Source organism: Python bivittatus, unplaced genomic scaffold (assembly GCF_059951505.1).
Source record: "Python bivittatus isolate LINGU-HERP-01145 unplaced genomic scaffold, Pbiv_v1 ctg000790_np1212, whole genome shotgun sequence".
NCBI lineage: Eukaryota > Metazoa > Chordata > Lepidosauria > Squamata > Pythonidae > Python > Python bivittatus.
The window spans coordinates 3,241,700-3,300,446 of record NW_028277110.1 but is presented as its reverse complement, the minus strand read 5'-3'; the positions used below and the strand labels follow the sequence as shown (position 1 = coordinate 3,300,446).

Here is a 58,747-nt window from a genome sequence, read left to right as displayed (position 1 = left end):
AGTGTTACTAAATGCTTAGATGATCCCCAAAGTTTGTTGAGTAAAAGGGGGAAAAAATAGGCAAGACGACAAAAAAAAGTGTGTAATGACCATAAATTGCTCACAATTTAAAAAAAAAAAACAACAGAAAACTGCAGTAAAGGGAACTGGGTGGGATCTTGAATAGAAGGAATGTTGTGTGTCAGTTCACATTGCTTGTTCTCCACTTGGGAACATCTTCCACCAGAAAGGATGCTCAGCTTTGTGACCAAAACTGGAACATCTCTAGAAGATGGTAGGTAAGGAATGGCCTTGGGCTGATACACCATAAAGGAACTTTTTTTTTTTTTTTACTGACCACTTTAATTTTCCTCCCATTGACCACAGAAAGCATTTAGAGTCTCGCCTTTCTTTTCATCTTCTCTGAGCAGAATTTCCAAGACTAGGAAGGAAAAGTTTAATTTCATCTGGAATCCTCAGTCAAAATGTGTGTCTGGACCCCACAGAATATTAAACAGGTTTTTTTGTGGGGGTGGGGTGGGGGAGGAAATGAAAGGCTAGTTTTTAAAAAAAAAAAAAAAGTATAGGTCAGATTGGGATACTTTGATAAATGGTTTATGTCAAGACTGCTAGGTAAAGATTTGGTTAGTGTTTACAAGGCTGTGTCTTTGAGGCTTTCTTGGCCTCAACTTGGCAGTGCTTTGCTACTATCTTCTTCTAACATTTTTTTTAACCTTCCCAATCTAAGCTCCAGCCTGTTGATCTCTTTCAGGTCTTCACCAAATCCAATCCAGATTTTATTTACTGTCCACATTTCTATCCCGCTGCAATCCAGAGACCCTGACTGCATGCAGCCACCAACTGTGATGCTCCCTAATTTAACTATTGAGAAAAATGCAGCACACAGGAGAGGAACACGATCTCTATCCGTCAGCCTGTGATGGAACAGCTGCAGGGAGCATGCTGTCCCCCCCCCCCCCCGCACCTTTCCAGCCAGAACTACTGGATTCCAGCAGCCAGTTGCTCTGGGTTTGCTTCACTGGGGACTCTGGGATATAAGTGTGTTATATGTCATTTGAAATTCCTCCAGTCCAGTTCCAAAGGCAACTCTGTATTTTATCCAGAGCATGGCATTAAAGCTAGAAAGATTAAATGCCGGAAAGCAACCAGACCACCTTGAAGCCGCTCCAAAGCAGAACGAATGCTGAGGGAGTCTTCTGATGCAGTATTTTGCAGCTTCCTAAAACAGAATTTGGAGTCTTCTGTCTACCTTTTCTCTTTTCCCCTGGTGTAGAGAACCACAGAGGTGACCTTGGTAAGACAGCGGAGACGGTTAGCAAAACATGAATTAAGCCCAGGGAGGGAAAAGGTGTTGGAAAGAAACTTCGTGACCCCACTCTGGCTCTTTGGTATAAGGGGGAGAGAAAAGGAAACACTGCCAGGCTTTCAAAGACTCTGTTACTTGAGCCTATTTCAATAAGGAGCATTCCAGTATTTCTGGTGGAGTCTGTATCCTGACCCGGCCTAACATGAAGGGTTGACATCTGGCCTGACGGTTTCAGTATAGCTGATTCTGTTTCACTCACTCAGATAAACAAGAACTAGAAGATCTTACGTGCTTTTTGAATTTATTTAGTGCTCTTGATGCCAAATTCTAGCCTCCACCCCACTGTTTTACCCCCATTTGTGCAGATTATTTTTTTTTTTACAGACAGAATACAGACCGCAACAATAGCAGGGCACGGTGCCCAAGTCCCCACCTCCAGAAGACCGGATTAAAAAGAGAGAACAGTCAGCAGGACTTTGTCTTTTAAACCAAGCATACTGTGGAAAGGCGGTTCTGTTTCAATCAAGGAACGGTTGCCTTGTTATGCGGTCCCAGGATTCTAAACGTCAAGCTTTGTTTTCCACTGTTTTTGCCTTTTTATTAAAGGGGAAATGAGATCCAAGCGTCAGCATTCGTGAAATGTGACAAAGAATAGCTTTACAGAGAAAGTCGTTCAGCTAATGCCAACATGTACTGTATTATTATGCGGAAAATGTCATTAGTCTAACTGATTCTCCTCTGAACACGTTACACGCTGCCTTGTCGCAGCGACGTCCAATGGAAGTGTAACACTACAGTAGTGTCCGTGGTACTAAAACGTTAAAGACTTGCGCCCTTCCCCCTCCATAAATACAAATCAACATTGATATAAAACATGAAAAAGTAAACAAAATCTCCTTGCCAACCACAACAAGGTTAGCAAATGGGACAGTACAGCTGAAGGACAGAGAAATGAACCAACCCAACATAAAACGCAGGAAGAGTTGCAGGTAGCCTTTAGATCACCTGGAGGTTTTTCCAGACAGCCGGGACTGCAGCAGCATTCTGGGAGCTGTAGTTCCAAGTGGCAGAAGGCTCCCGGACGTAGTCCTTCCGAGTCTACATGCTTTGAGCGATACAGTGCAGGGCAGGATTGGAGGAGGTAACGTAGCTAACCTGGTGGAAATGGCTGGGATTCACAGGGTTGTGGATTCGGGCAGAGTTCCCATAGGATGGACTGACCGGATACCAAGGACCAACGCAGTGATACGCGGGCACAAATGGGATGCAAGATTCGTATCCTGGCAGAGGCGGCGGGGCGTATGAGTCTGTTACAACCGGGTAATAGACAGTTCCAGGAGGTAGAGGAGGTGGTTCTGGGATGGATAAGGCACCTGGAAGAGGGGGAGATATCCCACATAAAGCATCAGCAGAGGGTGCATTTCTTGGGTAATCATCTTTAAAGAATTCAGGTCAGTGTTCTAATTTGATACTATCAGACTGGTAATTGGTTTGGAGTTGTTTCGTCAACCTCTTTTAAAGCAATCCAATCCATCTGCAAATTGACCTCAGTAAAGGTATCATTTTAAGATGCTCACTCGAAGACCACTGAACCAAAGCCGTGGCTTGCACTGCTTTCTTACACAACAGAATCAATTAAATCACATGCCCAGACGTGTGCAAGTCCTCCATTCTCATCACCACCAATGATTCATTCATCCTTTTCCACTGGTTATGATGCCACCAAGTCTTAGCAACCATAGAAATGTTCTCCAAAATGGTCTGTCCCCAGCTTGGCTTTTCAGACCTTGCAACAGGGATTTGATTATATATTGCTCTTTCCCCTACAAGGCACTATTTAAAACATTTCCTGGTCAATTAACTAAATTAGGCGGATTTATCAATTAATTAAACCAGCAGCCTTCCCTCACTTATCAACTACCACTGTAGTTTAGACTACAACTCCCATCACCCTCCCCTAGCTAATACAACAGCCATGCTGGGTGGGTGATTACCCAGTCTGACAGTGTCTGGACATTTGGTTAAGTTGGACTACACGCTGCAATCTGCATGGCCGGCAACTTTAACTAACTACAGAATCCTCAACCCTCTCACAGCATGTATTTCTACGTGACCGCAAGTAACAAAAATAGAAAGCAAAAGGCTTTATTGCAGATGTTACTCATGCTGAACCATGAAATTAGATTACTGCAATACCATAATTGCAGATCAAATACTTAATTCATCCAGGCCAATGACTGAACAGATCTATGTTCCAACAGTGTTCAGTGTGAACCTAACATGTGTTAAAGAAGAGACCTTTCCAGGAGGAACCGTGTGATGTGCCCTGCTGCCGAATTGTTTTCCCTGAGGTTTTAAAAACAAAATAAAACCTCAAAGCAGCTCCAAGGAACATTTCCTGGGAGGAAAAGGAACAGTTCGTTTTTCTTATCAAAAAGAAAAATGCTATTTTTCACGATAGCTGCCTTTTTTTCCCTTGCTCCTCAGGGAGAAAATATATTGGTATTACAGCAACTCTGGAAAGTAGCATTATTAAAATTGGAAACTGGCAGACTTATAACTGGATTATTGAAGGAATCTGTAATCCAAAACACTCATGATAACTGAGGAGCTCACTTCTTTGCCAAGCCTACAGCAGGTAGAAGTTCTTAGCTGATTGTGACTGATCTTCAAAAGCTAAACTGAAAAGAACTTAGAAGAATTCCAGGACTAAACAGGGGGAAAAAAAAAAAAGAGCAAATTGCTTCCGTATTGTTGGCAAGAAAGTTACATGGCCATGTCCTGGCAGTCATCAGGACCTTAGCTAAATGTGTTATCCCTTTATTCAAGTTTAGCACAAGGAGACACTATGCTAGGGTTGTGTTAGACTTACAGAAACCTTCAATTTTGATCTTATTCACCAGTGTCTCACTGCGCTGGTCAAGAGTGGGAAGAGTTAATGGTTGTTCGGCTATTCCCATTATTGTTACATTCGCATAATGGTCTAGAACAGGGTTTCTCAACCTTAGCAACTTCAAGATGTGTAGACTTCAACTTCCATGCTGAATGGGGAATTCTGGGAGTCCACACATCTTAAAGTTGCTAAGGCTGAGAAATGCTGGTCTAGAATGATAGTAAAATACTATTTTTGTTATTAAGTTACTAGAAGGAATTATGCCATAGAGAGGGAAAAGGAGATTAAAAAAAAAAAATCAGGCAGGTCATCAGGCCAACAAATAAATAAATAATCAAGTCCTGGCCTTAAGAGAGGCCACTCATGACTCTGGCTGAATGCAGAGCTGAAGCTATGAATATATGCACGCACCATTAAAAAAAAAGAAATAGAAATCATTTTGAAAGTATTGCATCTGCCTTGCCAAATTTAGGTCCATGACACTCAACCTTCTTCAACAATCACTACACAAAGACCAACCGGTTGACGAGGCGTCTACAGGCATCTGGCGCATATCGTTCCTCCCTACGTCGGTGTAAGACAGAGGCACTGATGGATCAACTACGGAGACGGGCTCTGGGTATGTCTGATACGCTTCCATGGGAGGTGATGGTGGTGCTTGCTGTACGTACATCACAGGGTTCCAGCAGCTCTGGTGGTAATACTAGGGCAATTCAAGGTAAGAAAATCAAGTTTTAAATAGGTGAACTACTGCCGCTCAGACTGACACAGTAGCTGTTGAAATCTGCCCATTTGGACTGATTTCATGGTAGAAATGCACTGAAAAACAGTGGATCAACTGTTTTGCACACCACCACACTGGATCAAGAGCAAGACCCCGCTAATCCTAGTCAGCAGAGCATTCAAAGGAATGAGTTGTTCCAGAGTAGCCCAGCTGTTTCGTGGCTGCCTAAAACCTAATTCTTTCCAAACATGATTTTCAGAGTTCTCTTCAGCAAGATTTACTGAGATGGAAGAGGTGGCGTTACAAGAACTCCATCAACGGAGCTATTTGCTGTTTACAAACAATATATTTAGGGGCTTATTACAGGGGAGAATTTCCAGTTCTTTTTCTAACAGCTGTACTGTGATTGAGATCCAGGACGGTTGTTAGAAATCACTTCATGGTTAACAGAGGAGCTTGTAGCTGGCTTTTTGACATAACAGTCTCCAGAACCTTTGTCCTTATAATTATAATGCTATCCAAACCAGGACAAGAGGGTTGACCAGGTTTCTCCTGCTACTGCAGTCTTCAAATTGGAAATGCTCCATGTTTCTACATGGAAGACAACAATGCGGGTGAGTTAGAGCTCCTGACTGCCGTGTTGACACCAAAATTGACACCATGTTGACACCAAAAATTGTGTCCTGCTGGTGCTCATGGCTAGGTGTAGCGAATGAGTCAGATCAAACCCCACCATTATAATTAATGGGATGAAAGTTACTCCTGATTCTCTCAGGCCATTGATCTGAATGGGCTGAGAGCAGCCTTCTGCAACCAAGAGTTTGATGTTTCAACTCCCATCTAATGTCCCAGCCAGTGCATTATGGGAGCTGGAATTCTTCAACATGAGGAAAAGCTGGCTAAAACCTAGCTGGATCTCCAGTCTATTACATCTGATCTGCAAAAATAAATGGCCAGAGGAAAAAGTCGCTGCATTTTAGTGGCACAGGTTTGGTAAAGAAATATATGAAAGTATCCTTACAAATGAACAGAAATTCTTTTTCTGTGCTTTATGTACAAATAGTACAAGAGAGGAATGGGAATCTATTTCTTTTGCAAACCGTTAAAAAATAATAAACTGGGTATTCTCTAAGGAAATAATATTTAACTCTTGTCTTACCCATCAATGCTGCTTCTCTTACACTCCTCTTTCCAGCACTGGCAAATATTTACCCAGCTAGGGAACAGCAGCTTAGGAAGTCAGCATGGATAAAAGCAATATATTTAAAATCCTTGGTGAAGATAGAGAAGTTCCAGGGTCTTCCACACAATGCCTACTGCAGACTTCAACCAAAGGATTCCCCATCAGACTTCAGAAAATCTGAAAAACATCTCTGTCTACCAAAGACTGACATCCCCACTCCCACCAAAGCTGGCTGTACCATTAAACTTCTAAAGGGCACCTACCTGCAAACCCAAATTAAAGTAATACTGCAAAATCTTTGGGTCTGAAAAGAAAAGAACTTGGTCACTGTATTTTCATACACATCCTATATTAAGGTCTGAATATTTGCATTTTTCACATGTTTGTCCACCAATTTGTATGAAAGAACTTTACAGATAGGTATTTTCTCCCACATAGCTGGCATTCATGGACTTTGCAAACGGCTTATAAACATATGTAAATGGTATTAGTTTACTCACCAACTTGGTTACGAATAGAAAGGTCAATTTTGGGAAAGTCTGAGTTTGATTAAATCATCCCCTACAGTTCTGAACCTGGAAAGAGCATTGTGGGTTTTTTGCAGCTGTACCCGCAAAGAGAAGAGGTACCTGTGACATCAGATGAGCCAAAATCTGCAAAGTGTTGACTATCAAGGGATTAGGAGGAGAAGGAGGAGAAGGAGAAGAAGGGGAAGGGGGAGAAGGGGGAGGAGAAGGAGAAGGAATAACAATATAATACCATTTTTAAATAAGAACTGCGTGGACATTGTGTCACTGCTACTTTTGGATTAGCTGAAAATAGGAGTTAGAGGTGATGGGAAGAAACAACATAACTTATTAGCTGAAGGGAATTAAGATCTGACACACTTTCCTCCGCACAGGCCCAGACAGAAGTGAAAACGTGTATGGAAGGTAGGCCAGGGTTTTCCCCAAAGCAAATCTCCTTGTTTTACAAGAATGAAAACACAGAAAGATAATTACAGAACAAACCTGTGGGATGAATAGAAAAGTTGCATTCTTCATTCTAGCGCACATGTTGGGATTACAATTCCCAGAACTTCAGCAAGATTCTGGGTTAGAGAAAGCTTCTCTACAAGAAAGATGGGATGATCCAAATGCATGCATACAGATGTGAAGTTTTAAACCAGAAGTCCCTCGCAGGAATGTGACAGTCACCCCGTTGGGTTGTTTAAGTACCACCCACGTAAATGGAAGTATGAAAGGAAACACCAAATAGGTCAGAACATATACTGAGAAATATATGGAATATATTGGAACACAACCAAATATCTTGGAACACAACCTAATGCAAACTCCACACCTTATTCAACACTTTATTCCAGGTCCCTGTTCAGTATACTGTGATACTGATGGCAACCAGAAATATTTAAAATTTCAGCATCAATTAAAAAAAAAAAAAAAAACCCTCTGGGAAGGGTGACCGTTTATACAATCTGAATTCAGGTGAAAAAATAATTTAAGTAGAACAGGCATCAAGTGGAATTCTGTGATTTCCTATATTTAAATCGAATGACATTATTAAAATGCGTGCTCCTTTTCATAAAAGACCCAAAGCAGTTTACAAGAATGAAAACTGCCCAGAGTCGTTCAATGAGATGGGCAGTGACAAATTCGACAAATAAATAAATATAAATAAATAAGTAAGTAAATAAATAATAGCAGCACAAAAATCAATCAATCCACTAAAAAAAGACAAATATTACATAGGGGAAAGCCGATAGGAAAACATTTGGGTTTAAAGTTAAACCACAGCAGTTAAAATACTTTTTTTTTTAAAAAAAAAAAACCTTTTAACCTTCTAAAAACAGCAAAACAGGTCTTTCCTCAGTACTGAAAATCTGCAGCCGCAGGCTCAATTAAACTACAGACAAGAAAACTATAAAAGAAAGCAAAAGAAATAAATTTGAGATGCTAAATAATTTAAGCCATATGTGTAATTTATTGATTTTTCCGTGGAATACACGCCGTAACAATACTAAACCAGAAAGAAATATCTTTTTTTTTTCTTTCAGTATTTGGAAATCAAGGGAAAAAAGTCCCAGATTAAAAATTGCATGGATTTTAAACAATTGCATTAGCTTGTGATGAATGAGATCAAAGTATCAGAGATACAGCTTCCAAAAATGCTGTCCCCTTCAACCTGTCCTTTCCTGAAATAGGATATTGCACGCTCCTGAGAAAAAATGTCTCTCACAGGAAGACACCATTAGCAACTTAATCTTCTGCAAACAGTGAAGTTATTTCAGTTACAGAATGAATGAATGAATGAATGAATGAATGAATGAATGAATGAATGAATGAATGAATGAATGAATTCGTGCATATGCACTAATAAAAGCACATCTGGCCCATATTAATTTGCTTCCCATTTCTGAGCAAAAAATTCTTCACACAGCACAACAGAGTTAGTAATCAAGGAGCATTACAGCAAGCTTACAGTGCACAACATACATTCTATTTGCAAATACAGAATCAGTGCAAGAAGACAGTTCTATAGCTGGCTTCCAATTTATTCTGATTACAGCCAATTCCTGACCCACCCTGTACAGCAGTCCTCGGCTTACAATGGCAATTGGAACCAGAATTGCTGTCCTTAAGCGATGCGGTTGTAAAGCACGATATCACATAACCCTACTGCTGTAGTTAAGCGAGGATCACAGAGATGTTAAGTGAGGGCTTCATGTGATCGTGACTTCTGACTTCCTGCCAGCTTCCCCATTGACTTTGCTTGTGGGAAGCTAGCAGGCAACATGGGAAATCACAATCACATGACTGTGGGGACACTGAGACGGCCGGAACTCTGAGGACTGGTCGTAAGTACCGTTAGTTCAGCGCTGTGGTAACTTTGAACAGTCACTGAACAAATGGTTGTAACCCAAGAACTATCTGTACCCCACTGTTTGCAAACCATAATCAAATGACAACTCCAAGTCACGGAGTTCCCATTAAAACTAATTTTCCTTGCAGAAGAGGCCGTTATTTTCCAGCTTCTCTCTTTTCCTTCTAGTAGATTTTGAAAAGGAGGAACCATACAATTTAGAGTTCATTTTCTTAACCTGCTCCTCCTGTAGATGTGATTAAGGTATAATTTCTTACACCAGGGAAATTCAGATAGCGCTAACACCAGGCTTAGAGTGACCCCTCCTGAAAATGAAGCAGTTGGCCTATTCCAATCTGTACTCCTAACATCTGGATACATCCATGATTCTGTTTCCATCGTTGCAGCAGTTAAGCAAAGACACATTTCATACGACTACATATTTTAAACATATATTCTTACAAAAATATCCCTTTAAATATATTGAAGCATTTCTCCAAGCTAAAAAAACTGAACCAGAAGTTTCTGGCATTCAAAATCTACTAGATGATGAAGTCCCACTTTGCACTTTAATCTGGATAGTGCAGGCTAGGTTAATGCACGTAATAAAACACAATTCCACAAGCATCTCTAGAACTGACTCATTTTACACGACTAAAATTACTCCCGCACTTAAGAGAAAATGGTTTCTTACCTCTAGGCAGGTCACTTCCACTGGGATCACAAGAGTAAGGAGGCGTAATACCACTTTCCCCCACATCACTGCCAGGAGGAAGGGGAGGTGACTGATACACTGATGGGATTACAACTATTTAAAGAGAGGGGAGAGAAATTTTAAATCTGAACTTGAATGCAGTGGAATCCATAAAACAGATTTTAACCTTTATCTAGACTCCAACCTTGTTGCAGCAAAGTGGTTGGAATCCTTTTACATTTCATTTTGAATGGTAAGATCGTTCGATCAATCTACCTACCCACCCACCCGTCCATCATCCATCCGCCCATCCATCCGCCCATCCATCCGCCCATCCATCCGCCCATCCATCCATCCAATTTATATAGCCATCCATCTCATGAATGTTACTCTGGGTGGCATACAGTAAAACAAATAAAAACAAATCTTAAATAACCATTAAAAACAACTTCTTACTTATTAAAAACTTATTACTTCCGATATAAGAAACTTCTTCCACACTCCCTGGCCTTCACTTTATCCACTTCCTGAACAGCAGAGCTCAACTATACTGGTCCTACTGCTTTGGTGACCATATTGATCAGTCATGAATGAAACTGTGTGGCATGTGTGAGTTCTGCATATAAAGGGTAGATATTTAGGTGACCCTTTGGCTGCCCCTACAGCACCTTCCCATCACAATTGTTGGAAAGTGTGCCAAGATGCTGCTGTTCTATTGTTTAATTTCAAATACTTGGAGCCCATCTATTTTTCCTGTTGAAATGGGAAAAGCAGAAAGACTGCAACGAAGGGTCTAAAATGAACAAATAACTCCCCTCTGAAAGACATTCCAGCCCATATGAGCAATCCAGACCATCAACCTAACTGCTATGCCCATTGCTCTTGTAAAAATGTGTTAAACGTGGCCCTTGGCCACCAAAAGGTTGCCCACTGATGTTGGGTAGGTACTGTTAGTTTCTGCACGCACCCATAGAAACAACATGTTGGAAGAGACCAAGGTGGCCATCAAGTCCAACCCAGAGCTGAATACAAAAATCAAAATCAAACCATCCTCGAAAGATGAATGTCCACCTTCTGCTTCCCACATCCCACAAAGGGGAGCCCATCACTGCTCTCAGTAATAGGTTCCAGTGTCAAACTGTTTTATTGGCAGGAAGTTGATCCTAACATTGGCTTGCAGTAGTACAAGACTGTTCCTCTGTGTCTTGTTCTCTGGGATGAGAAAGACCAGGTCCAAGGACTAGTAGGTCCTTGCAAGATACTCTTAGTCTTTACTTCTCAGTAAAAAGGTTCTTCAACTCAGGCTTAGTCAGAGTCATCCACCTATCTTGGCTAGAAATGTGAAAATGGTTTGTTGCTCTCTCGCTCTGAGTCATTTTCTGGATTTCTTGATCTCCCCTACAACCCTGGCTTCCCTAATGATCTCCCATCCAAACATTAACCAGAGTTGACCCTGCTTATCTTTTATCCATCAACTAAGATTGACTAAATGGTGCTGTACAGTTGGGTGTCCTTTTTTCAGGGATAGGGCAAAAGCCTTGAAGGAGCAGGTATTTTGTGGAGGCAAAGGAAAACACCCAACTGAGGCTGACTGTGGGTGTTCCACAAACCACTAGGCAAAGCATCGCTGACAATACACCTATTTCAGGCTCTTCCAGTCCTCTTCGCTCCACTTCCAAATCCATGTATGTGGAATACTGGGGCTGTATTTAGTTTTAATTTGGAGAAATTTAAATAACTGAATCAAACTGACTTTCTGAATTGGATCAAATCCACTCAGGAAATCTAAGCAATCTCACTCAATGTTCCCAAAATGATTTAAACTGGATCAACGATCCAAGTCCAATTGAGAATCCCAACCAGATCTGATCTCTCTGCCCCTGCAAAATGTCTTCTAAAATATGGAATGAAACTAAACCTTTTGCATCCACAGAAGGGGGGGAAAAAAATAACCAGCCCCTTAAAAGGCCTCCATTCCTAAGGAGTTGACTTCCCTGTAACTATATTGCCTAAGTACGTAACAGCATTTGACTTCTCCAGAAGATAAAGTGAACTCACTTCAACACTACCCAGGGGCTACACAATTATTCTGATTCAAAAAGAATGTGGTGGCCAGGAACCATAAACTCAAAGCCCTCTCCAGAAATGCCGCAAGAACCCAAATGAAACCCATACTCCACCTGGCCTCCCCACTGAAGGGGATACTAAGATCGGTGGCACAGCATTCTGGGGGGTGGATGCAGTGCTACTGACTTGAGTTGAAGCACTGGAGCTGGAGGAAAAGATGGCAGCTGGAGCCGTATTAACACAAGCAGAGCTGGATATAATGGCGGAATTCACCATCACCTATGAAGAAGTAGGGAGAAAGATCAGTGTGTTTTCCCCCAACAGAGAAATTCAAATCACAAAACACAAGGCATCCCGGGAGCAAAGGGTTTGGCAGTATGAAGGGTCCTCTGGTATAAATGGCCCAATTTGGGTGCAAACATAAACTATAGTTTAGTGTTACCAGCCTACATCTTGGGCAAACATTCCCTTCTAAATTCTCTCATCTGAATGTCACATGGGCCAAGTGACTTTTTAATTTAAAAGATTCTAAATTTTGTCACCCCCAAGGAGTATGAATTTTCAGACCCATCCACGAATTACACCGATACCTGCTGTAACAAAGCATAGTTTGCAATGAAATCTGATACAAATAATTAACAACTTTCCCATTTTTCCTTCAACTACCCTGGCCTTTAAGAAGTCACCCTGGTTGTATAAATGATACAGCTTTGAAGCAGCTGATTTGGGGGACACCACTGGGAAGAAAGGGACAAAGGCTACATTTGATCTTTGAATGATATGGCATAGGAAGTAACTAAATACTATGATCAATAGAATTAGCGTGATTAATCCCTTTGAATGTAATAATTTTCTTCTAGTGTCATATTAAATGCTGGACTTAGGAGACAACCTTGGGAGAAATTCTACAGTGAACTTCCACTTAGGAACATTTTAGTAAGCTGAATGTTTCCTTTCCTTTATCAAAGCTAAGCTAAAATGTGTGCTTCACTAAAACACTTGGGATCTTCAAGGCACTTTGACTTAAACTCTTCTTGACATACAATTATATCCTCAGAGAAATTTACCTTCTGGGAGTAACTGTAGGAAGTAGGTCCTTCCTGAGGAGCAACACAGTTTGTCCCTGCATCCTGCAGAGACTAGAGGATTCATTTAAAAAAAGAAAGAGGCAGAGATATGAGAATCAACTTTATGATATGTTATTGAAGGGTCACTTGGGTTAACAAAAAACAAGAGATATTAAAAGAGTGTTCAGAGAGGTAAAAGTGGCTAGGTCTTTGAATTTACATCTTCTGGGCCAAACCCTGAACTTTGTTTTCTGTTGAATCCCTTTATCCAAATCCACCTCAAGGCAGGGATTTGCGTCCTGATTTGCGGCTACTTCCAAATCATGGTTTGGTAACACTGTTTCCCCCAAGCTGGTGCCATTCATATATTCTGGACTTCAACACCCATCATTTCCAGACAGCATGCCTGCCTAGAAGGAAGCAGGTCAAGGAAAGCTGGGCCAATAAAATACATCAATAAGCAGCCACTGTGAAGTTCTCTGAACTATAGAGAAGTACTTCATCTTTGTCACAACCTAACGATTACGTTTTCATGCTAAACTAGATACATCTATCATGTGAGCTAGCTTTGGAAGGTATGTGTGGGGAAGAAGAGCAAGATGTATCAGGTTCACTGGAGGCTTGGTCACAACTGAACCTCGCTTATTGGCAAAGACAGCAAAACAGAGAAAACTTTAGAAAATATTCAGAAAAGTAGAGATAACACACTAAGTGGACAGATCAACAAAACTTTTATGGTAGTCATGGACCAGACGACCATTTCCATTTTCTTATGGTAAGAAGGCAACTGTCTTGCTCCACACAACATTAACTAGTTCCAGCTAAGCTAATAGCAACTCAGCCTCTCCTCGGAAATAACCCATTGCTGCCAGGAACCCGAAAGGAGGAAAATCAGTTGGAAGAGGCTGATGGAAAACCAAGCTGCCAGGATTTGGGGGGAATTAGAAGACTTCCACTCTCTAGATTTCATAAATATTAGTCTGAGTATAATGCCAGGGGACTATGATTTGGTAATGCATATGACAATATGAATTAACAAATAATAAATACTAATAATAAATAACACATAAAGTATGTAAATTAATATTTAAGGGGAAAAAAGACATGTTCTGTTTGGTGTTCTGCCTTTTCTGTTACTTAGAACCCCAATATTTTATCGGGCTACATCAGATCTTCTACCAATAAAATATAAAAAGACAAGAGGTAGTCCTTAACTTACGACCATTCATTTAATGAGTGTTCAAAGTTATGATGATGCTGAAAAAAGTGACTTATGATCGGTCCTTGTCCTTATGACCACTGCAGCATCCCTGCAGTCACATGATCAAAATTCAAGTCCTTGGCAACCAGCATGAATTAACAACAGTTGCAGCATTCCAGGGACACATGATTGCCATGTGTGACCTTCCCAGGGGGCTTCTGACAGGCAAATAGGAGAAGCTGGATTTGCTTAATGACTGTGGCAAAAAAAGTAGTAAAATCGGGCGCAATTCACTTAACAACTGCATTGCTTAGCAATGGAAGGTCCAGTCCCAACCGTAGTCGTAAGTTGAAAACTACTTATATTGTTTTCCCTATAAGGCACAGTGGTTTGCAATCTTCTTTCCAGCATCCTTATATTATTTAACACTTTGTTACAGATGATATAACATCCTTTAATACATGAGATAAACAATTTTCCCTTCCTAACTATAAATAAAAACCCTCTGGCTAATGCTATGAAACAAATTAGTGTTTTAAAGTAGCATGATTAAGATCTTACAATTGCTAACAAATCCAGTAACCCCACAGGGTCTCCCATTTTTTTAAATGTTAAAACCCAATTATCTTCTGCTCCATAAGCCAGACACAAAAGGCAACCTACAATTTTAGGACAGATAGACCAAAAATAAAAATCCCCAACCAACCAGTTCCGCTTAATGAAAAGGTAGCTAAGGATGCCATGCTGCTATCTTTAGAGCAGGAGAAGCTGGCAGTGAGGAGAGAGAAGAAAACAGGATTGTTCGTGGTCTGTACGGCCAACCTAAGTTGGTTCCTTGGCCAAGATGTCTTCCAGTGTTAGTAACTGAGCCACCACAAAGTTGGAAAGCTTGGTACACTCACCAGAACAAGCACCATTCTCATTACTTTGCGCAGATTGGTTGAAATTTGCACAATTCAAAGACCACCGTCACAACAGCTATAAGCCTGGAAATTGCTCCCACATCCTCTCCGCTGGGGTTCTAACAGGTTCTGGCTATGCTAATTTCACAGCTCTTAATTAAAGCTTACCAAGTTTGCAGTAGATTCAGTTGCATTAAATACTGTGGTTGTTTCACAATCTGGATCTGGAAAGTAGGGAGAAATACGAAGTTGAAGGGAGCAGCTCTTCAATATAACTATTTACTATCAAAACATTAATTTATGCTGAAGTAGACATTTTGGGAAGGTCTCCAGCCTCACCTGAAGGAGTGTACAGATAATCCTCATGGTATTCCCCTGGAAAAGCAGAGGGTAAGTGCACCATTAGAGACACATATTAGAAATAAATCTCATGTAAAGTAAACACTTCAAGATCAAGGATGAAAATCTAGTCTTACATTGAAGAGTCGTGCTGTTTTTCAAAACCTGCCTTCCAGATGCCCAACCTTATACACTTCAAATTCCATAATCCCCAAATTGCACAACCATTAGCAAATCTTATTGGAGATTACAAGAGTTCAGCAGTTCTTAAGATCTGGCTGTGTAAGACTGGAGTCTTAAGTTATGGAATATGGTAATAGCATTTGTCATACACCCCGCTGAATTTGTATCTGGCTAATCTATAAAAACCCCCACAGAAATAAGTAAATGTGCCAAAAGTTTCAGGAAAGCATATTTTGCTGGAAGGAAGAAATCTGTTCCCAATATAATCTAAACCAGACAAATTGTACTCATTATTATACTAAGTTTAATTGCCAATCCTTTTTTTTTTTTGAAGTCACCTGCATAAATTATCAATCAACATATAAAATCAATGCAAAGTAAGAGTGATTTCCTAAATGTTTGGAAAAATATGCAAGGACTGTGACCACATAGCACTTTAAACATTTGGTATACAGTAATATCAATTTTGGGAGGGTAACAGATACATCTGAACCTATTAACATTCATGTTATGCCAGGTCTCCTAATCAGCATCCCCAGCTTTATAAAGGAGATGAAGCAGTAGCCCTGGCAGAAGGCTCTTTTTTTTTTTAAATGATTATGAGTTGGTATAATTCATTAAAGTTCTCTTGAAGTAGCTAAGCTTGAAGAATAGGATCTTTGTGAGCTTCTCATCTGAAGCAGTGCAAGTTGGAAAGGGATGCATCCCGCATTTATCTTTACCGTTATCACTTGGTTCATCTACTTCTTCTTCTGAAGAATTCAGCCCCTGCTTGTTCGGTGGGACGGAGCTCGGAGTCCTCCTTGTGACCCAGAATCCTGCAGGAGGAGGAACTATTGCAGCTGCATTTCCCTGGTTCTGAGAAACAAGCCAGATTATTTTTTAACATTCACACCTTCACCTTATTCCAAACATGGAGCAGAGTTTCAGCGTTTCCTTACAACCTCAGCAGTACGGAATATATGCACCGAACTTCAATAGCTATGAGACACTCTGAAATACACCATGTGATTCTAAAAAGTAGTTTACAAAACAGCTTGCATTAGGATAGCCTTTCCAAATTTGGATGAGAAAAAAAATGTTCCTTATTAGACCTCTCAGCATTTTTTACTTTACCTCGTTTTGGCACTTTTGAAATCAATTTTATGGTAGCAGAAGTTAACGCTGAGGGTTTCATTATCTTTTTCCTCAGAGTAAGATTTGCCAACATACATTTACACCTTGGAGAGATACTGTTGAATTAGCAATTTAGTTTCCCTTTTTTACAATTAACCCTTTTAAACAATTTCATCGAGCGCTGCTCCATTAATACATTTTACAGTGGAACCTCGAGTTACGAATTTAATCCGTTCCGTGACTCTGGTTGCAACTCGAATTGGTCGCAACACGAGGCAAATTTTCCCATAAGGTTCAATGTAATTACCGTTAATCCGTTCCGGCGTCTGCAGACCACGCGTCGGGGCGGAAAAACAGCCGCGGACCACGTGGAACGGGCGGAAAAATGGCCACGGACCATGTGGAACAGGCGGGAAAATGGCCGCGGACCACGTGGAATGGGCAGAAAATGGCCACAGACCAAGTGGCACGGGCGGGAAAATGGCCACGGACCACGTGGAACGGGCAGAAAATGACCGCAGACCATGTGGAACGGGCAGAAAATGGCCGCAGATCCGGTTCGCAAGTCGAGGCGAGTTCGCAAGTCGAGGTAAATTTTTGGGGCCGGAGCTGATCGTATCTCGAAAAATTCGTAAGTATTCATAACTAGAGGTACCACTGTAATCCCATGAACAAAATTGAGAGTCTAAATTCTGATGCTTTGCAATTATATTTCATCTCTGCAGAATGATCTCTTCCCATAACGGGGATCTGGAACTGTATTTAACCAAACCTGATGATTAGTCCTAATGGCCCGCTGGATTAACTCAATGGCCGTTTAATCTAGCATTCTGTATTCCACAAGTGGCACGCTTAGAATGACGAGAAGGCAACAGCATTTCCTCAACACCTCCTGTGTCTGCCTTCGCTCCAAGCTAAAAAAGCAACAGACACCAAGACCCCATCTTTCCGCCTACTCTTTTTGACTAACTTTCCTTGAAGCTTTTCTAGTTCTTCCAAACTGTAGTTCCAAGGCAGTAACCAGATCATTCTTCTGAATGTACAGTATGTCTTAGGTACAACCATTTTAGAAAACACATGGAACGTAGGTAGCATTGGACATAATGGATGACAATGATGAAAAATGAAGAGCTCAGCAAGTCCTCAGTCCCTATAACAAAATGCTAATCTGGTCCATCATTTAATGATGAATGCATTTCTATGATCTTTCCTCTTGCAATTCCTCCCCCGCGCCTTGCCGCCTATCTGTAAAGGATTTATTTTGGCATTTTTTCTGTTTAATTCAGCTCGAGGACTTACAGGCAAAGCAGGAAAACTTGTATCGTCCCCTTCTTCAATCTCATAGAAAGTGATCGTTTCTTCTAAACCTTGAGGTTCCTCCCCATTCTCAGGTGAAAATCCATACTGGCACTCTTTATTTACACATTGCATCTGTCTGCGACTTCGGCTGTATGAACTTCCAGAAGGATGAACAAGTTAAAATGTCACGATCACCACCATATATCCTAAGCCTGAGACATTTGGAAGAAAATGCCTACAACTGCAACTATCAATGAACACGAATTGTTGTGCACGATTGTTATCAGACTGTCACTTTTCAATCCCACAATAAGATTCACATAACGTGCACGGGAATCCCGAATCCACAAAGCAACTGCTTAGAATCTAAAATGGCAGCAATTTTTAGCTGCTCTGGAAAAAGTTTTAGTTGGAAACTGTTTAATATTGCTCCCCGGATACAAAAAGGTGCACCCCTGGATCCGAAGAGCTTAGAGGAACTCATGCAACCACAGAAAAGTATTTTACAGGCAGGAACTCACAGGTTCTATCCCAGGCATATAAAGGTCATAATGAAACCTGGCTAAGGAATTTTTTTTTCTTCTGACAACGGTTGGAGAAAGTTAACAGACCAATCATCCAACTCAGTATAAGGCAGTTTCAAAAATTTCTCCCAGCGTTATCTGTTCACCAAGAGAAGATCTGAACACTGAAGTCAGCTGACCCTAGACAGGGAATAACATCGATCGCCTACTGAATTGCATGAAAACAATTATGGTTACAATTACTTACCGTGATCTATACGAGAAGTTATCATAGCTCTGATAACATCTCTTTCCTGGACTAGGATAAAATGCTATTTCTGGCCCGGTCATGTTGTTCCTGTTTATAAATCGGGCAGATCCCCTACATTTCAAAGGATAAAAAAGCAAAGTAACTACGAATTTAGAAGTCTCAAGGTGGACTCTTAACTAGCACCATTCAAGTACCTCTGTCTAGATGTCCGTGAATGAACATGCTGCAAAGGATTTCAGGCACAGCTGTCATTTGGCACTGTGGAAGAGCATGCAAATTGTGCAAGTTCCTGCCTTTCTCTTCCATCCAGCGTGTTACTTTTTAATCACACATGAACTGGACTAAATCTCACTTAAGTAAAAGTCAAGAGCACCCTTGAGTCCATCTTGACTCCTGAGGCCTTGATGGACAACCATCCATATGGTTTTCTTGGCAACAAAGTATTTTTTCATCTTCCCAACATTGTTGGCAGCTCTGAATTTTCCTAGATGGTCTCTTAAGTACCTGAGTTTACCAGACAAATAAAGGTCACCAGGTGCTGCCACTGAGTAGATCATATTAGTTTGGGGGGGGGAGGGAACTAGATCAAATTGCAACTTATTTTGATTACTTCTTTAAATTAAAAGCTCTCCCAGTTTGGAGACAGCATTAATTTACAGAACACAGGTTGGGAAGAAGGTAGTGTATGAACCCAAATTACAAGCAAGTTAGTTGTTGAAACAATGCTAATTATAGTTTAGCAGGCTACCAAATTCCCTCTGCAAATTTCATCACTCTTCCTTTCACTAGTACAAGTAGTCCTTGCTTAACAACGGTAATAGGGACCAGGAACTCCATCGCTAAGTGGGCATGGTCATAAAGCGAGACATCATGTGACCGCAAGGAATGCTGTGATGGCCAGAGTTTTGAGGACAGGCCATAAGTCTACATGTTCAGCACTGTCATAACTTTGGCTGCTGAACAAATGGCTGTTAACTGAGGACTACCTGTACGCCTCAGTTAAAATATTCCTTTTTAACCTGCAAATGAAGTGTGTGGGAATAAAGGCTGCAGAAATCAGGGAGAAGTGATTGAAAGTTCTGTGCAGCTCTGTGGACACCCTATGACACTATTATACCCAAATCAGCACGATGCTTATGGCCAAAATCATGATGAAATCAGCAGTGCAGCGAACTCTGAACTGCCTAATCATGAAACATGCTGGATGGGTTACAAATCTCCTTACCTTGGCATCCCATATCCCCGGCCAGTCCGCTGCGAATTCTGAAAGTGGTAATGCTCGTATGGATTTATATGTCCGTTCTGGGAGCAGTGGACCGAAGGTGATCGATCTGACGTAATGCTGTGCTGCAGTCGGGGAGGCAGGACAGGGTGACCCCTGCTGTACGCCACAGTCATATAGACTTCCTTCCCACGCACTTTCTTGAACAGCTTCTTCCGGGATTTTATATCCATATCTGGGAGGGGAATTAAGAATAGCAGATCAATTGAAGGGTCACCTAGGATTCGCCTACGGCTGGGTCAGCTCTCTTATTTTTGCAACTGGGGGCTTTTTTCTGTTGGCTTGAAATAAAATAGTGCCGTGTGGAGGGAGGGAAGAATTTTAGAACCATCTCAGGAAAAGTTATTATGGGAGGGTAAGAATGCTCAACTTTACCTAAAGCCAGATTTGGAGAATGGGGAGGAAAAGAAGCTGTAGCAGAAGGGCCACAGGTAGGAATCCAAGTAACGCCCAATAGTATGATCAAGTCAATATATAAGTAACATAATCTTGAAAATTTCTTGAGGTCCCCTTATGAGGAATCCTTAAGATATTCTACAGAACGAAACATGAAATAGGCCCTTCCAATGTGCTCTTTTCTGAACAATGAGGTAGGGAAAGTTATAGCAATGCCTACCTTTTTTCCCCATTGCTTTTTTAAAAACTTCATCCAAAGAAAGATGTAAAGTAGGTTTACCACCCAGATTTAACTACCCAGAAATTTTTTAAAAAATGAGAATTTCATCCCTCCTCCACCATGGAATTTCTACTTCCTTGCCATGTCTTCTTTGATCCTTGGGTGGTGGATGAGTAGCTAAACACCTACATGTAAAAAATGTCTTTTATGCAAAGAGGTGTGAAGACAGATCAGCACAAAACAGAATGCACATGGGACCTTACAATTCTCTTCCACTTCATCAACAAGTTTTGTTTTGTTTTTCCACATAATTTTATTAAGAACGTTAAATGAAAATAATGAAAGCCAATACAAAGTACAAAAAATACTAACATAAAAATACTAAAGAAAAAAAAGGGGGGGGTGGAAAAGAAAAAAGAAATGAGAAAAAGAAAAAAAGAAGTAACTTCCCTCTTCATCCCAGGAAGTAAAAACAGTTTTAATAGCTTAGCAGCATCTCTAAATACAACATAATCTCTCTTCTCCCCACAGCTCATCTCTTAAGTGAAAAAACCAAAATCCAAATGCTTTGTCAATCGTTCTTTGTAAGCAAAAGTCCAGTCAGGGCAACCAGATGTAATTATTTCCCTCTTTTAGTCCTGACTGAACAAATAGTGTATTTCTTCTTAGAAATATTTTTTAACTGCTTCAAAGAGAGCCCCAGAGGTAATTTGCTGGTTATCTGTGTTTCAAGGCAAAAATCTTTTAGGACTTCAACAAATTTCTTTTGCATATCCAATAAGCAGAGTTTATCCTTTTGCTTATCAAATGTAATAAAGTCCTTCAAAACCTTAACAGAGCTCTTTTGTATATCCAGTAAGAAAAAATTATCCAGATCAGTTTCCTGGTTTGATATCTGCCTATCTCCTTTAGGGAGTAAGTCATCCATTAGATCCATTTGTGGTAAATTTAAGTCCCCCTTCCAAGTAATTTCACAGACATCCACTGCAACTTGTTTTTGTTCTATAACTTCATTACAACACTATCTTGTCAAGCAATCGATCCATTCTATCAAGAAGCTTGGTAGAGAGATATTCAAAAACTTGCAGTATCGATTTCTGCTCCACATTCTTCATCCTCTAGGTCCCTCTAGTGCCCAACGTTCAAGGTGGTCTTATTGTGAAAAAGCCAAAACAATCGCCATTTTCCCACGAGAAAACTCTTTTAATTAATTCAAAGATATAGTTCTAAATCCCTCTGGCCCCTTACTCTGTTGTTAACTTTCTAACTCCATGTATACTTTCTAAGCTCCATTTATTAGCTTGGAAAAAAGAGGTTACTCAATTATGCAGTATGATGATGTACTGAAAGAGTAAATTTGACAAGATGTTAGCTGTTAAAATAATTCAGGGGAAAAAATATCTAATGAAAAAATATTTAATGAGAGTTATATCTCATTAAAATTTATCCATAAATTTATATCTCCCTTTTGCTACACTGATGTCAAGCCCAGCCCAAGAACGGTAAAACAGTCCAGTTGAGGAAAATTCTTTTATTTGCTTACGTCTTCTAGACAGAATCTTGCCAAACTAAATCTATACTACGGCAACTAGTGGATATAGCCTGGGAGATTCTAGGGAGTGGCTATCATGAAGCTCTTATGCTTCCCACGCTCCCCCTGTGGACTGTGTTGTCTTTTGTCTTTCCCTTCCTGGAATGCACCCCCTCCTTCGTGATAGCCTTGATCTCTCATAATAGTCCAAAAAACCATATTTTCAAAACTTTTAAAATCCAATTAACCCCATTGTCCTCTGAGGAGGAGAAGACTCACCCAATGATTACAGTAAAACCGTGCCAGTCTGAAGGGTCTTGATCTCTCCAGTATACAAAAAATAGTAATAATGAAAAAAATGATTAAGATATGAGGCTCAGTTGAGCTTAATGTTCGTAAGAGGCTGCTTGGCGAATGTGAGCTTGATGAAATCCCAACTCCCAGCCACTCCATTCATAAGCCAATGCATAAAGGCAGTTTCCATGGTCTACTCACAAGGAGCGGCTGTCCATAGTTGCATGGATAATCAAGGATCTCTCCTTCCCCTGGAGAGATTTTGTCAGTCTGAATCCAGCTGCAATTCTCCTCGCAAATGCTGTCCTGCTAACCAGCAGGACATCAGCTTCATGGTGCTCACAGAAAGTCTCCAAGAAGTTTTGTTTTTGACCTGACAGTTCAAAAAGGAACTCCCTTTATTGCCCAAAGTCATGACCACCATTCATTTTCTTACGGAAGTGAGATGGCAGATATATTTTTTTATACTGTTTTACTTGGACCTAGCGTATTTAACACTCCAGAAAATTTTAGCAGCACTTTTTGCCCTTAACAGGGAAGGGGAAAAAAATTGAAATTCAAGTTCCTTTTAGTGAGATATAAATTCATGGATATTTTTTTCCCCTGAATTATTTTAACAGCTAACGTCTTGTCAAACTGTATGCTTCTCAGCACATCATCATACTGCATAATTGAGTAACCTCTTTTTTCCAAACTAATAAAATCCTGAATTCGGTTTTTCTGCCAAAAGATTTAACCATTTGTGGATGCTCATTTTTGCCACGTACAGAAATTTAAAATATGGAGACTATTGTTAACCTTTCCTTTAAAATAAAAAAAGGAAAGAAATACATCTGTGTCTAATGAGTAAAGACAGTAGCTTGATCAGCAGATTTGTAGAGCTTCATTTAAGTTCATCTCATTTTTCAGTTTGGATGATTAAACAGCACAAAATGTTTTTCTGCTCCCAGGTTGGATTCTGAACAGAACACAAATCCACCATCTGTAAGAATTTTGTTTTTCCTCTGACAAAATTCTAAAAGAAATCCAGCCACTATTAAAAGGTAGCTTTTGTTACTCTTTCAAATATTTTTCTCTATGGTATGCATAACCAAGATAGCTGGAAAACTCCTTTTCTTGGTGCAAAATGTATTTATATCAATATAATTTGAAGATTTGGTATAAAAGGGCTTTTACACAATCCAAAGGGGAACAGTAAAAAATAATCCAAGGGGGAACAATAAGAAACGCTTGCTTCCGTTTTATATTATTCTGAGTTCCCATATAATTGATCTGCTGTGCGTATTTTTCCAACAAAATTATCTAAACTACCACACATTAATACCTCTGAATACTGAGAATATCTGCATTTTCTAATAAGAAGAGTTAGTTAATGAACATGACCTATTTAGAGAACTCTTAATGAAAGGTTGAAATATTCCTGGATGTTCTTAGCTGATTACTAAAATGGATGGAGATATACACACACACACACACACACACACACACACACACGAGGAATTGGCATTGGGGTATATTTGCACACAGTATGGGACACTAGCTTTAGTGTAATCAGCTGCATACAAAAAAGTGTCTTGCACAAAGTTTTGACATAAAGATTAACATTATGTAGGCCACTGACCTTCAGTTAATTACATTTGATCAAATTCTACCTGGATATTTCCATTAGGTCTTTGAAGTAAAAATTAGCTTTTACTGTTTCACGTTGTAATTTTTTGAAACATTTCTGATCAAACAAGCAAGGATTGCTTGCGTGTCATGTTGCAAAACACAAATCCGCACCTCTTTTAGCCAGTTCGAGATAACTCTTCAGATGGAAGAATAATTTAATAGATCCGCAGGATGGTAATTAGAGAGAAGCTTTTGCATCTTGGGGGACTGAGACAGTGGGGATCCTCTCAGAAAGGCACAAAAAAGAGAAGAAAAGCTGAGATATTGAGTGAAGTGTCTACTTGTAGAAAAGCAACCATGCACCTTTCATTATCTCTTCAGATATCCACTTTATGAGTACATTTAGAGTTATTAATGATGTACACCTGCAGCAGGATTTGCTGCAGTAGGCCCTTAAATGGTTGTAAACTTTAAATGCGTTTGCTTTTTGGGCTGAGAAAACTTTTCAGTTACATACAGGAAGATCATTTTGATCTTGACACAGATTGAGCCGTGTCTAAAAATGCACTCTTTATAGATTCTTCATAATTTAACACAGGAAAATGTCAGGGACTACATGTGTGCTCACCCAATGAACACTTATGGGGGGGGGGGAGATTGATTTTAATATGCCTTATTTCCTGAATTTTCAACTGTGTCTGTTACAATTCATAGTCAAGAGTTTTATGAATTTATATCATTGCAACTTTCTTGCAGTATTCTATAGCCGTGTTTAGATCAGTTTAACTTTAACTGATTAAATCTGCATTAAGTCTGCATTTGACCAGGGTATCTCCAAATGGGTAAAAAATATTCTTTTAAAGTAATGTATACTTATTAACATCCAACTAAAATTCATCCACTTCTCCATAAGAGTATTTAGTGTTGTACAATTGAAAGATGCTTGAAGAATAATAAAAAGCAGTTTTCATTTTTTTAATTGTGAGGGAGAATTTTTTTAGCCAAACCAAGTGTTTTAAAATAATTAATCCAGGGATCAAGATTGACTTGAGGGAGTATTTACCTTAGTAATTGCTTAAATATGGCAGTAATAGTCCATTGACTACCAAAAAAAAAAAAAACCCACCCCTCTAATAAGTTTGATCTACTGGATCTCATAAGCCCTTTACTGCTGACATCAAAACTGAGGAATCAGCTTATGCTCCAATGCAAGGATTTTTCAAGTGTAAGTTTGCTCCTTGTTGTGAGAAGGTAGTATTTATTAAGAATAATCGAGCGAAAGCTTGTAATCTCAGAATGTGAGGGAGAAGCAGATGCACTCAGCTCCTCTCAACAGTATACCAGCCTGAAGAAATGTTTTCTTCTCAAAGACCTTGGAGACAAACACTGTACAAAGTTCCAACATTTTAATCTTCTTGATCTCAGAGATGTCCTGCCTCTGGTTTGCTTCAAAATGTAATCATTTAGAGATCAAGACTGGATAAGAAATTTGTTTGGGATTCACATTTTGGTCTCTCTTACCCAATTTGCTCTTCTTAAATGTCAACCTGAAGGGTTTTTTTTGTTTTTTTTTTAGACTTTTACTACACATATACTATGCACATACATAGTAAAAGGATTTATAAAACGCTATGTAAAAGAGGAAATGGCACATAAATCACAGGTTTGGGAAGAAATAAGCACAAACATGAATATGAAATTACTTGTCACAATGAATTTTGAACTAATGGAGAAATGAACTGGACAGTGAAGGACGGGAAAATGGGTGACAAATTCATCCCTTGCCAGAAACAAGTTGTTGATTTACTGTAGGAGCACTGTTGCAGGTCGTAAGCTTCTTTACTACTCTACACAGCCATCCCATTACTGTCTTTACTCATGGATGTACCCACCTGATATCTTCTGATAGGTTCCTCCTTTTCTAGCGGAGATCACATTCCAGGCAGGAACTGGAGTGACTTGGGTCACAGGCTTCAAATTTACCAGTGGAACAACATGCCTATATATCACCCCAACCAGAGTTAGTACAACCACAGAAAAAAACCCTCATAACAATATAAAACCTATGACATCTAAGATTGAAGCCTACTGTTCCCCACTTCAATGGCTAGTTGTCCTTAAGAGTCCCACACAAAGATGATCAAGGCTGCACAATGATACTGACCATTAACATAAATTGACTTGTATCACAATTAGAACTTAAATTAGTTGTACCCCTACTTAAGGTTACTCAGGCAAAGTAACTTATACACTAACTTAAATTAAATAGCCTGAAGAAATACCAGAACGGTCTTCATTATATGCAAGGTAATAATGGAAATAGGCCTATTTTCATCAAGTTATCAGAGAACTGGTCTTCATAAGTCAATTTTTCCTGTTATAGTTACTTACAGGTACTATTCTCTTAATAGGTTTTATACTGAGTTGTTTTGTAATACTATAATATGTTGAGTTTCCAGAGAACTCAAAAATGAAGAATCAGGACACATATTAAAGATTAATACATTTATTATCACAAAAGCTTCATGGATCACAAGACATTTGATCCACAAAAACAAATGCAATGAAGATGTTTGTGTTTAAGGTTCCACAAGACTATGACTTACATTTTTAAGTGTCAAGTTTATGCCAGGACACCATTATCATAGGAAAATTAAAGGTTTAATTTTTAACACACCTTCCTCTGGGAAATGAAATTAAAACCTTTTCCATGTTAGAAACTGTTGAACTGAATCCCCCATATCATAAAAGAATTAAACCCAGCGTATCTGAGGAAATGTTATGGAAACCAAGATGTCAGCTTTTGTATACAGGTAGTCCCCAGGTTCAGAACGCCTGATTTAAAGCCAACCCATAGTTAAGAATGGAGCCTACTGTAGCAAAATTCGAGTTAAAGACACAATGACTGGAGTTCATTACACAATACTACTTATACAGTATTATACAATATTATTCCGGCTTACATACAAATTCGACTTAAGGACAGACCCTGGGAACAGAACTCGTTCTTAAACTGGGGACTACCTTGTAGCATTAGTTAACCTGATTTCGAAGTAGCACAGCTAAAATTCTGATATTGATAACTGTTCCAATGAATGCAATGAATACATTCTTGATCAAAGGGAAATAAATACATACTTCTCTGCCAGCTCTTCAATGAAGACAGTTACCATATTATCCTGTCCAACATCCTGTATATGGGCATTGTAGTATTTACCCCCAGCTTCTAGGCGTACCTGAGAAAAATAAGAATCTAACTAAACCCAAAGGGGCTCAGAATAATTAGTACTTGAGTTTTCTACACAGCAGCACTGCCAAAAAGTGAAATTAGCCAGATTCAACTTACAAACTGATGTGTTTCATTCTTGAAAGCAAAACCAGCCTTGACTTAGATCCAACATTACTATTTATAATCTGAAGTTAATTTATATTTTCTGCCCTGGATGATTTGTGAGGCAGTAAATGTAAATCAAAATAATAAGACAGACTAAGGGCCTTTTACTGGTGTCCTTGTTTTCTATAAAGACCGAAGAGACTAAATATATGCTTTTGATACAAGCCAGAACCATTTTAGAAATATCTCTGGAAATAGTGTTATGCACTAACATTATACATAGTGAAAGCAGAAAATATTGCCACCTAGGCAGCCCCAGAAACACTACCTAAAAAATCTAGCACAATTTCCAGGGATAATTCAGAACCCATTTTTAAAGTATAAGGAAGAAGTCATGTGTCCTAACCTCTCAGAGATGCTATTTACCTTTCCCAAGAGGTCAAAAGTGTTGACACCAACTCATTATTACTGGAAGTTTAAACGTATGATTCTTTTGAAATCTCACTGGAACTTGTCACCAGATTCATAACTTAGGGAGAATGAGATCCTAAGAAGATCTCAATTAATGGAGCTCATCTAATTTGGGATAAGCACTGTAAGAACTTACTAAGCGAACATAGAGGACTAACCTGACATTTGTCTCCTAAATAGTACTGTCTTCCAGCAAACACCAAGTAATCTGTTTTTTGAAGTTCTACAAAGGGAGATCAAAAGAAAACTTAAGCTATTTATCAAGCATTCATGGATACTAATCTGATGCTAGAATACTTTGCTTGGGAAAAAAATATTGTGTAATTGGCTTATTTTTCTGATATTCCTGGCAAAGACATTATGCACGCCCAATGAACATTATGTCTATATAGCCTTCTCCAATGCAGAAGTCTTCAAATGCTTCCGAGGGATGCATGTCCAACAATCTGGGAGCAGTAAATGAGAAGGCTGAACAGATGGTCCTCGTTTAGTGACAACTGGCACCAGCAACCTGGCTGTTAAGCGAAGCAGTCACTAAGTGAAACCACAACTCTGATTTGACTTCAGCTTTCCTTTGCTTTATAAACCTACAAAGGTCATAAATGCAAGGATTGGTTATAAAGTTACTTTTTCATCACCGTTGTAACTGAACGGTTGCTAAATGAGGTTGTACAACAAATAGAGGAGTTAATATAGACAGGGTGAAGCAATTCATACATTACCTTGAACTTCATAATTAAAGCTTTTAAGCTTCATTCCCAATTAGCTCGTTAGCTGTATTTTATGACTGTTGTTACCCACAGCAAATTCTTAACATGAAAATGTCATGTGTGTGCACTGGGAATTCAGCTGCTAGGCCAGTGTTGTCCAGCCTTTTGGACACAACACCTGCTAGTTATTTGCTTTACTTCGGCCATCAACTGCAAAGGTACGGAACACATTTTTCACATGCAAAACAAACCATACACACGGACTACCTTTTCTGCTGTCCAGCCAAACATCGAACTCTATGTTCCGATAGATCTCAGGATCCAAGGCTTTCAATACTTTGTAGGGGAAGGGCATCTTTGGGTTTTCTGGAGGCTACAAAGTTGAAGGGGAACAAATTAAAAAAAGCTGCTGGCTACAACTCCACTCGACCTGCCAACTCTAGAGGAAATGCTGAAACCTTCCTACCAGCTTATACTTTGCACCCACTAGAAATGCCCACACAAGAACATGTGAAGTTCAATTTGCATGTGGCAATTAGCAGATAGATATCAAATAGTACAGTAATGACAGTGGAATAAAAAACTTTAACCACAATTAGGCATTTTAATGCTTAACTAATCTCTGAGGCTGGGAGACAAACTAATTAATTTCTTTTATTTAAAATGATTTATAGCTTGCTCCAATCCTGATGGACTTCTGGAGATGAAGCGAAAGGCGTTCCTCTCCCCTTGGGATTCTGTTTATACCTAGATAGCCAAGAACCACCAAATAACAAAAAAGGACATAATTCAAGCCCAGAGTACTGTGTGAGAAGTGTTTTAAGATGAATGTTGAACAGCCCTATGCTCAGCTATGCTCAGCATTAACCATAGGTACAGGGTTTATACATGAGTTCCACACAAGACAATACAGCAAACCACATCTGGCCATAGTTGGGTAGCCCCTCTCCCATTTTTTTTATGAGTGGCCACTTTGCACTCATTTTCCACTGAGAAGAAAAATATCCTGTGCATGGTGACCTAATTGAGATCAGAGCCCCTCTTCCAAAAATAAGCCCCCACACCAGGCACTGACAGGAAATCGTAAAATAAGAGTTTTACAGAAAAATAACTTCTTGTTCCTGCTCCTGGATCCTGCCTCGTTTTCCTGAAGGACTGTTTAATCATAAGATTGCCTAAACCCAAAATAATGGCTAACAGCAGAGAAATTGATCCCAAGCTGAACCCTTGTCTGGGTTTGGATAAACTACATTGTGGGCTTGTATCATCTGTATTCTGCATGGTGCAAAGCCATATTGTAGTTTATCCAAATAAGGACAACTAAAAGCAATTTAATGGAGAATGGTAAAAAGCTAGAGAAAGAATCCGTAATTATTTGTTACACCAAAAGGAGGATGGGGTTGAAAAAAAGACATACACAGAAAGGGGGGGAATACGACAGAGGAGACGCTGCTTTAAAAAATATCTTTAAACAACAGGAAAGACTTAAGAACAGAATGTTTAAATGTCACATTTAGGTAGCACAGCTCAAGAAAACCAGCAGTACGTTAATGACACCTTAAGTATAGTTTTCCAAGATGTTATTTTCTCCAGCCCTTGTATCTGCCATCCCTGAAGCAGAATTTAAATCTTTTAGACATCTAAGTCTTTAACCGCAGCAGCGCAATATCAGAAGAAGATGCAAAGTTAAAGGAAGAAGAGGTGAGGCCATGAAATTGCGCTTCCTGCTACATATGGGAGGGATGTTTGGGCACGTGGGATCTCCTTGTCCGAAAAAGTCAAACCTTTGCTTCGTCTGTGCCTTGTTTGCATTTTTCCTCCGCTGGGTTGGCCGAATCAAAGCTTTCCCAGTCTTCCAATCTAAACAATTAAAGACACACAGGATCAAAAGAAGCGCATCGTCCCTATCGCTGTCCAGTGCTGAAACAGAAGCAGGAAAGCCACACAGCAGCATTTTGGTGCCACCCAGCGTCGAACTATCTGGAAAGCATCTTCCTGGTCACAATCTGCATTTAGAATTTGACCTACAAAAATAACTAACAGCAGCAGCTTTGCAATCCCGATGGAAGCGTTTCCATCTGTGAGAGACTGCAGGGAGACTGGGAAAGGAAGGGAAAGTAGCCATGAACAATCAAGAGACAGAAGGCAAGTCAGTTGCCAGCTTATCTCATGAACAGCGGTTCAGCCCAGGTGGTGAGCGACCTGGGAAGAAACATTTCAGATCCTTCAGAGACTCCACCTGAACCAGGCTGGGAAATGTCTCTTCCAGGTTCTAAGATTCTTGTAACTACCCTAAGACTAGCATTCAAGATACCATCCAGGAGTCTGGGTAGTTCTGGCTTTCTTAATCTTGGTTGGGTGGGTTGGGCTTGACACCACCCCATGTATCTATACACATTCCCTACAGCAGCCTTCTCCAGTCCAGCGCCCTCTGAATTTGTTAAGGAGCAGCTTCCAGAATTCACAGGCAAAATGAGTTTTGGCCAACTACTTCAGAAGACTGCTGAATTGGGACAGCCAGTTGGGCTAAAGGTAGCTAAGTGTTGCACGCACACAAACCTTCGTATTAATGAGTTTTCACACATTAGACCCCAGGGGTTAAGATGCGCTGGAACACCACCATCTAATGGATAACTCTAATGAGACATATGACTAACACTTCAGTTTTCAAAGGGTACCTCTTTTCTGGAGAGTTTCTGGATGCCCTTTCAGGAAGGCAATCAAAATTTGCATCTTCACTCCCAACAGATGCACTGTTTCTGTTTTTCTTAGCCCCATTTCGAAACATCTCAACGGCAGTTCTCAATTCTTCTTCATCCACATTGAAGACGTTTTTGTACAGAATCTCATACAGGACAGCTAGGGCAATAAAGGATTGCATCTTTACAAATTGTTTACAAGCTGGAGCAACACTTCTAAAAATAGGGGACTTGCGGTACCTAAGACATACGTCTTTAACAAGACAGATCTATTAGTGTGCTATTTAAAACAGAGTGGTGGGATAGAAGAGGCGATGTTTTATTTACCCTGGCAGATCGCAGCGTTTGCTTGAAATTGTTTGGTATACACAGAATCATAATGACCATTACTGGAACAACACAGTAGAATCTGAAAGACAAAATCTTACCTTAAATGTAATTCTGGAAATCTGAAAACGTGTGTATTTTTGCTCACAGTCCCCCACACCATCCAGAAGAACAGTCATACTGCTTCCCCCATTTATAGGAGTTAAACGTCATTCAAACATTAAATGTAAAAACAATTTACATACAAGTAAAAAGAGTGGTTTTTAGGTTATGTCTACACATAAAAGAAAAGCATATTGTATGATAGTTCTTATGAGATTGTTTTACAAAGTAGGTTTTGCAAACGTTATTTTGTGTGTGTCGTAAATTTATTTGTATGACTGTAAACATACCCAGCTACATATTACAAAGAGAGAGCTGTCCAATTAATCAGGATACTATTAATCTATTAAATCTTTCTAAAAGCCCTACTCTACTCATTTGTGAATGGTGAGGCTATGGTATTAAGGAGATAGCATATTCTTAATATACATACACCCTGTGATGAACTTAAGATGCTACACAAGATCCTGTTTCTACTATACTGATCTTGTAATACACATACACATAAAATTAAAGGGATGAAATATACTTAACGCTTCCACTGTAAATGTGAAGCTGTGAAATGATGAATCATATAAAGGTTTTACAGATGCCAGCAGACAGTGCAGCAAATAAAGTTATTAGACTAGCATCAGACTGTGTCCAGGCCAAAAGATCAGCTTGAGAATACTGGCTGTTGAATTTCTACAGTTAATAATTTTGAAATAAGGATTCTAGTTGGCAATAAGGCTGCCATGAAGCACTCAACACTCAGAAATTACGCGTTTAAGCCTTGCACATCTACAGAGTAACTGATAAATCTTCAGAGAAATCCATTCTCTGCAAAGTTTTTCATTAAGAGGTGTTAAGAATGAAGAACAAGGAGGTTTCATGAAGGGAGGCCCTGTTTTTCTACTGCTGCCATGCTACATATTAGCATGCATACACACACACACACACACACACACACACACTTATTTCATCATTCAGCCAGTACATCCAATGGGTCCATGGCAAAGCTGCCAAAAGGAGCCAGCTGTTCAGCTCAGTGTTATGCTAATTAGAGCTTTCTTTTAAAAGGTGCACAACTTGTCAAGATTATGGAAAATTTAAACTGGATTAGGGGCAATGGGGGGAAAGCACACTTAGCATTTTTATCAACTCAGGTGCTAACAGCAGAGTCTTCAAAATACATATCGCCCTTCAGGTTTTAATGAAATAAGAACCAATGCTTTTCAAATTGAGGCCTTTTTATAGGAACTGGACAAACTTCTTTAGACCAACTATCTAGCCAGATAAGCTATACCATAATGGATGTATCTTAGAACATGGTTTGTGGAAAAATTAAGATCTTCTTCTGTAGGCCCTAGATCAGGAACCAACAAACCCTTGCCACCAAATCTTTCTAGTTTTTATTATATTTAGAAGTTATAGTTTGCAGGGGAAGCAGTGAAGTTGATCTTACCTGTATCACGAGCAGAGTGCTTTGGGAGATAACAGATTCATTATATCATCTATCCAAGTACTTGTATGGGTAAAACAGAGCAAGAAACTACAGCAGAAGTGTTGGACTAATATTCAAACAACCTCACTGCAACACTATTGGGCAATCTTTTCTCTCATCAATTTTCCTATGATGTATAAACTGTGGACCACTTTATTCTCAAAAAATTATATCAAGTGCACAGTGCATACTTTTTTCCCTGAACTGTTTATAGCACGAGAGTTCCTGAAATGTCTCCCTCAAGTATGTTTCAAGCGTTTCAGGAGGAGTCAAAAAATAACAAAATGTTTTACACTCCACAAATGGCTGAAGCAGCAGGCTTGCACTTGGAACAGGACAATTCAGATTTTGCACTCCAGGAGGTTAGAAACAACGTTTTGCACATCGCCCAACACACAGAATGGTACTTTCAGTTTGGATCTTTCTCTCTCATAGGTCAGCTCACTTACCTTTTCTTCAAAGCCATTATCAGTAGCGTAAGAAGCAGGTTTTCCAGGGTGCCGATAAAGAATGAAGTCTCGGCTAAATGATTAACAGAGGTAAGAGACAGAAAAAAAAAAAAACAGCTCATCTTTCTTGGAAGTGTATGACTAGTCAGACCTTCAAGGCAAGCCAGGTCAGGAAATAGGCCCCACAACTGTGGCTGAAGCTTTGCTTTACTGAGCCAGTGTTTCCCAACCCCTGCAACTTTGAAATGTGTGGACTTCAGCTCCCAGAATTCCCCAGCTAGCACGGAACCTATGAGAATATAATATATTACTGTATGGAGTCAAGTGTCTATCATACTTTTCCACCCTACTTCTTTCCTAACATGTTGAACTGCAAACTCTTGTCAAAAGTCAGTTGGAGACCATCAGGTAGGGAAAGCAATTTTACATTATTTCTGAAGGTTTGTATTAGAACAATATGTGTAATGGTATGTGGGAAAGACCTTGGGAGACAGGGCCAAGAGATGCTGCCAAGGGAATGGTCAGATAAGAGGGAACACAGCCCACAGCTGTATAATGGGATGAGAAAGAGGCTCACGCCTCCTTAACTTCTCGGGCTGTAAAGAAGACAGCAGGAGATTTGTACTTTCAAACTTGCAAGATTCTGTTAATGTAGCCTTACAATAAAGTAGAATTAGCTCATCTGGTCATGTTTCCTGTCTGGTCTACCTGGCAAGGCTGACAATATGTGTAATTCCAGCTTTAGAGGAATCTTAGAATAGTACTGATTTCAGAGGAGTAAAGGGTTATTCTGTTCAGTGTCAACAAAGTGACCACTCATGTAGGCTGACCAAGATGAAAAACGGATTGCCTTCCGGGAAGAAGTAGTAAACCACTCCTGTCCACTATGTGCTTGTTTTATTTATCTGTTAGATTTGTAACCTGCCTTTCATCCAGGGGATAAAGATAACATATCTAAAGCTCCCTCCTCTAATTATTCCCTACAACACCTATCATGGAAATATTTTGGGCTGAGAGAGAATGACTGGCCCCAAATTCCCCAAAATGTTGTGCCTAACAGTAGAGTTGGAGCCAGGTCTCCCCAGTACCAGTCCAACACCTTAGCTACTACACCACCCTTGGTCTCCACCATGAGATTCTCCTAAGAGCCAGTTTCAGTCTTATACAGCAAGGATTGCTAGACATGGTCGAAATACTCCATATTAGCTTGAAAAGACCAATGGCATTTAAAGCTAGAGAGTTTCTGTTATGTATTTCCTACAACAGAAAGGGCAACGTCAAGGAAGCCCTTCCTTTTTTTGGAACTTACTCTACTGCTGATTACTAAGGTCTCTTCCAGTTTACAATAAAGTATAAAACAAAACTAAATCCATCTTTGGCCTCTCCAAATATCAAAGTGAGATTCAGAAAAGGAAAAACAAATAAAGGAACAGAAAAATATAAAGTACTGCCTATTTATTCTTTGGAAATCTAGGTATTTTAGACACCCCACAAAACATTTTGCGATGCGCATGCTACCATTTTCATTGAGCAACCTCAAGAGGCCAATACAAAAGTTCATTTCCGTTGTTCTGAACTTACATTTTAAAACTTACACATAGTCAGCCGTAATTTCATTTCTTTCTATGAGTATTGCGGACGACAAACAGCCCATCCTGCAACCGCTGGTTTCAAAATAAAGAACCTCTCTCTTTCCTACATACTGCTGTAGTTCTTTGAGGAGGTACGTTTTTTCCTTATGTTTAAATAAAATCTAGACAGCATGCAATCTAATGTTTGAAGTACAGCCAAGTTGAATTCAGAGATTTACCCTATCCATAATTACTTCTAAGAGTCCTAAAAGTGTAAGGAAGGAGGAATGATTGGATAAAACTGGAGGACGTAAGGAATAGCAAAGCAAAAACAAAATCAGGTGATTCTATTGCTGGTGGTCTCATCCTGTGCACCCTGATCTTTGAGTGAGCGCAGCCAATGAAAAAGAGGTTCCTCATCTCTGATACAGAGCAAGGATAATTTCAAACATATCTTGGTGGTTCACTGAGCAAGCAAAATGACTGACGCAGAGTAGACCATGAAAAAAGACCCTCCCCCTACACACTACTGTAGTACTTCAGTGAGTTATGTTCATGCAACTTCCAGATATGTGCAATTCTCTCCCCGACATGTGCAATTCTCTCCCCCCCCTTTTGTTTTTCAAAACAAGACAGTCACTGAAATTCCAGCCTTCATTTGTCCATTGACACAGCTGGTAGAGCTTCCCAACAGTCCTACTTCTGGTAGCTTTTTTGCTAAAAAGCGCACACTCCTTGCAAATCGCAGGTAGCTGTACGCATTTTACCCATCGGAGATGAAGAAGCTGGAACCCATTTTTAGCAGCAAAGCCATCAGGGAAGGACAAAAGCACGGGAAGCTCTTCCACCACCCTCTCTTCCAACTCCGTATTTTTTCTTTGTTCTTAAATTCCTGCTGTGATAAAACGTTTCAACGGCTTTAATTGATAGCTAAATGACTACAAAAGCCCTAGAAGATGCTTGTATTAGTTAGCTTTTAGTTTATAATTTTAGATAATGGGTTTTATGATATTTCACCATACACTGCGTTGAGAAAGCTTATTTTAAAAGGCAGCACGTAAAACAGAGAAACAGATAAAGGAAAATGATACAGTACTGCTTTTAAGCCGGATCCCATAAATTCTTGTTAAAGCCAACAGTTTAGTAATTACCAAATAGATTTATGGCCTATTCCACATTGCTTCAGATAATTTTTATAACTGCTAAGAGCTGTAAGTAGTGGAAACACTCTAATGCCTGTAAATGAATGATGAATACTTTCTTGGGTCATTTGTGTTTATCAAGTTACAAGATGTGTATTTTATCTAAATCATACGAAGAGATCAAGTCCTGACATTAGAAAATGTAATACTTACTTATAGATCAGTGAGAAGGCAGTGATTTCTAGCTGCCCAGCACTTTCCTGTTTAACAGAAGGGAAATGAATTGACCACTTTGCAACAGAACAATTTTGCAGTGACTCCAACGTAAGCCCTCGCCTACTGCCCGATCGTGTTAATGACATAAGTCTTAATGTCCACATTAGATTACCATAATGCACTCAACAGAGCGCTCTCCTTGAAGACCATTCAGAAAACTGAAACTAGTCCCAAATATGACAGCTACATACTTGGACCAAATTAGACAATCCAGCATTGGTTACATTACTTGTCTCCAAGCCTTGTTGCCTATATGAAATCAGATTGGCCCCAACCCTACTGATCTTTTGTAATGCCATAAGGACATGGCTTTGCCCACCACTTGGGCAGCTACATTGAACGTTGTTGCCCGTTTTTATACTTCGGCTGCAGATAATGTCGTATGGCTTTTTAATATGGTTCAACATGCTTTCTATAGGTTTTTATATTACATTCTGTCTTTTGTACGGCTTTTAACTAGTGTAAACCACCCAGAGATGGGTGGCTGTATATATTGAAATAATACATTTGGACCACATTATCTGAACAATAGCCTATACCTATAAACCTGGCCAAGCATTAATTCCTGCTCCATCAAGGAATTGGTCATACTAGCAATAAAGGACCAAGTTTTCCCACTTTTGGAGCTCCCACCACTGACAATCAGGAATTTGTCGAAGACATTTAGTTATTTTAATACCTGACCAATCTGTGGCTATTGCTCTATGAATGTGCATGCTTAACTGTACTAAACTTTTTTTTCATGTTTTTGATAAGCATATAAAGCTGGCTTAAGCAGGCAGAACATCATAAAATGTGGGTTACAAATATTTTAAATAGATAAATGAAATGCATCAACCAGTAAGTGACCTGAAGGAGCAAGACACTTTAAAGCTTCAGAACTGTACCCCGTGTTTCTTGTCTACATTTCCTAAGTTTGAGGTTTTTCTGGTATGCTGGACAAGCTAGGAAACCTGGTTATGCTAGGCAAAGGAATTTTCCTGATTTGTTTTAGATGTCATTTCAAAGGGGGAAAAAATGGTGAAAACCTCATGGAAGAAGTATGATGGAAGGAGTATGACGTTGAGAGACTGCCAAGAGATAGGTCAGTCCTGTTTTATATTGAATAGGCCTCTTCAGGATTCTGCAGGTTCCTTGTTAAATCACAGGGAAGACTTTAGGAAGAACTTTGTTTCAAGAGAAACTTCATTCACCTTCACCAAAGAGTTCTCCACGTGAGAAATTGTTTGACTAGTTGTTCTTCCCCTGAGAAATCTGGAGCTGTCACCTACTCAATTTCTCTGCCCACAAATTAGAACATTTATTCCAGGAACATCAATACCATCCCAACTCATCTAGAAGACATCAAACTCAAGAAAGTAGCTTATTTGGACCACTGATATCCTACATTTCAACAGAGATAATGAATACCACATTGTATATAAGTAAAATCACCAGAAAACTTTCAAACAATCCTAAAGACAAACTATAATATAAACATAACACAGGTTAGATTAAAGCTGAACATAGTAGTAATTTTATCACTGGAAGGAACTATGGAAGATATCTTCACAAGTTACAGTATTCTCAATCACATATTCAAAAACTCCCTTGAGTCTTTGGAAAAAGGGCAGAATATAAGAATTTTTATGAAGTGAATTGAAATATACTACTTTCTTAAGGAGCAATGGTCATCTAGAATGCAAAAGAAAGGGGTACATTATAGCATCAATGTATTAACAATGTTTCTTTAATGAGGATAATCTTATAACTCAACAGAAATAGTTAAGTCAGTGTCAGCTTCCATATTCTTGTAAGGAAAAGGACAAGTCCAACATGCTTGGTGAAAAAGAGAGACCTGAATTTCACTTTTCAAGATACCGTTACTATTTTCCAAGAGTAGCCTGCAAACAGTTTTCCCCAAATAAGACACCTGCATATGTCAGACAACACATCCCAGCATTCTTAGCTAGTAAAGCAAATTTAACCCATCTGGGAAGTGCCAGATTGGGAAAAACTGATCTATAACATAGGTTGGCCAGTGAACAAAACTGAATTTAAATGCTAGTTGTTTAGGAAAAACCCTACAGATAGCTTCTTTTATTTTACACTGCTTAAAACTTTCAGGGGCTTCTGTTCTGATGGGTCTTTAGCATATTTGCCAAAATCTCTCTTACCTTGGGGTCTCCAAGTCGTTCCAAGTATTTCTCAAATGAACCTTCCACGTACTTAATTTTAAAAAGAGAAAAAATGAATTTAACTAGTGATTCTGCCTTATCCTAAATTCAGAGTAAAACTTAACTCATGTTTAGACCACTGATCTGGAAAAGCCACCACTGACTCAACCTTTTACATATTTACAGTACATAATTAACTGCCCCAAACTGTATCTCATGAACCTATTTATGATTTCATATTCAAACTTCACAGCAAATACATCACCAGATGTTGCACTAGGTAAAGTAGGACAGCTGTGCTAGCCTATACTGGGACTAGATCAGGGCCCACAGCACCTTCTCCAAGTAACAAATGTTATTAAAAGGCATACATTTTTGCAAGCTGCAGCCCTCTTCATCAGATGCACAGAGTGGCTAGCTATTTTATGCACCTGATGATAGGAGCTGCAGCTCATAAGAACTTATGCTTTTTAATAACATTTGTTACTTGGAGAAGGTGCTAGAGACTGATTTTTGCCACCTAAGCTAATACAACTTTCCCCCTACAACTGATACAACTCAGTAAATCAAAGTGTTTTGATTTGAAGATTTGACCTATGTGTGTGCCTCTACTAATATCTGAAACACTTTTAAATCCATTTGCAATCATACCGAAATGATTTGGCATAATCATAATTATTAAACTTGTACGCGGTCTGACTCAACAACTCTGAGCAGTTCATAAGAAAGAAATCGCTATGAAATAAAAACCATGATTCAATTCAATTCCCCATTTAAATCCCTTGTTTCAAAATTAAAAATTTACAAATTAAGTGTTGGATAGGTTTATACATACATGCTTAAAAACATACTCACAGACTCAAAATTCAACTGATTTTTCCTCATGAAGGAAACACAAGCATTTCTGACTGCCATATGATGAATCTGACAGGCATAAACCTAAAAAAGTAGATATTCCTTCTAAGTAACTGCCCAGTCACTTTTTGTGAGATGGGTGTATCTAAATTTGAAATATAAATAAATTAAAACTTTAAAACAGTGTGAACCACTTATATTTTCTTGAAGCAGAGTAGAGCTATGTGCAAGTTACATATTTATTCTGAATCACCAGAGTTATTCATGCTTAATAACATAAGAAAATCCTTCAAATCAAGTAACTAAGTCTGGAATGTCATTAATGTGTTTCCTTGTCTTAAAAGCACTGAAATACACAGGAACAAAGATTAAGAATAGCGTGATTCTTTGGCTTGATAGCAAATTCATCCAAACCTACCAGTTCAGATCTTGCACAGAAGTTACATTCATTCAACAAATAGTTTTGGGTCACCTCCAGCCAAAATAGGCAGATCCACTCAGCTATTTCAAACTGGTGAGACAGTGGGTCAAGTATCTTTGATACTCCGTAGTATTCCCTAAATGGCTTACGTCAGAACATCTGTAAGTCTTCCCTGAGAATCATTCCATCTCAAAATAGTCAATGGGGCTCCAAGGGAAAAAAAGGCTACAAGCCGTGAGCTACCAAGCACGTGTTCAACCAGAGTTTTTACTTTCAAGTGTTGAATGTTTGTTTTTAAATATGTTGCCTTTCAGTCCAGGCCAAACCCCAAGGACACCATACTTACCCATAGCTAAGATCTAAAATAACCCAGAACAAGAGAAAACTGCTATTACAAACTCTGCCTGCGTGTGCATGACATGATCAACTTAAGCATGATTTACTTAACTGCAGCAAAGCAGATGTAAAATATACTAAGTCTGGCACTAACCTGTCCTAACTTGGGAGTTTTAGGCCCAACATATCAGGAGGGCACCAGGTTGGGAAAGATACCTCCCTGGTCCCCTCCATGTGTTTGGACTTAACTCCCAAAATCCCCCAGCCAGCACGGCCATTTGCTGAGAATCTGGAGAGATGAGTTCAAATATCTGGAGGTGTCAAGACTTAGAAAAGCTGTATTACATAAACTACCAAATACTCTATTATTACTTGGGTAAAGTAATACTCAGAACAGGAGACTTTTCACCCTGTTATTCTTCATTTAAATTCTACCAGGTGAAAAAGACAACATAAAAAATGCCCTCCAGCTGAGCTCTCTAGTCCTGGTGATTTCAGGACACAGGCCTTTTCAGAGCAACCATACAGGAGTGGTTTGCTACTGCATCTTCCAGGTGGTGTTCTGGACTTCCCAGGCTAGTCTACAGCCCCGCTATCCCCTCCTGGTCCCCATCCAAGTACTAACCAGGCTTAACCCTGCTTAACTACTGGGCCCAACAAAATTGGTTGATGTTAAGTACAGCAGCAAGGTGGTTTATATTTTGAATGTCATGAACCGGCTTTATGCTTTGATCATATCCCACATAAAGAGTGATTGAGTCCATACACTGCCAAACCCTGTTTTAACCATGGCAGACTGGTAAACCACTATTTAGCAGTAAACTAGGACTACAGATGAAGATAGCTGGCTTCCCAAAATACAGGAAGTCCAAGCCAAACTTTACAGTTTAACACAATGAATGAACCAAACCTGCTCCAAAACTGTTTCACCTGTCTTGTGTTAAGCAAATTTACAGTATACTTATCTCTAAGAGAAGAGAATCTCTGTAGCTCAGGGTTGGACTGTGGAGTCCTTGGTGTGCTCTGAGCTTGGTGGCTGGCTTGCAGTCCTGCAAGCCAGCCACCAAGCTCAGAGCACACCAAGGACTCCACATATTTGCATCTACTGCTCCATTACTGATTATAACCCATCCCAGGAGAATTTTCCACTTTGAAAGGCAAGCTGTGAGCCCTTTCAAGAAGGGAAAATGGCATTCAACCACTTTGATCACACCAAAAGCACAGCAGGGTTTTCCCTTTGGAAAAAAGGAAGAGGTTGGCTGCGAAAGGGGGTTAACTTGGCGCCCATCTTCTGCTCGGCCGCTGCCCTGCTTCGAAAGAGACCCTCAAAATCCCACCAGGAGGAGGAGGACGACGACGACGACGGCTCGGTCTCCGCCGGCTTGCATTCCACCTACCCACGGCTCATTTACCCGCCCTGAGCCCGCTTCCGAGGGTTTGGGCACCCGAGGCCGGGCTGCGGGGCCGCTCCTCCGGGAGCGCAGCCCCGCTGGGGGCCAAGAGCCGGCGGCGCCGGGCCAGGCGTCCCCGCGGGCCGCCTCCGGGTTTACCTGCTCGGAAATGGCCCGGAAGAGGCAAGTGGCGTCTTTGGCCGTGAGCTTGCGGTACAGCCCCAGGCTGCTCAGGTACTCGTCCATGGTCACCTCGCTGAGGGACTTCTGGCCGAAGTACTTCTTCCAGCCCTTCTGCATGGTCGTCGCCGCCGCCGCTCGGGCGCCACGCGAAGGAAGGAAGGAAGGAAGGAGAGGGCGAGGCTGCGGAGAGCGCCTTGGAGTTGGCCCGCGGAGCGCAGCGCGGGACTCGGGGAAAGGACGGGCCCCGAGCGGGCGAGCCAGGAGGCGGGCGAGGGGCAGGGGCGAGGCTGGGCGCTCCGGGGCGCCAGAGGAGGAGGGTGTGGCCGGCCCGGCCCTTTCAAGGCGAGCGCGAGGCGTGGCCCGGCGCCGGGCAGCTCGGCTCAGCTGCCGGCAATCCGGCCCGGGCCGCGCGCGCGCCCCCTCGCCTCGCCTCGCCTCGCCCACGTGGCGCGGCGGAGTGGGAGGCGGCACGTGGTCGCACGCCCCGCGCCTCGCCTCGCCTCGCCTCGCCTCGCCTTTGCACGAGGCGCTCCGCGCCGGCTTCGCCCGGCTCTGGCGGCGGCGTCCCCAGCGGGCTGCCGAAGGAAGACGCGCGCGGCCTTTGCGCGGAGCGCTGCCCCGCCATGGGGAGGGCGGGGGATTATACGAACGCAGTGGGCTTGGTTAGTGCATGGTTTACAGTATCGTGTGGGCTCAGTTGGGTTCATGAGCGGCCCTGTTCACATGATACGCTCACCCGTAATTAACTGGGGCTTGCGTTAGGTAGTCCCCTGATTTCTCCGCCAATGGAGGTTACATACAATAAAACAACTCGAGGGGCTTATTTTGCGCAGTATACTAAACTAAAACGTGGTTGCTGTAATCTTTTCCTAAATCAATGTTGACATTGGTTTAGCCAGTTCAACTTGATAATCATGATTTATCCTCATCCACAGACAGCAGCTGTGTGAACCCACCTGCCCCATACGGTTCTTTCATGATAGGCTTGCCGGGTCAGGATTGGAAAAACTCAGAGGGCCGCAGAGAGATGCAGCTGCGGAGAGATACGGAAGATTTTCCTCTCTCCAAATTCTTCACCCCGGATCTTCTATTCCTACTTTAGGACTCCTCGGGTTGCATAAACCAAGAAAAATTAGTCGAGGAAGCCGTGGTTGGCTTAACGCTGGATAAGTGTGTCATGTGCTTTAGGCTGTGTTTCTGGGTGTATCAGCTTTTCGACGGTCAGTGTGTTCATCTGAGTTGGGATGCAGTTCTTGTCATTCGGGAGACACGTCGTGGAAGGGCTACTTTGCTTGACTTCTGAGTTGCTTCAGCTGAGTTAAGCTTTGCTTAACGTCTGAGTTAATTTTGAGTAGGAGCGTACTGAATGATCAGCATTATGGTTCTAGGACAGGAAAGGATATAATAGATCTATAGAATGGTTAAATCAGTGGTAAATTATGCAGAATGTATAGGAGTTGCTAGAATTGTCAATCCAGATGGTGCAATGGATAGAGACGTGAAAGTCTCTGTGTGTTGTCTGTGTGAATTCTTGCATTCACACACACAAGTTAAGGTGCATAAGCTCATTTATGGCTGGATATACATGACACGCTATGCTGTGGTTTGCTTAATTGTGCTTTATTGAATAAATCATAATTGATTGGCTAGACATACCAGACAAAGCCAGCCATGGCCACATAGGTACCTGAAACAGAACATGGGGTGGTGGCCTGGACGTTCACCCACCTCCAAGACACCATTCCTCATCACCTACAACATTTATCACCCACAGTCTCCATCCCCACCCGTAGGGCCAGCACCTCCCACAACATGCCATCTTCACTGAGAGCTGCTTTTCTCCCACCCCCAGAGAAAACAGAACAGTTGCAAATTTCAGTCACCTTCTATGATGGATGGAGGGCAATTGCATGAAATGTTCACTTGGAAGGACCACTCATTAGTTCAAGTTAGCTCCAAAGTGGCTTTCTCTACTTGATGTCCTCCAGCAACTTGGACTTGGGTTCCCATAATTGGCCAGTGACATGTACTTGATCTTAGCCCAAAGGCTGACAAGGAAAACGCCAGTGGCCATTCTTAAGAGTTAAAAATCAGATATGTCAGAAATGTATCAGGTTGGAGAGGTCAAGTGAGCAGCCTGAAACAAATCATCTCATCATCTAGGTGATAGCCTTCCAGAAAAGGTGAAGGCAACAATCACTTCATATCTATTTCTGCAATACTACAACTTAATACAGCTTCACTTCACTTCTAGTGCCCTATAGGGAAGGCTGGCAAGTGAAAATTCTTTTCATCTAGGGCAAAAAAATAAACTAAATGATAGGAGAACCCTGGACATAACTGATTGGAAGATTTATAGCCTGGCTTTCAGTCAGCTGATTCTCAAGGTAGCTGGCAGTGGGTTGTAAGAATACAGTCCATCTACTCCTAAAACAAATACCCTCCAGAGATGCACGATGCAGCAACTATTGGTTCTTTGGCTGATGAATGAGGCTGAGCAAGCATGGCGGAAAGGTATGCTCTTTCTGATAGGTAAAGTGTAGGAGGTGACATCCTTGTCTCATACTTCCTGTTTGACTAAAATGTGGAAGACTTACAGACAATAGAGTCACACATCACACTAAGGCATAAACCATGGTTTCCAAGGACAACAGCTGGACTCACACATATGCCACAATTTATTTACAATTTTCTTTTGGCCCTAAGTTACTATATGGGCTGCAAAATCAGGCCAACCACTAGATGGTGGGAAAGAGTTAAAAGAGTGTTCCCTGTTTCTTTGTGGTCATCTAGTGATCATCCAGATTTTTGCAGCTCAACAGTGATAACTCTAGCTAACCCAAAAACCACACTTTACAAACCAGAGTGCTGGGTTAACTCATTGCAAAAAACCAAACCCAAAACATTTTATGACTCAGACCAATAACCAAATCCAGCCAGTTTCTTTGACATATCTGAGAAGGTCCTAGTGAAGATTAAATGTAAAGGGGCAGAAAAATCCTGGAAAGCAGATCATGAAAGCTTCATTGCTTGAACTAAAGCTTTTCAAGCTGTGCTAAGGGAACTAGAATTTCAAGGGGGAAAAAACAGCAGTTGGTACATGTGGGAAAGCGGGACATTTGACTTTATGAAGTCCTAAAAAAAAAAGTCAGTGGAATCAGTGACAGTATTAATACTCCATTCCTGAACATATTTCCTCCCTCTTCATATTTTGCCTTCATCCTAAATCTACATGGAAGTTCAGATTCAAAATGCAGTTATCATTGGAAATAGACATAGAATCATAGAGTTGGAAGTTAGTTCAACCCTCTGCAGTGAGCTGGAGAACCAATTAAATCATCCATGAGAGATGACCCTTATGTATTTAGATCCAACCACGGAGAGGGGCTAATGGTCTCCAAGAAAAAAAGATCCAAATCAAACTCTGAAAATGTGAAAGAACTAAAGAGTTCATCACCATTTCTACCTGGAAACCTGGATGCATAGATTGCACAAGCTCTCGGTGTTTCACCAATGTGGGAGTGAAGAAATATCTAGTCTGGCTTTGATTTGATTCTCAAATACTGAAGCAAGCAAAAGCAATTTCCATCTTTCCAATTAATTGAATAGCAAAGCAAATCTATACATCCGTGGGATACCCAACAGTGATCTTTAAACGGAAGCCAGATCCTTGCCACGTAGAAAGCGTGATGCCACCCTGGAATAAAAGATACTGAAGGACCCTGGTGTTAAATCCACATTTAGACCTTTTTAACAAAACTACTTGTTCTCCTTAAGTCAGCATTGATATGGCTTGGTTAGTCATGGTTTCCTGACTAAGCTGCAGGTGGCTGGGTTCATACACTGAAGAAAAGCAGGAAAAACACAATATGGCTTACTGCAATGTGAAAATCCAGACAATATCAATACAGTTATACTCATCCTAGGTCAACATAATACTTGATCACATAAGATTTAAGGCTTTAGATACAAATGCAAATTTATAGTGTTTGCAGTAAGATAGTCCTCGCTTAATGCCCACTCATTCAGCAACCATTCAAAGTTACGATGGCACTGAACAATGGGACTTAATGACTAGTCCTCGAAGTTATGAACATTGCAGCACCCTCGCAGTCAGTGAACAAAATTCAGGCCCGCTCGGGCCCACCCACATTTTACGGCTGCCTTTTGGCCACCCGTCTACCCACTGCCACCAGCTGCCCCCACCGCCCAGCCCTGTCCTCCGCCACACCACGCACCACTACTGTACTGGCTAGGGCTTTCTTTGTGCCACCTTCTTTCATGCCAGTGCAGCGGGGCTTCTCCCACACCCTGCCCAGAGCCTCCCTTCTAGCCAGGTCCTTCTTTCATGCCAGCATAGCTGAGGCCATCTTTCACACACTGGGCTTCTTTTGTGAAAGAAGGTCCTGGGCAGGGCACAAACAGAGCCCTGGGTTGGCGTGCAAACTGAGGCCCTGGGCAGGGTGTGAAGAAGGTCCTGGCAATACGGTAGTGTGCTGTGTGGTGGGTACAGTGGTGGCAGGTAGGGCTGGGCAGCTGGCGGCAGCGGGTAGGCAGATGACCAAAAGAGCAGAGATGGGGGGGAAATAGACAGGCAGGAGGACTTCAATGGGAGGCAGTCCTTTACTTTACCAAGTCTCGGGGCTGGGAGGGACCAAGCTGGGAATGGCTTAGATCAGGGCGGGTCCTCACCTAACGACCAGTGGGATTTGGTTAATGATGGCAATGGGGAGTGCCAGGATTGCTATCGCTAAGTGATGTGGTCATGTGATGTCGTGCTTTATGACCACATTGCTTAGCAACAGAAATTCCAGTCCCAATTGTGGTCATTAACAAGGACTACCTGTAACTCCATTTACTTCCTCCTCTGGTTTATTACTGAGACACACACACACACACATTTAACAAGAGAAGGCTTTATAGATTGCACAGTATTTCTGTGCATACAAGTATTTCTGTACTTGTATGCATAATGATGACAGGATTTAGACATTTAAATAGCATGGAAAACTCTTAGCCATTTTTCAGATTAATTTGACACATTTATAAAGGAAACATTACATAAATTGATCATTATGGTTTACTGAACAAGCCATGATTGCCTAGTTCACAACTCCTAAGTTTGGTTCACGTACGGTGGGAAATCATTCTGCTTAATCATGGTTTATTGAATGAAACTGACTTTACACAACATAGAATATCATAACATAGTTTGGTTTGGGTACTTCGTGTGTTTTGTGAACCAAGCCAAATGCCCCTTTGCCTCATATGCCTAGCAAGATTTTATTCTCACCTCCATTTGAGGTTTACAAGATGCTGTATCACACATCAGCTGGTTTCACACCACACATTAGGCTAAGCTAAAATGGTTTAGGTTATGGAAAGTACATTCCCTTAATCAAAACTGACTCTGTTCAATTGATGCTTTAATCCCTAATTTAATTTCATTGGAGGTAACATGCTGTTGTAAACTTGCATAGACTTTATGCCAGTTTCAGTTATAGCAGCTCTCTCTTATAACCCACACATTTAACTGCCAATCACTTTGTCCAAGAATGCAGCAAATTTTTCTGGTTGTCCAGGAGGAAAAGGCTTCAGAGTAGACAAGTCCATTGATCTGAGCATCTCCACAAGGGTCCTATGAAAAGAAAAAAAATCATCATATCCTATCAAAATGATCATGAAATATTTGTTTTCTCACAGTATGTGTTCACTGAACCTGAAACTGTGAGACTTCACACCAGCTATAGGAAGAAATCTCAGGTCTCCAGGAACTCAGCCCCACATTCAATAACAGAAACTTCACAGACGCAGTGTGAAAAGATAAGCTGATTTATTGCAGAAAAGAAAGAAGTCGTGTATACAAAGAACACAGGAATCACCCTCTGCATGGCTTATGCCCATCTATCCTAGCGCTCAAATCCTAGGCCTTTTCTCCCTGTTTTCCAAGCCATTGGACTTTTGGGCTCCTTTTCACAGCCCTGAATGCCTGAGGCCCTTGTTCCATGTTTACATAACAGTTCTTTCTGGCCTGAAAATCCTTGTTCCTGCCTCATCAGCTTCAACAGAAATAGTGCTTTATACCAGGTCTCCACTTGCAAATATCTGGTTCATCAAAATTTTCCATTTGTAAACAGAGACTGTTCTTTATGCCTTTTAGAATAATTCTAAAACAATGTATGCTGTTTATATTTATTTATTTTATTTATTTTCAGACTTGTATGCCGCCCATCTCCCCCAACGGTCTCAACATGATTTTAAAAATAACGCACAGAATACAGTTAAAACATTACCAGTTAGTCAAAAAATCAATTACTCAAGTGTCTAATACCTTCTAGTCATTTTACACTAAACCTGAATTAACAAAACACAATCAGTGTGTTCACATAAACTTCTATCTTTAAATGAAAAAAATCGTACGTTGGCCTAATGTGACAGCCTAGTTTACATAACACACTGAGACCATGGCTAGGATACCACAACACACTGAACCACAAACTCTCCAGCCTCATTTTAGCCTAGCATGTTATACAAACCCAATTCCGGAGACCAGTGGCCCATCATTTTTGCTTTCCCTTCTGGATGTATAATAGCATGTCTGAGAGATGCACAAATGGTTGTCAACTTTAAACCAGTTCTAACACTTTCTCATTTTTCATAACTGCACTACTTCTCAAAAGGCCTTTCACTCCACCATGATGGCAGCATTGCCACCCATTCTCCTTCCCAAGTTCTTCTTTCAACTATCTTGGTTTGTTTGAGGTTCTGTTCATATGGCTGTCGATATACTACCATCTCCCTGCTATTACACTGCTCAGTTCCCATTAGATTGATCTGTTAATTCTGAGATCTTGGTTCAGAACCATTCCTGCATTTTTGTTAACAATATCAGCATTAATCTGTGGCTCAGCTTCATCCAGAACATGGCACATGTCTCTCTAAAATTCTGGCCCTCACTCAGGAGTTAGCTAGAAGACTCATTGCAAGGATAAGTTGCTTTTATTGCAGATACAGTGAAGTTCTGATAATTTCTCAGTTTGATTCGTAGTTTCTCTGCAGAAACTACGAATCAAACAATCTATATGTAACAGCCCCAGGGTTTAAACCAAACCTCTATTTCTCCCGCCCTCACATGATAACAGACTTCTTGCTCATTTCTCAGATTTGAATGTGGAGGCTACTTGCCCCGTGTTTTGATAATGATCTAATATAGTCCCAGGCTTTTTACTTTCAGCTCTGCCAGCTTCAGCCCTCACACCGTGGCACATAGGACTTGGCATCACTTCCAAACAAACTGGCTGTTAGGTTGAAGGAAGTCATCCTGACCTTTTTGAAACATGCACCCATTTCATACTAGCAGTTCAGAAACCAGAAGAGAAGATCATCATAAAATCATCTGTGAGATGATGTAGTGGCAATGTGGAGGACCATTGTTATTTCGAGGAGTTTAGGTGCCATACTTTTATTTCTCCTGCACATATTAAGAAAGCTCACTTTGAATCATAATAATGTTTAGCTGGCTTGTTTTTCGCTTTTATTAAGAAGTGGGGAGGGGGAGGAAAACCCCAGGACTGTTTAGGTTAAGCACTAGATTATCTATATAGGTCCCAGCCTGTTGATTCCTTCAATGAGCCGGTATAACATCTGGTCAAGGTCACGTTCAAAGCCCCCGATTCCAAAACAGAGTCATGGGATTGCAGTGCCAGACTTGACAAAGACCCTGGCATTGCCCCCTGGAATTTGGAGTGTGGACACAGGCCTTGGGACTAGGCACTGGGTTATCTAAACCATCTTGGGCTCTCTCCGCTGTTGCCTCATGGTAGCTTCTGACAGGAGGGGAAGTTTTATCATCTTGCTTGGTAGGTTATGTTTTCATACTATGCTTTTGCATTTCTGTTTAATGCCATCTTCTAATTCTTACATTCCTGTTTAAATCTGTTTACTAGAGTTAACAATACGGCTTAAATTCTCCTCACCTACTGGAATCGGTGTGCTCATTGTCTCTGGATCTGAAAGAACTAAAAAGAGCCACCTGTCTTGCGCCTGGCCAGGGCTTTGACAATTGGCAAAACAGATGATCAGCAGGCAGAAGACGTCCATTCCCAATGAGCAGGGAGATGTACCCGCAAGAGGGCAGATGCCGAAGAAAGTCCAGGAAAGTGCCTGGGGTACCATGGACAGCTCCCAGCTAATAGGCAAAGGCGACCAGCCGTTGTCAAGCCCAGATTCAGCTTTTACAGCTCAAAATGCTGGATAACAGATTTAGACAAAGCTGAAAAGCATTTCTCCCCCAAAATGAATGAGAAAATGTCAACAAGCTTCACTTTACCAGTTTGGTTGGGAAATACACATCTTGGCAAGCCGTCATTGAATAAACAAATATTTATATCCTGGTTAGAGTCAGGATTAAGAGTTCGTAAGAGTCTGGTTCTTCATAATGGTGTGGTTCAGGACAAAGAAACTTTGTTAGTGGTTTAGGAGAAGCTTCAGAGGATCTCTGGTTCAAAACTGTTCCCAGAAAGCTGGAAAAACTGGGCATGATAATTATGGCACATAGATATAGGTTTCCTGACCAAACAGGGATGGCAAACAGGGAGTTTTTACATTGGGTTGTTTTTTTTAGAAAATACAGGATCATTATTTGAGTGGAGGTGTCCATGGGGGAGCAAGTAGCAAAAGCAGGATTGGACCGCCATATTGTAAAGTTTGCCTCTTTTACTTGTGAGTCGTGATGTCTCATCACTTGCATCACATCATCGCAACACTGCTTTTGCCATTTTGTAGAACGTGTCGGATTCTGCAGACACTTCCACTCCCAAACCAAGATGGTTCCTTGCTTGCTTGCTTCTGGGGCAATTTCAGTTTTGCACACAAGGGGTTGTTACAGTTGACTGCATTTTTCCACAGTCTCACCAGGACTGCCCAATGGCGTGGCAATGAACTGAATAGAGGGAGCGCTGCGTTTTGTGCGATGCTTCACTAAGAAATAAGGAATTACTTCAGGACAACAGCACCAAAAAGAGCTATCCACCTCTCTCCAAGCTATCCTTGGCAACAAGAAGATTGGAGAACCCACAAAGCAAGTTAACTGCTGCGCCCCTCCATTTATTGACTTAGGAGCTAAGAACCTTTGCACGGCAACCAAGGATGTTATGTAAATCCATACCTGCTAGTGCAGTAAAAGAGATGTCCGTCTCTGTGCAACTGCCTTGCCAATTCCAGCTGATGGTTGTCCATAAGTTTGTCATTGATGACAACCAGGAGAGGTTTCCCAGCTTCCAAAACCTCCAAACAGCTGCCTGCTCCTGTAGCAAAAGCACCAGAAGGCTGGGACCATTCTACTTGAGATAGCAGTGCCTGTCCAGCTAAAATGGATTTGTTGAAACCAAATCTCTTTGGATTTAATATGCAGGCCTCCCTTGTCATGGCCAAAGCTGGGTTCATTCATGAATTGAAGATTAACTACAGAATAGAAGTTTGTAGCACCCCATTCATCCCCACAAGCCTTGGATGTGATCATTCATTCATTCATTCATTCATTCATTCATTCATTCATTCATTCATTCAATAAGTTAAATAAATCAATAAAGGAATCCTTTTGCATTCAAACTGTTGCATTTAGTGTGGCAGAAGGGTGAAATTATTCAATATTCAAGAGATGACCTTACTTACAGTATTAAATTAAGTCAAATTATGTTTTGGTTTTATTCTGGTCCTGCTCATTTCTTTGTTTTAGTCCCAGCCACGTTTTGGAACATGACAGTTAATAGTCAAGGGTGGATCTGGGTTCTAAAATGATTGCATTCTTCTAAGGGAAATTAATACATAAAAGTTGCTCTCTTGCACACCACCTGACCTCTGGGAGGCTTCTAAGTACACATGGATAGGGTACTGTAATGAATAAGCAGATGCTCCAGAGAGCACCACGTTTTTGAAGCTTGCCTTAAAGGCAAATTGGGGGGAAAAAATCTTATTGATCATCAACAGTGACATCCAGTTTGATGTAGTGGTTAAGATGCTGGGAGGCTGTGAGTTCTAGTCTTCCCTTAGGCATGAAAAGTGGGTGACTTTGGGCCACTTGCTTTTTCTCAGCCAAACCCACTTCACAGGAGTTGTCATGAGGAAGAGGAGGGACACATCTTGAGTTGTATAAAATAAAGGCAGGGTATATATCTAGTAAATAAACATGCAGAAATTCATCATAGCAGCGCTATGCCTATTTCTATATATATACCAGCAGTTGGTCTTACATGGGAAAGTTGTACAAATCCATCTCTCAGACTATACCTGGCTTGGCTAATGCTAGAGGAGATGAACTCTTTTCTAACATTTTTAGATTTTGTTTGGGCTTTATTTTACATATAAGGGGAAATGACATCTCAGGTTTAGAACATATTCCTCACCGTTTGTTAGTAGCTGCTCACTGACTGTAAATAAAAGAAAATTTCTACAGCTGTATCGCCCTTGAATGTAAGACATTTTGGTTTTAAGCCCCACCTCCATGTTTGTTTCCAAGAGGGGAGCAACCTACATAAATAAAGGACTTCCAATGGTCCACATTTCCACATATAAAGACAAATTATCCTCCTACATTTTCTTCTTTTCGATGGGGTGAGCAAAGCATGGGCACATTGCCAAAGGAGACTGAAGGGAAACCCAAGATGCTTTACCTGCATGGCTGATGACAAGATCTGCTCTTTCCACATCTTCAGAAAGTGAGTTCTTGAACCTGAACGCTTCCAGGGTGAACGTGGCTGTGCTAAACGAAGCTGGACACTCCTTCCCCCGGCCAACCTGAAGGACAAGTCTGTTATAGCCGAGGTCCTGTAAAGCCTGCAATCAGAAAGGAGTATAAGTTCTCACGGAGGTTAAAAATAAAAACTCATCAGAAACTGCAGAGATGAATGTATTTCTCTCTCCAAGGTGAGAAAGAGGGCATGACATACTATTTACAACTGTGCTTCCACATCCTATTGCGAGAGAAGAAGAATTGTTACTAAGGCAGGGCTTGGTTTTTTGTTTTGGGGAGCTGTCGAGTCGGTGTTGATTCCTGGTGACTGCACGGAGAAATCTGGGCCGTTTTCTTGGCAAGGTTTTTGGAAATGCTTTGCCATTCCGCCTCCTTGCTACGGCTAAGCGGGAGGGACTGGCCCAAAGTCACCCCGCTGGCTTCGTGCCCAAGGCTAGACTAGAACTCACAGTCTCCCAGTTTCTAGCCTGGAGCCTTAACCACTACACCGAACTACCTCTCTTAAGGCAGCATGGTTTCCTCCAAATGTGTTAGATTATAATTTCCACCCGCCTTGCGAAAGGAGTCGGGAGCAGTTGCCGGTAAGCGCAAAAAACCGTGCGCGCCCAAAAAGGGCGCGAAGCAATGGAAACCCCGCCTCCTGCGCTCGGCAGCTGGGCTCTGCTCTAGGAAGGAGGCTCTGGCAAACCACTTCCGAAACACCTTGCCTTGAAAACTGCAAAGGACTCGTCCAAGCAGTCACTGCAGAGTCGGTAACGACTGAGCGCAGATTAAAAAAAAATAATAATAATTTCCACCAGCCCCTACCAGCATAGCCAATGGCCAACCATAATGGGAACTGTAGACTGAAACATGGGGAATGCCATGCTGCTAGCCCCCTCAAAGCGATGCCATGCCCCAACCTCTGATCCAAAGTGGAGTTCAGGGTGGTCCCCTGCCTTCCTTGCTGTCAATCAACTCCCCAGGCTTAAATCAGAGTCAAGGCATCGTCTTTTAGCTGCCAACGTGGAATGTAAATCGGAGACTGAATCATTTGAAGAAGCTGTAGAGTTCTCAGAAGAGAAGAAATAAGGGCAGGAGGGCAGCTGCACTTCTAGCTTCCTAATTACTTGACACAGTCATTTAATTTACTCATAAGATAAATGATATAAGAGTTTTGGAACTCTGCAAAGGTTCTTTCTGAGTAGCTGTATTGAAGATTGAACTGTCCAATTAGACTCCAGCGAGGGATGTCCACAGCACATGGTCAAAAAAGTCAAGATGCTGGCTGCGTCCTGCGATCAAAACTCCACCCGAGGACATACAGTAAGAAACAGGTGGAGCTTTGATCCCACAGTTATGGCCGCCATCTTGACCTTTTTGACCCCCTCTGACTTCCACGAACACTCTGCATAACCCAGCTAAGGTAACCACGCATTTATCAGGGGAGAGATTCCCACAAAAGGATTTACTGCTTGTGTGACGTGGTTAAAATCTTCAGGCCCATTTAGGGATAAATCCTATGGAGCGAACCGAGTCCAACTCACGGCCCTGGGTTCATATATTTCAACTCTTTTATGACTTGTACGACATTTTCAGTTTTACCAAATGCATTCTAACGCTGGGCCCAGCCTGACTGTATGTATCATGACAGGCGGCAGAGATGATTTTAAACAAGCCAGTAAACACAGCCGACACCTCTTTGCGGGATTAATCTCTGCCTAAGGGCACACAGGTCTACGCTCCACTTCATCATGCTATCCAGCATTTACATCAGCGGCAGCTGCAAAGCATATAGGATGGCCTCCTTCACGTTTATTTTACTTTTCAAAAAAGGAAACGATGCCTTGGTAAAGATGCAAAAATCACATATTTGTACATACATTCACCGTTCAGACCCCACTTTTAAAATGTTCTGCTTTTTTTTCCCTTTCTTTTCTCCTTTTTTCTTTCTCTGTATTTTTCCTTCTTTACTATGTTTCTTCTTTTTCATGTATATATTGTTCTATGTCGTACTTTTGCGTATATATTGTTATATGTCATTGGTGTTTTGTATGTATAAAAACCCCTAACCCTAACCCTTTGCAATGTCTTATATGTATTCATTTGCTATTTTTAATTAATAAAGTTTAAAATATTAAAAACAGAACAATTCCTAAAAAGGGATAATCAACAAACATGGTCATAGTACAGGAAATTAGGATTAAATATTTGATCCGAATATGGAATCGGAATCCTATGCTGATGATCTTTACTAATAACATTGGTAAAAGGACGCCACCAGGGGTCAGCCTATCCTTGAATCATCTTATTTTACACTTTAATTTTCCCATTGATACCATATGAGCCATACATCAAAAGATGGGAGGGAGGGAAGTGGGGAAATCTGATTTTTAACACTTAGCAGTGAAGGATTAAAACAAATACAGGTAGTCCTCAACTTACGACCACAATTGGGACCAGAACTTCCATTGCTAAGCAACGCGGTCGTTCAGTGAGTCATGCTCAATTTTACAACCTTTTTTGCCATGGTCATTAAGTGAATCCAGCCTCGTCCATTGACTTTGCTTGTTGGAAGCCCCCTGGAAGGTTGCAAATGGCGATCACATGACCCCAGGACGCTGCAACCGTTGCCAGTTGCCAAATGCCTGAATTTTGATCATGTGACTGCAGGGATGCTGCAACAGTGGACTGGTCACTTTTTTCAGCGCCGTCATAACTTTGAACAGCCGCTAAACAAATGGTCATAAGTCAAGGACTACCTCATACCTGAACCCAAACCTCCAAACTACCAAGGTCCCTGAACTCACATAAGCCTCCTTAATAGCTTGCTTAGGGACTTGCTGGCTTACAAGTTACCTTAAATCAGCACTTGTATTTTTAAATGAGAACTATGAAGTAACTAACCACAAAAACTGACCAGTGCTGACCTCCACTTTATTATTCTGCTTATCTCACTATAAGCAGAAAATCTAACCCATGTTATGACTGGCATTTGATGTCATGACTGGCCAGCATTTATTATATGACTATATAAAGGTGGTTTGTCCCCTCCTTCAGTGCGCAGAACCTTGTGGTGTGTGTCCCCAGCACTGTTCAGATAAACTTGGCCCAAGCTGATTGTGTGGTCTCTACTCGTAAATTAGGTCATGGGGATTTTTTTTCCCTTCACTGCCTATCCTTTAGTCATCTTATTTTACATGTTAATTTTCCCATTGTGGATTCCTTGGTGTTCTCTGAGCTTGGTTATTTTCTTGCAAATGTTTCATTACCTGGCTAGGTAACATCTTCAGGGCTAGAAGGGAGTGCCATTCCTTGCCAGCAATCATCACCCAGATAAGCAGAGATGAACACCAAGATTATCACCAGACATGCAGTGAAGCAGCAAACAATACCCTAATCAAAGAACTACCAGAGGGAAAAAAATAGGACAAAACAAAACCCCCACCCCACCAACACAGGCAGGGCGAGACACTGTATACAAACAGAGAGCAAACCCCGTCCCATTCTAGCCCTGAAGATGTTACCTAGCTGGGTAATGAAACGTTTGCAAGAAAACCACCAAGCTCAGAGAACCCCCAAGGACTCCACAGCTCAACCCTAAGCAACACATATTCGTTTCTGATTTTCCCATTGATACCATTTGAACTGTTAGAATATTTTTTTATATGTTTAAAGAGGGTACAGGCAGTAGTAACGCCATTGTATAAAAGCTGGCTTTCCCATTAGAAACAACAGAGACAGCATGTGGCAAAATCCATGCATACCTATGTAAAGCCAGACATGTATCTTATACATTAAAAACAAAACCTGCCTAGATGAAATGCCCATTTAAAACACTTCTGCTTTAGCTCTAGATAAAGAGACATTTGTTTATCTATAAATAAGGAGGCATTGGCTACATTTCTAAACTTCAGAACCCTATAAAAAAGGGACACAAGAAGTGCGCACGGCGGCCCACTCAAAGCAACTTGACAGCTTTGGGTGAATAAACATATTTTGACTCTCCACTCATCTCTGGTGTGCGTTATTTCCAGCATGGAAGAACCAAAGGAAGGTGCTTTAATCCATCAGACAGAACCGGGCACCAGACAATGGGAGGGAGGGGACGAATCTGATTTCCAGCACTGAGCAGTGTCAGTCTGGCTGGCACCGGCAGGACAATTAACAGGGCATTGATGCAGTGCTTATCCAGGCTCAGAAGGGGGCTCACTTTTGAGTGTGCATGCACTAGGGCTGAGTATGCAAGAATACACTGGGGCTCACTTCGGAGTGTGCACGCATGTACTTGGGCTCACTTGGACCGTGCATGCACTGAGGCTCACTTTTAAGCATGCACGCACACACACAGACTCACTTTTGAGCTTGCACACATGCACTGGGACTCACATTTGAGCATGCACACATGTATGTGGGCTCACTTTTGAGCGTGCATGCACTGGGACTCACTTTTGAGCTTGCACACATGCACTGGGCTCATTTTTGAGCGTGCATGGACACACTGGGACTCACTTTTGAGCGTGCACGCACGTACTTGGGCTCTTTTGAGCGTGCATGCACTGGGGCTCACTTTTCAGCATGCACGCACGTACTAGGGCTCCCTTTTGAGAGAGACCCCTTGCAATCTGCCTCCCTGAAATTCACTGTGTTCATCTGGCAAACTCAGGCGGCTTCCTCCCGAGCGAGCCAAATAAAAGAGCGGCGGGGAGGAGACCTGCACGGCTCCCCCCCCCCCGCCGGATTTTCCCAGGCAAGGGAACTTTGAAAGCCGCAGAAGACGCCGAGGGACCACAGAGACACGGCGGACCGGTGCCTAGAAAAGGCACAGGAAGTGACGCACTGAAGCGCAGCCTCACTTCTTTCGCCCTTTGGCGCCCGGCCGTTTGCTCTGAGGCGGGGATCGAGGGTTAAAAGAAGGCGGGGAAGCAGGAAGGACGGCGTCGGGAGACTCGCCTGGGTCGCTTCGGTGGCCGTCACGGCGGTAATGAGGTCGTCGAAGCTGGTGGTGCCGACGGTAACGAAGGCGGACTTCATGGCCGACGGAGAGGTGGAGCGATCATGGAGAGGGTGGCGGCTGGAACGGCGGAGCGCTCATAGAGACGGTGGCGGCTGGAACGACTCCGGGGGCTGCCACACTTCCGGGACGAAAGATCGCCGAAGGGGGTCGCCCTAAGACCTGAAATGCCTGGAAGTGGACCGTCCTAGAGCTATGAAGTTAGAGCAATACATACCATGCGGAGACAGCACTTTCGGGTTCCAATTAAAAAAAACCCTTAGTTTGAATGCCAGCCGTACAGTTTAGACCAGTGTTTCTCAACCTTGGCCACTTGAAGATGTGTGGACTTCAACTCCCAGAATTCCCCAGCCAGCATGCTGGCTGGGGAATTCTGGGAGTTGAAGTCCACACATCTTCAAGTGGCCAAGGTTGAGAAACACTGGTTTAGACGAACACCGCAAACATCTCGAATGCAGTGAGAGAGGCAAAGCACGTGCTGCAGCAGCTCCCATAACTTCTGGCCAGCAGCTATGCTGAGGGGGGGGTATGGAGAATGTAGTCCAAAGGGAGGGGGCAAAGAAAGCATTGCAACACGAAAAAGACCCTTCGAAACCCCAAACTTGCCATTTCTTTTCTGCATTAATTAGGGGAGAAAAAGAAATATTATCTGCTCAGCCCTGCAAAGTTTTCTGCAAAGGCTTTTCGGCAATCCTCCAGTGCCGTTGAAGGCTCCTGTTTCAGGCTCAAGAGTTCCAGCTAAAGCAAATTCCATTTCCACGCCCCCACCTTTTTTTGCAGATTATTCTTTCGGACTGCAGCAAAGGCTCAAAATGCCTCATCCCCTCCCCTTCGTTCTCCCGTGCAACAGTCTTGCACTGGGGGTGTGCAAACAACAGTCCAGTTGCTTTTCTTTCTATCTATCTATCTATCTATCTATCTATCTATCTATCTATCTATCTATCTAACTATCTATCTATCTATACACACACACACACAGACAGATATATATATATATACACACACACATATACATCATATATATATATATATATATATATATATATACACACACACACACATTTATATTATATTATATTATATTATATTATATTATATTATATTATATTATATTATATTATATTATATTATATTATATTATATTATATTAAAGTGCA

At 41.2% G+C, this 58,747-nt stretch overlaps 1 protein-coding gene across 1 annotated transcript; it reads right to left on the bottom strand.

The window, feature by feature from the left end:
• Positions 1–2,387: 2,387 nt before the first annotated feature.
• On the bottom strand, positions 2,388–57,726 carry ALG13 (ALG13 UDP-N-acetylglucosaminyltransferase subunit). Its single transcript, XM_088129190.1, has 29 exons — positions 57,530–57,726; positions 52,518–52,680; positions 51,014–51,152; positions 47,382–47,485; positions 41,824–42,422; positions 39,517–39,600; positions 38,662–38,712; positions 36,443–36,489; positions 33,517–33,589; positions 31,483–31,564; positions 31,135–31,315; positions 30,241–30,316; positions 28,724–28,829; positions 27,905–27,969; positions 27,080–27,177; positions 25,818–25,940; positions 25,645–25,664; positions 19,833–20,064; positions 18,605–18,718; positions 17,834–17,990; positions 16,141–16,276; positions 15,236–15,271; positions 15,065–15,120; positions 12,794–12,865; positions 11,840–12,005; positions 9,660–9,773; positions 6,370–6,410; positions 4,719–4,902; positions 2,388–2,679 (listed from the first exon to the last, which is right to left on the bottom strand). Exons 1-29 carry the CDS (start codon positions 57,608–57,610, stop codon positions 2,405–2,407), a joined length of 3,675 nt encoding a protein of 1,224 aa, XP_087985316.1. The 5' UTR covers positions 57,611–57,726; the 3' UTR covers positions 2,388–2,404.
• Between the last annotated feature and the right edge of the window lie 1,021 nt (positions 57,727–58,747).

Bases quoted from the DNA above. Each gene is read 5' to 3' on its own strand.
- ALG13 (XM_088129190.1), bottom strand. From the start codon at position 57,610: ATGAAGTCCGCCTTCGTTACCGTCGGCACCACCAGCTTCGACGACCTC. The intron at 25,665-25,817 runs GTAAAGACAGTA...TTTCTCCATTAG, and splicing joins TCAGGTGGGTACATCCATGA to TTCAAAATTCATTGTGACAA. The intron at 6,411-9,659 runs GTAAGAAACCAT...TTTTCTTTTCAG, and splicing joins TGGAAGTGACCTGCCTAGAG to ACCCAAAGATTTTGCAGTAT.